At 40.3% G+C, this 72,089-nt stretch overlaps 1 protein-coding gene across 1 annotated transcript; it reads left to right on the plus strand.

Annotated features, from left to right (window-relative positions):
- The first annotated feature begins 16,284 nt into the window (after window positions 1-16,284).
- LOC135200136 (uncharacterized) lies at window positions 16,285-56,679 on the plus strand. Its single transcript, XM_064228471.1, has 5 exons — window positions 16,285-16,420; window positions 37,019-37,714; window positions 45,243-45,326; window positions 50,751-50,930; window positions 56,083-56,679. Exons 1-5 carry the CDS (start codon window positions 16,418-16,420, stop codon window positions 56,584-56,586), a joined length of 1,467 nt encoding a protein of 488 aa, XP_064084541.1. The 5' UTR covers window positions 16,285-16,417; the 3' UTR covers window positions 56,587-56,679.
- The last annotated feature ends 15,410 nt before the right edge of the window (window positions 56,680-72,089 follow it).

Consider the following 72,089-nt stretch of genomic DNA (forward strand, 5'->3'; position numbering starts at 1 on the left):
CGAGTAATCGACTCAGAACTGACAAGTCTTACCACGCAAATCATCTCGCTACCAGAAAGATATTTTCACCTGCCTGAGCGCTTCACATTCTTCAGTTGTTTCATTTGTCTACTACAAGTGTATTTCGCCGTGCAGATCAAATTCTGCATTCACTGGAGACCAGTAAGTAATTCACGATTTGGCGCCTATGCGTGTATACTCTGTTTTTTTTTTTTTTTTTTTTCATCTGTCCATTCGCCTGTGGTGTTTTTGTATGGTAACACTGCGTCCCGGGCTTAGATAGTTACGCTATGTGTAAGTTTTAGGTCAATAAAAGGATATCTGGGCGTACATTTGCAACTGAAAAGTGTTTTAATAATTTACTGTATGCGAATTACACCGTTAATATTCGAAATAGGATATTATTATAATCGTTGAATGTAAGCTGAATGTAACTGTCTAAAGCCCGGGACGCAGTGTTACCATACAAAAACACCACAGGTGGATGGACAGATGGAAAAAACAGAGTATAGTTACCGACGCGTGTTCATGTTTCAATGAAGTTTGGACACACCCTTAGTGTATAAACTCTAGCTCATTGGCTATCTTCTTTCCCTTATAGTCAGGCTCCAGAATTCCCTTCATGCTTATGTTTCCTCCCTCTATCAAGATTGTTGCACCACACTTTTTTTATATTTTTTTTATATTATTTATTTATTATTCTTTTTTTTTCATTTATATGGCCGGGGTTGGGGTAAATGCACAAAGTTACCTCTTGCAAAAATGGAAAAATAAGCATGCTCTCTCTCTCTCTCTCTCTCTCTCTCTCTCTCTCTCTCTCTCTCTCTCTCTCGTCTTGTAGATAATTTATTAATATATAGTCACAGGTGTATATACATAATTATATTATATATATATATATATAATATATAATATTATATATATATATATATATATATATATATATATATATATGCAAATGATGTATATGTATCTGTGTGTTTGCATGTGCATCGATATGAAACTTAACCTTGATGAATAACAATGCCAAAGTTATGATGAATAACCTTTATTTTCGTAAACTCTCGAGGTAAAACTTTGCCATGAAGCTAAACTTAAACCGGGAGGACATTTTAAATATCAAACAGACAAAACAGCAGCGAAACTCGTCCTATAAAATGTTCAATGAAATTATACTCTGTTTTTTTCCATCCGTCCGTCCACCCGTGGTGTTTGCGCATGGTAACACTGCGTCCTGGGCTTTAAATAATATCCTATTTCGAATGTTATCGATGTGATTCGCATAATTTAAATGATTAAAACACTTTTCAGTTGCAAATGTACACCCAGATATCCGTTTATTTACCTAAAACTTACACATAGCGTAACTATTTAAAGCCCGGGACGCAGTGTTACCATGCGAAAACACTACTGGCGGATGCACAGATGGAAAAAAAACAGAGTATAGTCAAATGAGACTTTATATCAAACGATTTTGCTAAAGAAATAAAAAAAAAAAAAAATCAAACCTCGAAACGATAAATGAAGCATCAACGGCAAGCTGCTAAATTCAAAAGATAAAGAAACCGACTGGACTGAATAGCAATTAGGGGATATTTCCTAGATACTGAACGCCTCCCCCGCCCCCCCCCCCCCCCCCCGCCCACCCCCAACGGTTTTAATCCGACTTGTATCCACCTTCGCCGCGTCTTTAGTACAAGCCCATTGAGGACGACCGTAAAGACATAAACAAAAGACTGAAACTATCATAAAGATAATGACCTCCCAGAAATATTAGTCCTAAACAACGACCCCCGAAAACCCTTGGGGTCGCTGACTAGGACAGATACCAATAAGGATTTAATCCCGTAAGGGGATAGTGCCGTCATTACACCTCATGCAGTGCACTGTAGGCATTATTTAAGGTTATTTGCAGCGTACTTTCGGCCCCTAGCTGCAACCCCCATTCATTCCTTTTACTTTATCTCCTTTCATATCTTTCTTCCATCTTACTGTCCACCCTTTCCTAACAATGGATTCATAGTGCAACTGCGATGTTTTCCTTCTGTTACACCTTTCACAACTTTTCACTGTCAATTTCCGTCTCAGCGCTGAATGGCCTTAGTTGCCCCTGTGCTTGGCATTATGCCTATAACCTATGAAATCAATAAATCAAATCAATTTGGATTTAGCACAGAAAAAATCAAATTCACGAACAGAAGAGTAAAGGTCAAATAGCCCGTTGGGTGGTTGAATAATGTGACCAGAGTCCCGCTTTTTCTACGTCGGTCTCGATTTTTTTCAAGTTAGCAAAATGTCCCGCTTTTTTTACTTTTGTGAAATTTGCCCCGTTTTTTTACACGTTTATCCCGCTCTTTTGAGCTACAAAAACAAAACCGTCCCCATTTTAATGGAATAGTATTGATATTTTGTTTAATTTGGCCATTTCACCAGCTCGTAACTTCTGTCGTCTTCTCCGACTGCTACGATGTCCAATGAAGTGAATTAAAAGAATATTATATAGACTGTAAAGTCTACTATAAAATGCGCCCCTTTGCAGCTGCTAATGTCGGAAGAATAAAGTCACCGAAGGTACAATGGCAGTATGTATATATATATATATATTTAATATAATTATTATATATATATATATATATATTATTATATATAATATATATATATATATCTATATATATATATATATATATATATATATATTATATATAAATACATATATACACACACACATATATATATATATATATATATATATATATCATATATATATATAGATCTATTATATATATATATATGAATTGTCCCGCTTTTACAGAAAAAAAAAACCTGGTCACATTATGGTTGAACAACCGAACATCGATTGTTAAGGGTTACGGGTTCGTTTTCCTACAGAATAGCCACTGAGACAGGCAAGCCAGACTTGCTTGTACGAAGGACAAGTATATGTCATAACATTGTTTAGTGGAAGGTGGCTCAACCCAAATTCCTTAAACTCAAAAAGAAACGTAGTTTCGAAAGAGGAAATTTCATTGAAGCTGAAAGGTCCCGGCGTTCCCAAGTTCCACGTCCAGGTTGTTTGGAACTTGTTCCCATTTATCGGGAGCCCTTTGAGAGAGTCCGTCAACAACGGTCACTTGAATTAAAAGGTCAGCAGGAAGAGTAACCTCCTCCTCGCTATTGGGTCTATGATGTTCAAAGGATTGGTGCGCAAAACAAGAAACCATTGTGAAGCATTTCCGGCAATTTTTGACAATGAAGTACCTACTATAGTCGATTTACATCAGCCGCGCATTTGATGTCTAGGCCAGTCCCTTACGACGCTCCTGATTGGCTGTTGATAAGCCAGTCACAGGGCTGGAAACTCTTAGTCTCTCAAGAGTTCACATGGGTAGGATTTATGTTCCACCTCTCCTGAGAGGTGGAACATAGATCCTACCTATGTGAACTCTCGAGAGAGCCTGAGAGTTTCCAGCCCTGTGACTGGCTTATCAACAGGTAATCAGGAGCATCACGGTTGATGTGAATCTACTATAGTATGGCCATTGCATTTAAATTCTGTGCACTTGATATCCATGTTGACGGATAAAATATATATCATATTTTGCGTAGAATTTGATGGGAGATAAAAGCAGGGCAAGTCTCTTTTTAATTTATGCCAACAACGTAAATCCTTCGTTATAAACCTAAAGTTTCACCCTGATCACATGAGTGCGCATGTGCAGATCTCATTCAAGATGGCTGCTTCTTCACCGTCGGTCAAGTCAGTTCATGTTAGGAAACAACCTGGAAGCAAATAATTGTCCTCGGAGGAAAGGATTTCCAGCGACACCTGAGTAGTAGTACTACATACGGAGGCCAAGATCCATTTCTACACTTTTCCTGACCTCTTTTGCGGCTGTCGTAAGTTCCTATGTTTGTTAATGTAGTGCGTTGTGTTATTTTCTTTCGATTTTTCTTCCTTCATTATGAGCAACTTAGCCTTTTCTGAGGACGATCGCTTTAGAATTCTCTGTCGTTTTATATTTGTTTCTCGGGTTTGCAGTTTTTGAATAAAAAAAAAACGGAAACAATATATTCAGGCGAAGAGTTTCAGATCCCATTCCTGAGGTTTCCCGGCCTTTTTTTGTGGTCGTGTGAAATAACATCGTTTCTTTATAGTACCGATACTTTTCCTTGTCATCTATACTTTTTTCTATTTTTTTTCTTTTTTTTTTTTTACTGAAAGCCCTTTGATTTAGCCGCGATCTTCTTAGCCTTGTTGGGTACGTTCTAGTCTTACTCTCTGGCTGGTTTTATTCCCCCCTATATATATATATATTTTATGATATATATATATATATATATATATATTTAATATACATATATAAATGTATATATATAGTACATATATATATCTATATCTATATATATATATATATATCATATAGCTATATAAAGATAGATAGATAGATAGATAGATGATAGATGTAATCATATATATGTGTATATATATACATATAATCATTTATACATATACATATATATGTGTGTATAAATATACTATCTATATATACATACATATAAATATATGTACGATTATAATATATATATACACAACCGTAACGAGGAGTGGCTTCAGAGAGAAAGCAACACAACGATCACTGACGCATTCATACTCCAACACTTCATCTGCTGAATTGCTGATTCATGCTTTGTGCAGAAGACTTCCATGACAGTAGCTGCTTCATACTCCTACACAGTAGGCCCATCAGCACGTTGCCGAAACCCCTGCTCACAGTTCACCCCTAGAAAACTTGTATTCCCTTTTTTTTTCTTCTTCTTTTTTCTCAATATGAGGAGCCTTTCCTTTCCAATAACTCACCTCCCCTCTATCCAGCACTTTCTGGGTTTTCCCTTTCCTTATCACTTGTGAATTATTCACCGTTTCATCATGCTATCTGCCTCCAAGTCTTTCCACGTGACCTTACCATCTAGGAACACATTAAACCCGTTTTTCGGCTGTGCTAACCTCTTCATCGCATCTGTCTTTCACAACATGAATGGGCCTTTCTCTATTCTTTAGTCACGTGCTAAGTAAGCAGCTCATCTCAACAGGTTGAACCTATTTTCTTTCATCAGCATTCTACATGCACATTTCGCTGCAATAAAGGAGGGTTGGCTCAACAATCTCCTCTTACATTTCTCAAATTGACTTCCATACACATAATGCTTGCAAGATAACTATGTTTAATACTCCATTTCTTTTTTCCTTAAATATTTTGGACGAAATTGTTGAAAGAACATAGGCTCTGAGAATCAATGCACGTTAACTTACTTGAAAGATTCATGTGTTGACAATGCATTTATAAATACACAGTGTAAAATGGTCAATAATACCAAAAGCTAAATAATGATATAGAGCCTCGTGCCTTGCGTCAACCTTCACCATATAGTTATTTTATTGACAAAAAATATACAATTATTATTACAAATTTGTCCACAAAGAGACATAATACAAAATAAACAAAGTGGACCGTAATCTCTTCTGTTCTTGTACAAGCTCTAACCTTCTACTGGCTGTGACAACACCCAAGTGTTGACCTTATGCCAGCCGTGGCTATATGCAAGCTCTGAATTTCTGCTGGCCGTGGTCTTATGGAAACTCGCACCTTATTCTGGCCACAGCCTCTCCAGATTTCTGGCTTTATGCCAGGTGTGACCTTTATGCAAGTGATTACATTATATTTTCCACGACCATACTGTGGCAGCTGAGACCTTATATTAAAGGCTGGTTTAGGCCACGACCTGAGAGTAGCTTTAGCTTTAGCTTTAGCTTTAGCTTTAGCGTCATACCAGTCGCAATGTTAGGTCTTACTCCCACTAAGATCTGACCATAAAATTTTACTTAACTCTTACTAAAACTGCCTATTGTTGACTTGCGTGTTAGGGAAGAGATTTTATAATTAAATGCATCTGTTTGTCTTTGATACTGATGATAACAGATCCGTCTCGAAGGCTGACCAGATATAAGAGTTTCAGGAGGTCAGGTCGAAATTTACTGTCCCGAGATAATAAGATACGTGGGGGCATTACTATCATAGACTGATGACTTTCCCTTAACTTCGTAATGTGTCCCTCAGAGCAGTTCGTTCAGCTAAATCTGTTAATTTTGTTTCTGTCTGCTGCAGTGACCGTGAGTTATTGGTCTAGCTATTGGCTCCTGGGAAAGTCAGATTTTCACTGAAACGTAGCCCTGAGAAAGCTAAGCTAAGCCTTAGAACGCTGAAGCAGGGTTCAGTCGAAGGAAGCGTAGACTGATCTTAACCGTTTCGTTGTGTGATGAAATATCGACTCTCCTTGCAGGAGTCCTCAGTCAGTTTCGGTTTGACACGGCCCCCTCCCCTCCGTCCCACACCTACGCAAAACCTTTCTCGCACCACAACTACAGCACATTCCTTAGAGAAATACAATAAAGGTTTGAGAGCGAAGAAAGCATAAATATGATTAACATTTGGTTTCCAAAAAAAATGCGACAAATGCAATAGCGGTGTGGAGAATGAAATCTGAAAAAGTATTTTAAAAGATTACAAAAAAGTCATAACATAAACAGAGACAGGAGTAGTATAAGAGGAGGGTTAACTCAAGAAGAAGAAGAAAACTAAGTGGAAGGGTCAAAGAAGAAGATGAGCACGAATTAAAAGAAGATTCTTCATGAATGTAAACAAAAACTTGGTTTCAACTCAGGCAACACACACACACAAAAAACCAGTCTAGCATCATCATCTTCTGCCTCTTCTTCTTCTTCTTCGAATCTTGCGGACGAGTGAAAGTGAAAGGAGAATCCAGGAAGGACAACGGGTGACACGAAGATATAGACAATTCTCTCTCTCTCTCTCTCTCTCTCTCTCTCTCTCTCTCTCTCTTCATTGTTCTTTATCTCATAAAAGCAGGTTATGGGCATATGCACATGCTCACAACTGTGTAGAGGTAATTGTTTCTAAATCTGTGTGAGACTAGCTATCTATTGTTTTAGAATCTGTAACGGGATTCCATTTTTAGCAATCGCCTTTTTCACTTCTACATTATGATCCCCTCTTTATCTCTTAATTCAATGATAGGACATCTTTTCGGCATCTTTCTAGATATCTATAACTGGAATTCCTTTGTAGAATCCTTGTCTATAGATGTAATAAGACTATTTTTACGATTTTTTTCTTAGCACTTGATGCTATCTACCTTTAGCAACATTGTACTTTTGAAGGGGAAATCTTTCATAGAAGAACCCCATCTATGAGAGAAACTCTTCTTCAATATTTTTCTAAGTCTTAAATCTATCTCAGGAAACTGCGTCAGTACTCTTTAACTAACTTATTGGAAATCCACGATAAGCAGAAAGCCGTAGAGGTGCCTCGCATCTTAGGAATGTCAGACGATCTCTCCCGAGAACAGAAACTCGTACTACTCGCTCATCTTTGCCTACCTTCAAGGCGAGACACAAAGTATAAAATTCTAAGGGCTGGACACTCCACGTTGAACGCACCTCCACCACCACCGTTGGGGTTGCTGTTCTTGCTGTTGTAGATTTACTTGGCCTTATGCCAGCACTGGGTTGGTTGTAACGAAAAAGTGCCCTTTCGTTGACATTCGTACTCGGAACAACCAACCTAAAGCCACGAATCAAGAAGCCACTATGTCCGGGAAATTAATTGTCCTGTGAGGCGAAAGGACGAGTCTGGTTAGTGCGTGTGTGTGTGTGTGAGAGAGAGAGAGAGAGAGAGATCATGGGCTTTATAAACTGTTTTATTCTTACGGAACTACTCCAGCAAAGCCGGAAAGCTGTGCTTCTCCTCGCATAACCGAAGTCAAGAAAAGATACTTACCTGTCATTCTAATGAAAAAAAAAGAAAAAAAATTAATTAAATTCTACAATCTAGTGTAAGAAAAAAAATTATTCTACGATCTAGTTAGTCGAATCCTCGTCTCCAGTCTAGAAATACCTACAACCTAGTATAAAAATCCTGCATGAGCACAATATCCTAGAATCTAGCCTGAAAGTCTTAATTTAAAAACCGAACATTCTAGCTTATAAAGAACTGCTTATTCCACCTTTCCTGAGTCAGGCTTTACTCAATATTTCTGATTTTACTGAACAATTCGTGTTGTTCCAACTTATTTTATCAAACAGTGCACGATAGTGCCGGCTAGGCTAATGTGGGCACCAGAGGAGTTGGAAGACCAAGAATGAGATGAGTGGAGATTGGGGGAAGATAAGGCGCAGGACAGACATAAGTGGCGGATTTTCATAATTCTTTACATCACACAGCTGGAGGAGATGAAGATAATGATAATTTCACTGCACAAGATGTCATGCTGATTTTCCATTCTACTTTATTCAACAAAACAGCCTCTTTGTTCCATCTTATTTCACTAAAAGGTTTTTCGTGATAATTACTCGTTCTAAGTTATAGTACTGAGGAGTTGCTGTGAAACCTGACAAGCACCAACGAGTACTAACTGATGAGTAACGAGTTCAAAGCATCCATCACTGACAAAAGCTGCGTAATATTAGGCAACTGATGCTCGTTCACGCCGATTCGTGGTAAAAAAAAAAAAATAAAAACTGTGGAATGAATTTCCTGCTTGTCTTTTCCCACGCGTCTCTCACACTTATATCCGGCTTCTTCTTCTTCTACATCTGGCATACCCATGGTGTCAAAAGTGATGGTGACGTAAGAAGGGGTCGAGACAGTAAGTCCTAACCCCAGGGACATTACGTACTCACCAGAAGCTTGTAGCATTTCAATAGTAGTAGGAGGAACATTGCTATTCCTTTGAAAGGCTCCCTTACTAGTTTTATTTCGCCATAAGCTGTACTCGTATAAGTATATTTTCTCTGCGGTACCATATGTTTGTATAGGGGCCAACGAAGAGAGAGGCAGTGCCAATTAAGCAACCACATTACACAAAATCGTTCAGCGGTGATATCCCTCCAACATTTTCAGCAACCACTTCTTTTTGTTCTTCTTCTTCTTCTTCTTCTTCTTCTTCTTCTTCTTCTTCTGAATATGAGGTCTTCGTTCACTGCAATATTGACATTATTGCATCCAGATCCTTAGCTCTTTGGTCTTCTCTTTGTAATGATGGAAATCCTTCATTCAAATTAATGGTAATTCCCTTGATAACTGGTAGACTGGAAAAGATGTTAAGTGAACCACTGGAAGCTGAGGTTGTCTATGAATGAGTATGTGTACATAAGTGCGTAAATGTAACTATTTGCGTGGTTGCTTAAGCTCAAATCACACTTCGAGACGTGTATGGCGAGGTGAGAGAGGAGAGGAATGTATAGCTCCCCTGGTTTTCCATATGAAATTCCATATTTCTCCATTGTAACAGGAATGCACTTATAATGTACCTTTTGCCATTACACTTAAGTGTTCCTTTGTATTTTTGTCGTGTTGCGGCAGCCTATTGCCAAGAATTGTTATGGTAGGCTAAGATATGCGATATTCTTCCATAAGTTTATGAAAATGTCAGTTCTTGAGTTTGTAAAGCCAGGCTAACTGTGATGTGTAACAGTAAGCATGAGTACAGGCTGTTTGACGCAAGAGTGTTGTCCTAAATGAAATTTTGTATTGCAGGGAATCAGTTTAGGAACCAGTATAAAAATCAATTCTAGAGGGAGCATGGAACGGGAGAAAGTTGCGCAACAAAAAAAAAAAAAAAAAAAAAAAAAAAATAATAATAATAATAATAATAATAATAATAATAATAATAATAATAATAATAATAATAATAATATATAATAATAATAATAATAATAATAATAATAATAATAAAGAAACCGCGGCCAAGAGTCAGACTTTGCATTCTCGCCCATTAACCTCAAGATGCTGGTTTGTCCGTCTTCGACGCCAAGAATAGTCCTAAGATTATTTAGCGGTAGCTACACTTTTATTAGTTTGGGCCAAGGCTTGAATTGCTATTTATATATTCTCCATATACTGGCCTAAAATGAATGGTAGCCTCCGAATATGAATCAGGATAACTGAAAGATCAATATGCAGTAGTCAAAGTAGTAGTAAAATTATATCTTTATGACGAAACCTGGCTCAAATATCATATACCTAAATCCAATATGTATTGTCTACTACAGCTATTGTTTACTATGTCAGTCCCTTTCCTCAGTGGAGCATCTCTCTCTCTATCTTACATATCTCTATGTATCAATGTATACCTCCCAATGTAGTTCGACACCGTTATTTGATTCTTAATCTCCACCCATGTTGTTAACTAGACATTAAATTTATCTGAATTTTGCTGAAAACGAAATTTATTGACATGATTATCCCCTTGTTTAAAAAGGTGTTGATTAACACATGAAAGGCCAAGGTCCTGCACCTACCATTACGGCCAAGCAGTCATTTTGACTGCTTTTATAGAAAACTATCTAATTACCCAATAAAATTAGTTATTAGTTCTGTTGCTACTTTATGACAGTTAGTATACCATTTGCATTGAAATCAAGGAGGAATTACATGTTAAGGCTACGCTTAAATATATAGTTTTACAAAGTTTTCCATTCTAGATAACTATAGGAATGAAAATAAAAAATCTTTTTTTTTTCTTTATTGTGCTTTCTTTATAGGATTACATTTTCATCAAAAAAAATAGTCCTTCATTTACTTGCATCTAAATGAAATGAAAATGTACAATAATAGAGCAAAAAAGTGATAAAAATTCAAAGCAAATAAAATTTATTTGTGGGAAACGTCCTCAAAATTGTAAATTCAGGTGTTACTTGGTATTAGCCAAACAATTTGTAAAATAAACATCCATATTGATTTGGGGAAATGTTTTTGCTGTTTTGATATGACAGAATTTGAGAATATTAGGTCTGTGATGATGAATAACATTTATATCCTCACTTTCTTGCATAATTTACAAAACACATTTGTTTAGTTACAGCAGTGCATTTTCCACACACATATTTCTCACATTTTTTGCAGGTCATCACGGTTTTGTTGTTTTTGCACAGGCGGATTTGGCATTGCTTCCGTTTCTTATTTTGGTGTTCTACTCTCCTCTTCCAAAATCTCATCAGAAATCTTCGGGCACTTCTGCCAACTCTAGATTTTTTCAAAGGAATATGCCCCATTCCTCTGCTAATCCAAGATTAAAATCATGACGGCTTAGTTTTCCCCTTGACCTCTGAATACAAATCCATAACATTGATACTTACAAGATCAAGGAAATATTGTAAAAATAACATGAAACCTGGCCAAACGTCTGGAAGGGCACCTTGTGGAAAATAAATTACGTGCCATTTGGTCAAGTACGTCTACTCCAAATTTTGTTACATTGTAATTCACAACAGTTTCTGGCTTTTTTCTTCTGTCCATCTCCTACTGAAAGTGTGATGAAGTGAACTGAGTATAAAGACTGTCTTGTTTTTCTTACTTTGGTATATTGCCAAGGTCGTATCCTTATTCTTCAGCAGAAGTGTATCATACAGTTAACCTTTCCATGACTTCATTTGAGATGGAATTTCTCTACGGGCTTTATTCATTGTGCCAACAATGCTGGTGTTTTTTTGCTTTCAGATGCTCAGCTAACTGAAGCGACGTGAAGAAATTGTCAGTTGTGACATTTCTACCTTTCCCAGTGAATGGTTCCATTAGTCTTAGCAAAACATGAGTTGATAAGGGCTGATTTGCTGGTCGAAATTCATCTTTTACCAAGTAAGGGAAAGCCATTTTATGCAATATACTTTGATTCTGTATCAGCAGCAATCCAAAAACTTATTCCAAATTTGTCGGTTTATTTCCCATATACTGTGGAAAAGGATCGGTATTTTGAGGGAAAAAGTTGTTCATCAATTGTGATGTTCTCATGTGGCTTATAAGCAGCTTTGCAATTCTCAATGAATCTATCCAACACACTTCAGAAATATAAGCAAACTTATCTGTACGTAAACGTTCCTGACCTCATTGTTTCTTATGTCAAATCTTATAACCCGCATTAGCTCTTTGGAATTTGTGACGTGGCATTGTATCCTGAAAAAGGGTGGACCCCATTTCTTGACCATAGATGATCAATTGACTGATTCTTTCCCAATATCCCACGAGCATGTACATGATTCCAATTACTGCTTAGAACTCCTTCACGAGATACTTTGTAATTATCGTTTTTCAAGACTCTTCTGCCCTGAGCTCAGTGCATTTCCTGATATGTTCAATGATAAAATCATCTATAAGTATCGAAAAGGCACTAATGTAGCTCCTTTTTTGTACAAGACGTTTTGCAAAAGAAGTGGGGCTCAGTATGTTTTGCTGAGAAAATCTTCCACAATCTTCATATGCTTGAGATATTACTTTCCACACCGTACCAACCATTTAGCTCTAATCGTGTTTGATGATAAATCCTCTTCTTGAGAAGGGAGTTCCTCTGTAAAATGTGAGGGATAATGAATTCAGGAAGAAAAAAATTACACAGTAGGCTAATATTCGACAAAATATAAAAAAAAAACATGATAATAATAATAATGATAATAATAACAACAGTAATAACAACAACAACAATAATAGCAAAAAACAATAATAATAGATAATGGTAAAGCTCCTATGAAAAGATATATATATATATATATATATATATATATATATATATATATATATATATATATATATATATACATACACATACATATATATATATATATATATATATATATATATATATATATATATATATATATATATATTACAAAGGACATGAAACAGAGAGAGAGAGAGAGAGAGATAATACGATACTAACCTAAATTTGATGTTATCACTTCCTTGATGTTATCACTTCCGACTCCTCATCACCCTCAGATTGGCTGACTCATCATCAGAACTTGATTCCTCTTCTTGTACAATGTACTCATCTTCATCAGATTTACTCTCCTCAACAGAATCTGAATCTGAATCCTTCAATAACTCTTCTAATATTTCATCATCATTCAACTTCCTACGAGACATATTATAGTGGGAAAGCTAAACGCATACTAATCAAGCTAAGAAGTGTATGTTGCGATGGAACTGAACATGTCTTTCCTTACGCGTCTTATACAGGTTTGGTCACTAGACACGGTTGAAGCTTGAATAGTCAGGGCAGTCAAAATGACTGCTTGGCCGTTTGTAGTAGTGGGGGCTGTACTGAAAAAAGTTAAATGGAAATTAGCTAAATTATTTCACCATAATGAACTACTCACTAAGTTAGCAAAAGTCATGCAGCATCAACTGTAGGGAATTGGCGGAGCAATACAAACAAGATGGCGGACGGTTTGTTTTGGCACAAGGTTTGAAAACATGTGTAGTCAGAAAACCCAAAACCAAAAAACCTACGGTAATGGGGGACCCTTTTGGGAAGCGGGGTTTTTGGTGGGGGGGAGAACACAGGAGTATTGGTTAACAGTTAATGAAAAACGGTATGGGGGGATCTTTTTGGAAACCGGGGTTTTTGGGTGGGGGGAGACACAGACGACGACAATGAACACGAAAAACCTCGAAACCCTAGCAGACGAAACCCTTGGCTAACTAAACTAGGAGCTCCCGTACCAACTTAAAATGTAGGAGCTCCCGTTCCCCGTTGTGTTAGGCTAACCAAACGACGACAATGAACACGAAAAACCACGAAACCCTAGCAGACGAAACCAGTGGCCAACTAAACTGTAGGAGCTCCCGGCCTAGGTTTACTAAACTGTCCCCTACTCAACATTCGTAGACCGAACATATGGGCTATTAGCCTAATAGAACGTTCATGCATGAAAAATTGCGTCTACCTGGCAACTGAAGTGATCGTAACCAAACGAACCAACCTAACCAAACTTAGGCCGCGTGCCCTTACCTGGCCGGGGGCTTCGCCCCCCCTGTACCCCCCAGTCCAGTATAGTATATTAACCAGTGATTAGCTACCTAACCAAAGGAACCAACCTAACCAAAGTTAGTCTCCACGTCCTTACCTGGCCGGGGGCCTGGACCCCCCAGAATAGTATATTAACAGTGATTGCTACCTGACCAAAGGAACCAACCTAACCAAACTTAGTCTGCATGTCCTTACCTGGCCGGGGGCGAAGCCCCCTTGTGTAGTATGTTAACAGTTATTAATACCTAACCAATAAAACTTGTCCTTAAGGATGGCTGGCACCCGTATGTCCTTACTGATATCTTAACAGTGAATATTTCCGAGAATACATTGGTTAAAGTCAAGGCCACGTTGTTTGTTCGAACACGTGGACTGCTAGCGAACGTGAATGTTCGGATGTGTTGAGCGGCCCTGACTTCAGCTTAGCGGGAAATACAATGGCGTGCTTTATTACGGCAAAAAATAATGAACATAACGTGCATTTACATTGATAAGCTTACCTTGGAGATGTTGCGAGTCGGTCAAATGATTGGCCGGTCCCACCCACCCCACAAATATAGAACTTTAATAAAGAAAATCGGAGTCGTTCAAATCTTCGGGGTACAGGATTTTTTTTTTTTTTCTTTCTTTGGCGGGACGGTTGTTTTCCAAGGTAACTGAACAACGGAATTTGTGGACGAGGCTCGGGAGCGCTTGCAGTTTTGATGCCCCAGCGAAATCCACGTGTGCGGGACACGAAAAAATTATCGGCAGAAGAAGACATGGTACTTATGATCGTAGCAGTGCACAAGCTGAGAAGCAGGCACATACTGACTGAGGCGAAGGCCGAAGGGTCAGGCAAGGTCCGTTCCAGGTACTAGTTATCTTGGCGGATGGATTAAGGGCCAAGTAGAAGGAAAATAAATATCGAAGAATGTAAAAAAAAATGGAGGTCCTACAGATTAGTTGGGCAAGGTTAAAATATTGAAGAATGTAAAAAAAAAAAATGTATCTCCTACAGATTACTTGGGCAAGGGTAAAATATCGATTAATGGTAAAAAAACAAATTGGAGCTCCAACAGATTTAGTTGGGCAAGGGTAAAAAATTTATCGAATAATGTAAAAAAAAAAAAAAAAAAAAAAAAAAAGTGGAGCTCCTACAAATTAGTTGGTCAAGGGTAAATATATCGAATAATGTAAAATAAAGTGGAGCTCCTAAAGATTAGTTGGGCAAGGCGATTTAAATATCGAAGGGAATCGGCGGACTAATACAAACAGGATGGCTGCCGTTTGTTTTGGCTTTCATGTTGTTGCATGTTCGGGTTCGGGCCGGGTCGGTTCCGTGGGTTCGGTTCGGGTCGTCTGCGAGAACTACTTACCTTGGCGGAGTGATTAAAGACAGGGCAAAATGGTGTTACGCGGCCCGGACAACTAAACTGTAACAAAAATGACTGCTTGGCCGTTCTAGTGATAATTAATATGTGATTTTTGAGAGTGTTACATACGGAGTCGCTACAGACCCAAAATAAAGCCGAGAAAATTTATTATAGTTAGTCCTAAATTAAGGTTTTCTTTCGAAAACTTAATATTTAGATGCCTAACTATAATAATAATAATTTGGATTTTAATGTTTATCGAATGTTGTCACATTCTTTCAGTTAGTAATAGTACGACATATCCTAAAAGTTAAGAAATTTCTGTATGGCAGAGAGAAAGGAATGACAAGACAACATTAAGAATCTACAGAAAACACAAAGAAAGCATAAGAGAAGGACCAGTAAGGCTAGACTTTCCACACTAGAATTAAATTAAAGTAATAGGCTAAGGGGGGAAGATAAACATGTTTGTGATGTGAGGGAAAAATGAAAACCTAGAACATTTCCTACTATACCTACTGCCCACAATATAATAAGATTAGAAATAGATTTAGTTTTGTACAGCAGCCATATCAGGAAAATAAAGATAAATTGATAGCTAATATACTTTTATTTACAGATCTACTGAAATGTGAAATTGAAAATAGGAAAGAATTTATTTATAAAAGAATAATGGAATTAGAGCCAGAAAAAAATTAAACAAACTCAAACGAAGGAGGAATAAAAGTAGCATGGGAACAGTAGGGCCAGACTAGGTTACTAGGATTAAATTATAGAAATGGGATAAAAGGAGAAGATACAAAATGTTTATGCTGTGAGGAACAAAATGAAAATTTAGAACATTTCTTACTTTACTGTCCAGCATGAAATGAGATTAGAAATAGATATAGCTGTATGGAGCAACCTTATCAAGAAAATAAAGAGGAATTAGTAGCAAATATACTCTTATTGGTAGATCTACTGAGGGAGGAAGTGGAGATAGGAAAGATTTTATAAAAAGAAATGTGGTTTTTCAGAGAGAACAAACTCAAACACACACAAACAAGGGAGGAATAAACAAGCAAGTGAGCCGTTTCAGAGACATATATCACTTACTACTACTACTACTACTATTACTTATCTTCATTTGGTTAATATGTGCCACTGCCTTATTATATTAAAGAGAGCAAGTGACATTTGTAATGGTAAGTTTATTCTCTGCAGACTTTCTATTGACAACTTCCTGCTTCCGTTTTAGATACTCAGTAATTACGTTTACCCAAGTAAAATGTACTAGGTATACCTAGTAGTTTCGGGCCTGGTTCCCGCAGGTCGCCTACCAGGAAAATTTTGGTACTTCCAGGCCAGGGTACGGAACCTCAAGTTAGGTTAGGTAGGTAAGATATGGTTGTGTTTTCTTGGATGTCCGTCAAGACTGTCAAATGATTTTTGCACCATTTACTACTGTAAATAAGGTAAACAACCGCAGTCGATCCATCGTCATCGCGTGGCTCGGCCTTATTCACTCAATATTTAATTGGTGAAACAAGAATACAATTACATCTTTAAGCATACCATTCAAAAGATTGAAGTTTCGTCAACATAATGTGATATATGAAAGCCCCATACGAACTAAAATAACCATGTGAGCTCTTCGTAAAATATCTTTTCAAGGCAGTTTTGAAATCCAATATGGCGATAACCGCGTGACTTGCCGTTCGTAACCACAGACAATCCACCATCTTTCCCAGCCTTCCCAGCACTCATTTGAACAATGTTAGCGTATATAGTACATGTATGTAACGTTTATTGGTCTTACTCAAGATTGCAGTTGTAATCAGCACAATAAAACAACATTTTGTTTCCTATATTAGTGAAAGTATGAAACTTTTTATTCCCGGGGTCATGATTTGAACTGAAATTCATATTCATTCTTACCTTGTAATCGGTTGTTTTATCCTCGCTGCCATCACAACTGAAACTCCACAGTGCTTATTTGATTGTAATTAGGCTGTACACATTTTGTTCTTAATTCACTCCAAAATGCACTTTAACTAGGGGGAAACATCACGACAGGCCAACCCTCATCACGGTAGACGGTCTTATTCACTCGATATTTAATTGGTGAAACATGAAATACAATTGCAACTCTAAGCATACCATTTAAAGACTGAAGTTTCGTCAACATATTGTGATATTGAAAGCCCCATACGAACTAAAATAAGCATGTGGAGCTCTTCGTAAAATATGTTTTCTTCAAGGCAGTTTTGAAATCCAATTATGGCGGCTACGTTTTGCATGGGACGGTTCTCATCAGTGACGGCCACCATCTTTCCCCAGCCTTCCCAGCACTCATTTGAAACAATGTTAGCGTATGTATGTAACGTTTATGATCTTACTCAAGATTGCAGTTGTAATCAGCACAATAAAACAACATTTTGTTGCCTATATTAGTGAAAGTATGAAACTTGTTATTCCCGGGGTTATGGTTGGAACTGAATTCATTCTTACCTTGTAATCGGCGGTTTTTATCCTTACTGCCATCACAACTGAAACTCCACGTGCTTATTTGATTGTTATTATACACATTTTGGTCTCAGTTCACTCCACATTGCACTTTAAACCGTTGCGTTTCCTGTTTCTAAGCGCGCCGCGCCATAAACACAATTACGAACAGCAGACGACGAAACTGCAAAGTTTTATTCCCTAAACTGTTTACTTTACTCGTTATTTAGTTTAAATTTACTTTGTTATTTAAAAATTTTGATTTAATTCATGTATACACCCCTTTTTTGCAACCAAATTACCCCGAAAATTACAGATATTTCTAAAGTAGAATAAAAATCAAATGTTTCTAACGTTTTCGTACATCTGGCTGCCGAAAACCATAGAGGAACGAATACGGAAAAGTGCAGAGGAACGACTACGTTTTTTTTTTTTTTTTGCTTTTTTGTTTTTGCTAGCACTTTTCATGATTTCAGTCTTTATTAGTATTTTGAATTTCTTAATAAATCGTATGCCAGAAATAAAGTGTAACCTTTAATGTTTGCATGCTAAGAATGGCAAAATCATCGTTGCCACATTAGTGGAGGCTTCACACATACGCCGTTCCATTATTATAAACTGTTTCCATGAATTCTAGTTGTCATAGTAATGCAATAATGATAAAATTCTGCTTTAATATTTATGTATATATACTTCCAATACATAGCCTAATTTTCACCAATTTCAACGTTTTGTGTGTAGTCTTATACCCAGTTTGGAGGGTCAAACACATACCGAATGGCAACAGAGAGAGAGAGAGAGAGAGAGAGAGAAAGGAAGGCGGAGGAACGAAGAAGAAAAGGGATGGCGGTGGAGGGGGGGGGTGGGGGGGGTGGGGTGGGGAGAGGGTGTAGGTGGAGCTTTATACACGTGTTCGTATCCATTTCTGCATAATGGTTTTTAGTTTTTGTCTCTTGGTACAAGGACAAGTGTCGTTATTCTTTACGATTAGTGATTCACGATACCCTTATAAATTACAGCATGGGTGTAATGCACTACAGTAAAGTCCTCGGTTACGATGGTCTCGACTTACGATGTTTCGTGGTTACGAACGCGCCCCCTCCCCATAAAAATATAATAATATTTTGCGTCGTTCCGTCTTACGCGGTTTAGCGTCGTAAGCAACGTAAACAAACTGCGAACTAGTTCCAGGCGCACGGCGGAAGAATACGCTTTGTGGGGAGAGAGGACGGGCGTCGCTTCGCTACGCTCAGTCCTCGTCCATACTCCATTTTTGGTTGTTTTACAACTGCCATCTCTCTCCCTCGTGTTGTATCGTTTTTGTAACTTTTTGCTCTTTGTTATGGCTCCCAAGCGCAAGGCGGACTCTTCTGATGGTAGTGCATCGAAGAAAAAGAAAGGCCATCACCATGGAAATTAAAGTGGACATATAAAGCGATCCGAGAAGGGAGAAACGCCAACAAACATTGGCCTCTCGCTTGGCCTTAGCCGTTCGACCGTTGCTACCATTATCAAAGATAAAGAGCGCATCGTTGAACATGTGAAAGGATCTGCTCCTATGAAAGCGACAGTGATAACTAAGCAGCGTAGTGGTCTAATAATTGAAATGGAAATGTTATTGGTGCTTTGGTTGGAAGACCAAAATCAACGGCGTATCCCAGTCAGTCTTATGGTGATTCACTAACCTCCCCCAGTCTCTCCAGCACCGCAGCTTCCTCTCCAGTGTGCAAGCCAATCAAAACTAATAAAGGTAAGGAATTGTTCTCTCGTTGTTATTGATAGGGTATTTTTAACATTAAATCATGTGGTATTTTTCAATGTTCCGACTTACGCCTGAAATTCGTGTTACGATGCATCGTAAGAACGGATCAACGTCGTAACTCGAGGACCCCTGTATAGCAAAATCTCGTTCTGTTACGAGTGTTCGTTACAGAAATAGGTATTGCCCAAAAACGTGCTTGCACTGTCTCTGAAAACCCATAGTAGACATGCTGCTTAGTTGTCAAATCAAGTTTTTTTATAACCAGTATTTTTACAAGCTAGCTATTGAATAAATTTTTTCTCAGTCAAAACATATGCCCTCAATGCTAAACTTTCCTCTTTAACGGACTTTCTGGTCATTGCAAATTCGGCCCCATAATTTTCTTATGGTGCGAAAACAGACAGAGGCCCATGGACCGAAAACGATTGCTTCACACTACGGCGATAATCCAGCAGTAAAACATCTTCATATATCCAAAAAGTAAATAATAAAGATATATATGCGCATTACGATTTATAACAATTACATGTATAGCTGATAACAATCTGCATGAATAACTGGTAAACTGTTCTGCAATGACAGTTGAGTATAGCAATTATTTACAATAGGTACGAAAGTCAAGATGTCGTGACGTCATAATACAGAACTTGAAAGAACGTTCTAATCAGAAAAATAATTACTTAAATTTGAGTCAGAGTCGAGTTACTTTTTCATAACGAATATTTTCAAATTTAACTATCATAAATATGTAAAAATATTGATGTTTTACTACTATTTCAATTCGCTAAGAGCACGCTTCTCGTCATCTTCTACCCAAACAGCTGTTTACTCCTGGCTTGTTGTTGGTTAAAATAGATCGTGTTTCGATTGTTGTGATAAAAGTGCTCCAGCGTCTGTGGTACAAGTGGTGTGCGGATTTATCACAGGAAATGGAAAGTTTGTTGACACAAGCGACTCCGTAAACATCGAGATGGCGTCAATCTTCGAAACATTTTTAGTTGTAAGTAAAAATTTCTAAAGCGTTTTGGTGAGATTTCCACTGCCGTGGGCGCCATTTTCAGTACCCTCTGTTTAAATCTTAAAATTTGGCCTTAATTTCTAACTTTGGAGAAAAATACTACTTCGAAAGGAGAGTAGAGGTCTTTAGCTCCGTTTCTCACCAACAAGAAGTCGCGACTGATGCCCATCTCGGGTGTCAGGACGCGTTATAATGTACTTTTTGGGAGGGTGGCTAGGTGTTGATTGTAGGTGGCCTGCTTGGCCTGCTGTGATGTTCTACCCTACATTGCGGTTCCTCACTCCACAAACACAGTTACGGGCAGCACACAAGTACACGGTTTATGAGGTGCAAAGCTTTATTCCCTTAATTATTGTTTACTTTACTCATTGTTTAGTTCAACTTTACTTTGTTACTTCAAAATGTTTATTATTCATGTCTATTATCCCTTTTTTGCCAAAATGACTCATCGTTGCCAATCTAGTGGAGCTTCACACATACGCTTCACCATATGCCTTATGCATTTTACAAACTGTTTCCATGAATTCTAGTTGTCATAGTAATGCAGTAATGATAAAATTGCTATAATATGTATATAGGGTAAAACATCACAGCAGGCCAAACAGGCCACCTACAATCGAACGCTTGCCACCCTCCGAAAAAGTACATTATAACGCGTCCTGACACCGGAGATGGGCATCAGTCGCGACTTGTTGTTGGTGAGAAACGGAGCTAAAGGCCTCTACTCTCCTTTCGAAGTAAGTATTTTCTTTTCCAAAGTTAGAAATTAAGGCCAAATTTTAAGATTTAAACAGAGGGTACTGAATGGCGCCCACGGCAGTGGAAATCTCACCAAAACGCTTTAGAAATTTTTACTTACAACTAAAAATAAAAAATGTTTCGAAGATTGACGCCATCTCGATGTTTACGGAGTCGCTTGTGTCAACAAACTTTCCATTTCCTGTGATAAATCCGTACACCACTTGTACCCACAGACGCTGGAGCACTTTTATCACAACAATCGAAACACGATTTCTCACCAAAAACAAGCCAGGAGTAAACAGCTGTTTTTTGGGTAGAAGATGACGAGAAGCGTGCTCTTAGCTAATTTTTAAATAAGTAGTAAAACATCAATATTTTACATATTTATGATGATTAATTTGAAAATATTCGTTATTGAAAAAGTAACTCGACTCTGACTCAAATTTAAGTAATTATTTTTCTGAATTAGAACGTTCTTTTAAGTTCTGTATTATGACGTCACGACATCTTGACTTTCGTACCTATTGTAAATAATTGCTATACTCAACTGTCATTGCAGAACAGTTTACCAGTTATTCATGCAGATTGTTATCAGCTATACATGTAATTGTTATAATCGTAATGCGCATATATATCTTTATTATTTACTTTTTGGATATATGATGAAGATGTTTTACTGCTGGATTATCGCCGTAGTGTGACGCAATCGTTTTTCGGTCCATGGGCCTCTGTCTGTTTTCGCACCATAAGAAATTATGGGGCCGAATTTGCAATGACCAGAAAGTCGCTAAAAGAGGAAAGTTAGCATTGAGGGGCATTGTTTGACTGAGAAAAATACAAATTTATTCAATAGCTAGCTTGTAAAAATATTCTTGGTTATAAAAACTGATTGACAACTAAGCAGCATGTCAACTATGGGTTCAGAGACAGTGCAAGCACGTTTTTGGGCAATACCTAATTCTGTAACGAACACTCGTAACAGAACGAGATTTTGCTATAGTGCATTACACCCAGTGCCGTAATTTATAAGGGTATCGTGAATCACTAATCGTAAAGAATAACGACACTTGTCCTTGTACCAAGAGACAAAAACTCCATTATGCAGAAATGGATACGAACACGTGTATAAAAGCTCCACCTACCCTCTCCCCACCCCCCCCCCCCCTCCACCGCCATCCCTTTTCTTCTTCGTTCTCCGCCTTCCTTTCTCTCTCTCGTCTCTCTCTCTCTCTCTCTCTCTCTCTCTCTCTCTCTCTCTGTTTGCCATTCGGTATGTGACCCTCCAAACTGGGTATGAGACTACACACAAACGTTGAAATTGGTGAAATTAGGCTATGTATTGGAAGTATATATACATAAATATTAAAGCAATTTTATCATTATTGCATTACTATGACAACTAGAATTCATGGAAACAGTTTATAATAATGGAACGGCGTATGTGTGAAGCCTCCACTAATGTGGCAACGATGATTTTGCCATTCTTAGCATGCAAACATTAAATGGTTACATTTATTTCTGGCATACGATTATTAAAAAATTCAAAATACTAATACAAGACTGAAATCAATGAAAAGTGCTAGCAAAAACAAAAAAGCAAAAAAAAAAAAAAAAAACGTAGTCGTTCCTCTGCACTTTTCCGTATTCGTTCCTCTATGGTTTTCGGCAGCCAGATGTACGAAAAACGTTAGAAACATTTGATTTTATCTACTTTAGAAATATCTGTAATTTTTCGGGGTAATTTGGTTGCAAAAAAGGGATAATATACATGAATTAAATCAAAATTTTTAAATAACAAAGTAAATTTAAACTAATTAACGAGTAAAGTAAACAGTTTTAGGGAAATAAAACTTTGCAGTTTCGTCGTCTGTCGTCGTCTGCTGTTCGTAATTGTGTTTATGGCGCGCGCGCTTAGAAACTAGAACAGCAACGGGTTTTAAAGTGCAATGTGGAGTGAACTGAGACCAAAATGTGTATAATAACAATCAAATAAGCACTGTGGAGTTTCAGTTGTGATGGCAGTAAGGATAAAAACCGCCGATTACAAGGTAAGAATGAATTCAGTTCCAACCATAACCCCGGGAATAACAAGTTTCATACTTTCACTAATAGAGGCAACAAAATGTTGTTTTATTGTGCTGATTACAACTGCAATCTTGAGTAAGATCAATAAACGTTACATACATACGCTAACATTGTTCAAATGAGTGCTGGGAAGGCTGGGGAAAGATGGTGGCCGTCACTGATGAGAACCGTCCATGCAAAACGTAGCCGCCATATTGGATTTCAAAACTGCCTTGAAAACATATTTTACGAAGAGCTCACATGCTTATTTTAGTTTCGTATGGGGTTTGGGGGCTTTCATATATCACAATATGTTGACGAAACTTCAGTCTTTTAAATGGTATGCTTAGAGTTTCAATTGTATTCATGTTTCACCAATTAAATATCGAGTGAATAAGACCCGTCCACCGTGATGAGGGTTGGCCTGTCGTGATATTCTACCCTATACTACAAATAGATACAATAATTTTGCTTATTTCCCCGGTTTTGTGTAAGTCTTATACCCAGTTTGGAGGGTAAACACATACCAATTGGCAACACATAAACAATTGAAGAGCGCGAAGAACGCCGGAGGTACCGTTCACAAGCAAACCTGTTGATATTTGAGTCAGGAATCTAGTTACTTTTTCAACAACGATGTTTTCAAATTAATTATCATGAATATGTAAAAATATTTATGCAATTCATGACCTTATACTGCCGTTTAAGTATTTATTTAAATAATTATCTAGTGCACGCTTCTTCTTCTTGTGCCCCAGCGTCTATGGGTACAAGTGGTGTGCGGATTTAGCACAGGAAATGGGAAGTTTCACATAAGTGACTTACCAAACAATTACATTAGCTGTACGCTTTCTTACCTGGCAGTCGAAAATACAAATTTCCTGGTGGCGGTGGTGGCGGCGCTGCCATCGTTTGTGTAGGTGATACGTACAGATCCCGCCCACTTTCGGGAATACCCAACACTGCTGAGCTAACTTCTTCAATTCATTTTCTGCCGGCCACGGGGTAACACCGGTGGTTTGTTGTTGCAGTCGACTTTCGTTGCCATTTTGGATTATATCTATTTGGTGATGTACAATTTCTGGTTGGTTTCTTTTTGCTTCATCAGTTAGCTGCCTCATTATTAGCAAGTTATTGCAAAGATGTCTGATGCTAGTTCATCGTCAGTTAGGTTTTGCAGCAGTGGCTGCAAAACTATGTTAGCTAAACTATGTTACGATCCACACTCCAAATGTGTTAAATGTAGGGGTCAGTGCTGTAGCAAGGAATTAACTTGTGATGAGTGCCGTAGTTTAGATGAACAAGGTTGGAAGGCTTTTCAAGCTTATTTGGATAAAATGGACAAAGATAGGAAAAGGAAAGCAGCTCTTAGAGCGGGTAGTAAAGCTAGAGTAGAGACAACTCCTGTGCCTTTAGAGGCGAACAAACCGTCACTATCTTCTCCACTTTCATCTAATATTTCACCTATTGATAGTCCTCCAACTTCAGTACCAATTACAACAGTCCAGGGATGTCGTTTCGTGCTTTCATAGAGAAGTCAAGTGAAAAGGCCAGTGTTAGGCCAAGTGTCAGTGTCGTGTCCGAGGAGGCGGCTGTCCGTCCCCCTATTTTTCCTTGATAAAGGTCACTGTCCCGCTCCCCAGCTCCCGGGAGAAGACATACCGGCGGTCAGAGGGAGACGGGGGGGTTTGCTCACGGTCAGTTGCCGACTCCGTCGCCTCATACGTATCATGTTGTTTCGACTCGTTCACCTCATACGTCTCGTGTTGTTTCGACTCCCAGTTGATCGTTTTCGAAGAAGAGCCGTACAACAGCCACGACTTCGACATCGATTTCGACTTCGACCAAGGATGGTTCGAAGACCAATCCTTTGTTAGAGGATTCTGCTTTGGGCCCTTTTAAATATCAACTTCAAGAATTGATGGTCTTTTTGGAGAAGACAACGAATCAGACGGAAGAAGAAGACAGGGTGTCGTCCATCCTGTCGGAAGTGGAAACTCAAGACCAGGATTCGAAACCCTCTTCAGCTTATTCTAGTCTGTTAAGGTTCCTTCTACAGACATATCCAGATTTTTTTGAGCCAGTTTCGCCTTCTTCCCCTCCGTCGATGTTTGTGAAGGATAGGAAACCAGCGCCTTCGGATTTACCGAAACCAGTTCTTTCTCAGTCCTCGAAGAGAGCACTGAAGGAAGTAGAAGAGTGGCTTGCTAAGAAGAGGGATTCAGGCAAGGCTTCGTTCGCCTACACCTGCGACAGGAAAAGTTCCTTCCTTGGGAGTATCTGCCTCCAGACTTCTCCGGCCTTGTGGACTCACACAGAAGAGCAGCGTTCTCAGCTGCGAAAGTGTTGTTCTCTTCACCTGAGTTGGATCACCTGGTGCGAAGTCTTCAGTTTTCTGGATTGGACAATTGCAGCGTTAGCCAGAAAAATTGAAGATTGCCAGTCTCTGGATGAAGAATTTTCTGCGGACTGGCTCAGTGTTTTGTCCTGTGCGGACAGGGCAGCGAGAGACGGTTCAGGGGAATTGGCCACCGTGTTCACTATGGGAGTACTCAAGAAGAGAGAACGGTGGTGCTCCTTCACATCTCGAGGAGTAACCACAAACCAAAAATCGGCTTTGTTGTTCTCCCCCTTGAGTAAGTCTCAACTGTTCCCAGAAGAAACTATCCAGCATGTACTGTCGGACCTCAAGAAAAAGCCCACCAATGATCTTCTTTCTCAGTCAGCAAGAAAACCTAAGGAACCTCCAGTGACAAGAGCTAGAGCTTCCCCTCTACAAAAGCATCCTTTTCGAGGAGGTAAGTCAAGGTGGCAGCAGAGACCAAGGACTAACCTACGAACTACCTCCAAGTCTACCAAGAAACCTCCCTTTAAGACAGAGAAATGAACAAAAGATCCTTCACACACCCGTGGGGGTGAGACTCCATGACTACTGGGAGGAATGGAGTCGAAGAGGAGCGGAACAGTGGGTAATACAGGTGCTTCGAGAGGGATATGTGATCCCATTTACGCAGGATCCACCACTGTCCAATACACCTGTCTGTTTGACAACATACTCGACAGGATCAACAAGAGCTTTGGCTTTAGCCAAAGTCGTAGAAGAACTAATCAGCAAAGAGGCCATAGAGTAAGTAACAGACAAGAACTCCCCAGGATTTTACAACAGGCTCTTCGTAGTCCCCAAGGCATCAAGCTGATGGAGACCTGTTTTGGACGTAAGCGCTCTGAACCTCTTCGTCCGGAAGACGAAATTCCGAATGGAAACCAGTTGATTGGTAATGTCAGCCGTCCAACTGGGCGACTGGATGGTGTCTCTTGACGTGAAGGATGCATACTTCCATGTCCCCATCCATCAGAGCTCCAGGAAGTTCGTGAGATTCGTCTTCAAGAAGAGAGTCTTCCAGTTCAGAGCCCTCTGCTTCGGATTGTCAACTGCCCCTCAAGTATTTACTCGGATTCTCGCTCCTCTGGGAAAGTAGCTGCATTTGATGGGGATCAACACAGCTTAATACTTAGACAACTGGCTCCTGAGAGCCAGATCCAGTCGTCAGTGTGTGAAGGACTTAGAGAAGACACTTACTTTGACACAGCAATTGGGTATTCTAATAAAGACGGAGAAGTCCCAATTGATTCCAACTCAGAGGATTCTCTATTTAGGGATAATACTAGACTCTCTAGCTTTTCGGGCTTTTCTCTCCCCGAAGAGGATAGAGTCCTGCCTGTTGACAGTCCAGCAATTTCTTGTTTGCCTGTCCTGCTCAGCTCTCGAATGGATGAGCCTCCTCTTGACCCTGGCTTCAGCGGAGAGTTTTGTCAGGTTAGGACGCCTACACATGAGGCCACTTCAGTTCTTCCTGAAAGCAAATTGGTCTCGGAAGACACAACCGGACTCGCTAGTCTTCCCTCTGACGGAAGAGATAAAGGTGGATCTTCGTTGGTGGCATGCGAGGGAAAGATTACAAAAAGGATTTTCCCTAGTCGTGTCAAACCCCGACCTGCAGTTCTTCTCAGACGCCTTGGACAGCAGATGGGGAGCCCTTCTAGGAGACGAGAGTATCAGGTCTGTGGACAGAACGAAAAAAGACCTTGCACATCAATATGAAAGAATTGAAGGCCATCCTCTTAGGACTACAATTGTTCGACCATTTAGTCACCGGAAGGAACATAGCGATCTACTCGGACAACACCACAGCGTTGTCATACGTACGGAAGCAGGGAGGGACCCACTCGTTCTCTCTCAACAAGATAGCTGAAGATCTCCTCACCTGGACGAACGAGAAGAGGATCACCCTTTTTCCAAGATTCGTCCAAGGAAAAATGAATGTTATAGCAGACGAACTGAGTCGTGTGAATCAGGTTTTACCAATAGAATGGACTCTGAACGAGAGAGTGTGTCAGGACCTCTGGAAGCTTTGGGGAAGACCATCAATAGACCTGTTCGCCACATCAAGGAACAATCGCCTCCCCATTTTCTGTTCTCCAATTCCAGAACCACTAGCATGGAGAAGAGATGCAATGCTGCTAGATTGGACAGGACTGGACGTTTACGCTTTTCCTCCCTTCGGGATGATAAGAGAGGTATTAAACAAGCTTCAATCGCACTAGAATGTGACAATGACCCTAGTAGCTCCATTCTGGCCCAGGAAAGAGTGGTTCCCAGACTTTCTCAGTCTGCTAGTGGATTTTCCCAGACTACTTCCGCAAAATCCATCACTTCTCAGACAATCCCATTTCAACCGATATCACCAAGGATTGTCCGCTCTGGCCCTGACAGGATTCAGACTGTCAGGAACCTTGTCAGAGCAAAAGGTTTTTCACGAAGGGCGTCAGAAGCTATTGCTAGCTGCAGAAGAAGCTCTTCTGCCCAGCTCTACCAAAGTGGAGAGTCTTTAGGTCATGGTGCAAACGACATAGCATCTCTTCTTCTGAAACATCTATAACAGAAATTGTGGAATTTTTGTTATTTCTGAGGGACTCCAAGAAGTTGGCCACTTCAACTATTAAAGGGTATAGGGCCATGCTTACATCAGTATTTAAGCATAGAGGCCTCGACATCTTGTCAAATCAGGACATCAGCGACCTGATGAGATCCTTTAGTTCCTCCAAAATTTTCAAGCCCGAAGAAGTGGAATGGAATTTGGATGTAGCTTTAAGGTGGCTCATTGGTCCTCAATTCGAACTGTTGAATTCGGCAACCTTGAGAGATGTAACTAGGAAGGCACTATTCCTAGTTGCCTTAGCCACAGCGGGAAGAGTAAGCGAGTTGCAGGCGATGAGTAAGGAAGTGGGTTTCGCCCAGGGCAACGCAGTTTGTTCATATGTAACAGACTTCCTTCCTAAGAACGAGGATCCTTCGAATCCTTGGCCCCGTTCTTTCAGGATAAAGAACTTAACGGACTTAGTCGGGTCGGAAGACGAGGAACGTACATTGTGTCCAGTCAGTGCCATCAGACACTACCTGACTAGGACAGAAACTTTGAGAGGAGAGTCGAACCGACTCTGGTGCTCGGTGAAAGACCCATCTCAGCATCTTTCAAAGAATGCAATGTCCTTTTCCCTGAGGAGTTTGATCCAAGAAGCGCATGCCCAAACTCAGGAACATGCTCTTAGGCTGCTGAAAGTGAAGACGCACGAGATTTGTGCAGTAGCAACGTCTTTGGCCTTCAGACAAAATATGTCTCTATCCTCCATTATGCAAACGACATTCTGGAGGTCGAAATCGGTGTTTGCATCGCACTGTTTAAAGGAGGTAGAAACTACTTTAGAAAACTGTTTTAGATTGGGACCGTTGTCAGTAGCGGGAATGGTATTGGGAGAGGAAGCATAGGGGGACCCGGTTTTTTCCTTCTACTATCTCCTCGCCTTGGGTTTGAGGTTGTTGAGTTTTTGGGAAGCCTGGGGGTACATGTACCCGAAGTACCCACCAGTTCTTATATCTGGTTAAGGGTATCATATGGTTTTTAGTGTAGGTGATGGTGTTGTGTGGTTTTATTTGGTCTTTTTGCTTAGGGCAAGGGCAAATTATTGATGTTTTTGTCAATCATTGGTCTACTTCCATGATTGCAAAATCCCACCATTAGTAGGGACGACCCTGGCCATTACTGCCACGTCTCCTACATGTGATGAGAGAGCCAACCAGAGGCAGTATCTACCTGTAGCTGCTCTCTCCATGGTAAAGGTACTGCTAACATTATATATAATGTGAGCACATGATTATCGTTTTTTGTTCATAAAGCTGTCCACCCACCTTCCGGGTAATGTGAATTCAGCTAATGTAATAGTTTGGTAAGTCACTTATGTGAAAATGATATTTTGTTCATGAAACTTACCTGTCAGATATATATATATAGCTGTATTCTCCGAAGTCCGACAGAATTTCAAAACTCCCGGCAAACGCAGTGGTCGGCCAGGTGGTTAGTACCCCTTCCCGCCACTGGGAGGCGGATATCAGGAACCATTCCCATTTTCTATTCAGATTTTCTCTGTCGCCGGTACTGTCAACACCTGTTTTCAGTACCTCCGTCATTGGATTTTGAAAACTTCATTGCTACTTGAGTATCTTGATTGATTTTGGTTATTGATTCGGATTTGTGGCTTGGCATACGCTATCGTGGTTTGATTTTGATTTTGGCCTTGACTGTTCTTTGGATTAAGATGTCTGGATCTAGTTCTACTAGTTTCAGGGTGTGTCGTGTACAAGATTGTAAGGTGAGGCTACCGAAAGCTTCGGTAGACCCTCACTCGGTATGCACTCGGTATGCACGAGGTGTAGGGGGCATGTTTGTTTGCTGAATGATAGATGTAAGGAGTGTGAGAATTTGAATGATCATGAATGGAAGACGTATGATTCTTATATTCGCAAATTAGAGCGTGATAGAATCAGGAGGTCTTCCTCCAGGAGTGCTTCACTTAACAAGAGTAAGGGTAGTGTTTTGTCTCCTTCTAACCCTCCTGTAGACTTTGATATACCTAACCCTGCGTTGTTGCCTTCGGGCACGGAGGTTGTGTCTGCAGAAGGGAATGCCCTTTCAACCATTATGGAGTCGATACGTGCCCTGGAGTCGAAAGTGATGGCTCTACAATCTAGTGTTGTGAAGTGTGGTGATCGTGTTAGTGCCCTATAATGCCTCTAGGCCGGGACCTCTGTCGGACTCCCAGGACTCAGGGAGTGGGCAAGTCGAAAGCCGAAGGAGGGTTACGGGGACTCCCCACCGATCTGGCATCCCTTCGGCAGGACCTGAAGACGCTTCCCAGGCTGCTAAAGATCGTGCACGTGCAGGGATCCTGAAGGATTGCTTTTCGTCCCCAGAGGCGTCCTCCTCGCGCAGGGGTTGGAGTGCTTGGAGGGCCTCTCTCGAGGAGAGCGGCAAAGACGCAAGATGGCGCGCAAGATGTCGTCTTAGCCGCCCTCTTAAGAGAGGTTTTAGAGAAGAGGACGCTTCACGTCCTCTTTCTCGACCTATGTTTCAGTCGTCTCCTGAATGCTTTGAAGACATTCTGCCACAGAAGAGGACCAGAACTTCATCGGAAGAGGACGCTTTTGAGCGCTCTGATCGCTATAAGACAGTTCCTGTGAGAAGGAAGAAGGCGTCCCCTCGCCCCTCGTCTTCTCACAGGATTAGCCCGTCTCCTGAACGTGATCTTTCACCTTCTAAGGACATTCTTCTTAATATGCACCAACAGTTGGCCTTGTTTTTCGCTAAGAGAGAGGCAGAACCTCGTCGTCGCAGGAAGGATTTGAAGCTGCCTGTCAAGAGAACCAGGCAGTCTCCTTTGCTTTCTCCTTTGCCTTCTCCTCGGGCGTCTCCCTCCTACAAAGACGCAAGATGTCGCACAGGCGGCCGTCGTCTTTGGCAGGAGGCAAGAGACGCTAGCGGGGAGAAGGTCCGTAAGGCTCGTGTTGACGACGATCGTTGTACGCCTTCTTATGATGAACGCTCTCTTCATGAGCGGCGTGCGGCTCACCAAGACGCCTCTCTCATAGCTCGTGTTGACGAGGACGTTGTTCTCGACGCTCATCGTCTTGCTCTTCAGGACGCTCCTCAGGACACGCGCGACGACACTCTTCAGGACGCTCGGCGCTTTATGGATCAAGACGTTCATCAAGAAGTTTCGCAAAGACGCTCGCAAGGACGCTTCTCAGGACGCTCCTTTACCGCGCCCTCGTAAAGCTTCAGAGTCTGCTATTATTACTTTGCGTTATGTTAAGGACCCTTCTACTGCTTTAGTTGATGAGGGGGAATCTTCGGGTGATTCGAAGCCTGCGGAGGAAGAACAACTTGTTGCGTCGTCATCTTCCGACTACAAGGTGCTGACCCGCATTTTGCAAGGCTTGTTTGATGACAAGTTTCAGCCCTCGGCCCCTCGCTCTCCTTCGCAGCTGGCTTCGTCAAAAACGAGGAAAGTGCCAGGCTTCGTCAAGATGGCAACTTCGCTCTCTACGAAGAGGGCATTCAAGAGGATCCATGATTCGATGGAGTCCAGAAAGGCACAAGGTAAGACTTCCTTCGCCCTTCCTCCAGCGAGGTTGAGTGGAAAAGCGGGCATCTGGTATGAGATGGGAGAGGAGGTGGGTTTGAGAGTTCCTTCCTCCTCCCAGGGTGATTTTGCCAGCCTGGTTGATGCTCCGAGGAGGTCACTCCTTTCTTCAGCTAAAGTTTCCTGGACGCTGTCGGAGCTAGATCACCATATGAAAGGCTTGTTCAAGACATTGGAGGTTTTTAACTTCCTAGATTGGTGTTTGGGAGCCCTCGACCTACAATCTCGGAGCCCTGACTCTCTGTCTTTCGAGGAACTATCCAGCGTCCTATCCTGCATGGATAAGGCAGTCAGGGATGCATCTGATGAGTTGGCTTCTCACTTTACTACGGGGATTTTGAAGAAACGTGCATTTTACTGCAATTTTGCGGCAAAATCGGTATCTCCTACACAGAAGGCAGAGTTGTTGTTCGCCCCTCTCTCGAACCATCTCTTCCCACAATCAGTGGTGAAGGACATTGCGGTTAGCCTTCAGGAAAGGGCAACTCAGGACCTCTTGGCTCAGTCTTCTAGACGTCCTGCTGCCCCCGCTTCATCTGCGCTAGCGCAGTCTTCTAAGAAGATGAAGCCCTTTCGTGGCGGAGCTTCCTCGAGGGCGTCTCCTCGAGGAAGAGGATTCGCTAGAGGAAAGACCCCTGCTAAACCCAGGGGAAAGAAGTGATGTGTCGGCCCTTCAGGCACCAGTCGGAGCGAGACTTTTATTATTTGCTGAGGCATGGAGAGTAAGAGGAGCAAACTACTGGTCTCTCGAGATCATCGAGAAAGGTTACAAGATCCCTTTTCTCGCAACACCTCCGTTAAGCTTGAAACCCTTAGATCTGTCACCCTCCTACCAGCCTTCGAAGCAACAGATCCTGTTCGATTTGCTCGAGCAAATGATAGAAAAGAGAGCAGTCGAACAAGTTTTAACATTAGACTCCCCAGGCTTCTACAACAGGTTGTTCCTGGTTCCGAAGCAGTCGGGGGGATGGAGACCTGTCCTGGACGTCAGCAGACTGAACCTTTTTATAAAAAAGGACAAGTTCAAGATGGAGACGTCTCAGTCTGTCTTAGGGGCATTAAGACCAGGCGACTGGATGGTGTCTTTAGACCTCCAGGACGCCTACTTCCACGTCCCGATCCATCCTCAGTCAAGGAAGTACCTGAGGTTTGTACTAAAGGGACAGGTCTTCCAATTCAGAGCTCTCTGCTTCGGGCTAAGTACTGCACCGATGGTGTTCACGCTCCTCATGAGAAATGTGGCAAGGTGGCTTCACCTCTCAGGGATAAGAGTTTCGCTCTACCTAGACGATTGGCTCATTCGATCATCGTCGGAGCCAAGGTGTCTGGAGGACCTTCATACGACGTTGCAGCTGACAAAGGCCCTCGGCCTGCTAGTGAACTTCGAAAAGTCCCATCTGACCCCTACACAGTCCATCGTGTATCTGGGGATTCAGATGGATTCAGCGGCTTTTCGAGCCTTTCCATCCCTGGAACATCAGCGGAATTGCTTAGGAAAAGTGTCAGACTTCCTGGGGATAGAAACATGCTCGGTGAAGGAATGGATGAGTCTGCTGGGGACCATTTCTTCCCTGGAGAAGTTTGTTTCTCTGGGGAGACTGCACCTCAGACCGCTCCAGTTTTTCCTAGCGGAGAACTGGAAAAACAAGAAGGACCTAGATGCGATTCTAAGCATCTCTCGATTGGTCAAGGATCATCTGTTGTGGTGGCACGATCCTGTAAAACTAGCAGAAGGATTGTCTCTCAGCCTTCTGAGCCCCGACCTATTATTGTTCTCAGACGAGTCCGCGGCGGGTTGGGGAGCAACACTAGGAAAGGAGGAAATGTCAGGCATCTGGAGAGGGGAACAGATGTCCTGGCACATCAACCTCAAAGAATTGGAAGCGATTCGGTTGGCTCTCCAGTTCTTCGAAGGACGAATTATTGGCCAAGTTGTCCAGATCAACTCGGACAATACCACGGCGCTTGCTTATGTCAAGAAGCAGGGAGGGACACACTCTCGGTCCCTGTTCGAGATAGCGAGAGATATCCTCCTTTGGGCGAAGGCACGGAACGTGACGATCCTGACGAGGTTCGTTTCGGGAGTTCAGAACGTCCGTGCGGATCTTCTCAGCCGTCGGTAGCAGATACTAGCGACCGAATGGACTCTTCAATCGAGAAGTGTGTCAAGAGTTGTGGAGACTATGGGGGCGTCCCTTAGTAGACCTCTTCGCAACATCGAAGACGAAGAGACTTCCTCTTTACTGCTCCCCTGTTCTCGACCTGGGAGCAATAGCAATAGACGCCATCCTTTGGGATTGGACGGGGATGGACATCTACGCCTTTCCCATGTTCAGACTTCTGGGAGAGGTGATCAGGAAGTTCGCGGCGTCGCAAGGAGCAAGAATGACTTTAATTGCCCCATTTTGGCCTTCAAGAGACTGGTTCACAGAGGTCATGTCCTTCCTAGTGGACTTTCCAAGGACCTTGCCAGAGAGAATAGATCTACTCAGACAACCCCACTTCGAGAGGTACCACAGAAACCTCTCCGCTCTGAGTCTGACTGCATTCAGACTATCGAGAAGTTGGCCAGAGCGACAGGGTTTTCAAGACCGGTGGCGAGAGCTATTGCCAACGCAAGAAGAGCTTCCTCTCGTGCAGTTTACCAATCGAAGTGGGCTGTCTTCAGGAGATGGTGTAGGAAGAAAGGTATTTCCTCCTTCACGACCTCTGTGAACCAGATTGCTGATTTCCTCCTCCATCTAAGGAATGTTGACAAGCTAGCGGTTCCTACGATAAGAGGTTATAAGAGCATGTTGTCGACGGTCTTTCGACATAGAAGTTTAGACCTGTCTGAGAACAAAGACCTTCACGATCTTTTGAGGTCTTTTGAAACCTCGAAAGTGCCGCAACCTAAGGTTCCGTCATGGAACTTAGATGTAGTTCTAAAGTTCCTGATGTCGAGTCCTTTTGAACCTTTGCATGCTGCTTCTTTAAAGGACGTGACAAGAAAAACTATTTTCCTAACCGCTCTGGCTACGGCAAAGAGGGTTAGTGAAATTCAAGCCATAAGTAAACATGTGGGCTTTAGAGGACATAATGCAGTATGTTCTTTAAGCCCTTCATTCTTAGCGAAGAATGAAAATCCGTCCAACCCTTGTCCCAAGAGCTTCGACATCAAAGGGTTAGCAGAGATCATTGGACAAGAACCTGAGAGAGTCCTGTGCCCTGTTAGGGCTCTCAAGTTTTATTTGGAAAGGACAAAACAGTGTCGAGGCCGTAGCGTTCTTTCTGAGAAGCACCATCAAGGAGGCTCATTCGTCCTGTCGAGATGGTGATCTTAGACTTTTGAAAGTTAATGCTCATGAAGTGAGCGCGGTTGCGACCTCCGTGGCATTTCAAAAGAACATGGCTTTCAGTGACATCTTGAGTGCCACCTTTTGGCGAAGCAACTCTGTGTTCGCTTCACATTACCTGCGGGATGTGAAGACGACATATGAGAACTGCTGCTCGCTAGGACCATACATTTCTGCGGATACTATCTTGGGGGTAGAAAGTAATGCTCATCCTATCCTATAGAAAGCGGGTAGGTGAGCTTTTAATTTTGTTGTTTTGGTTTATGGTTGTGGGGTCGGCCGCCTAAGGCGGACTTCCCTTTCGTTAGCCTAAAGTTAAGTGGGGTTAACTTTTGTTAGGCTAGGTCAGGTGGTGGTTTTGCTTTTTGCCCTCATGGTATGGTCAATATGGTCTAGTCACATTGTGGTCACGCCCCCGTTGACAGATCATCTAGAACTCACCAACTACATAGGTCACTACCTTGCTGGAGACTCTAGTAAAGCAGAAGCAGACTTGGGTGACAGTAATCACGAAGTCAGCTATGCTAACAGGTAAGGAACCAAGATGTCAATCATCTGCATGCAATTTGTTTCCTAAATCATTCTATTCTGTCCCTTCCCACCTCCAATGGTGGGATTCAGCTATATATATATCTGACAGGTAAGTTTCATGAACAAAATGATATTGTTATGATACAATAAAGTTTGTTCATACTTACCTGGCAGATATATATAATCAAGTACCCACCCACCTCCCCTCAGGGGACAGTGGCACTAGAAAATCTGAATAGAAAATGGGAATGGTTCCTGATATCCGCCTCCCAGCGGCGGGAATGGGTACTAACCACCTGGCCGACCACTGCGTTTGCCGGGAGTTTTGAAATTCTGTCGGACTTCGGAGAATACAGCTATATATATATCTGCCAGGTAAGTATGAACAAACTTTATTGTATCATAACAATATCATTTTTATTTCTACTCATAAGCTCCGACTGAAAGGAAATTTTGTTTAGTTTCTGTATTGCCTGTATGGTTAATTTTCCAAATTATTCTACTTTTGCTTCGTTTCCGTTTTGTTTGCATTGATTATTAATTTTACAAATTATTCTACTTTTGTTCAGTTTCTGTATTGTTTGCATTGATTAATAATTTTCCAATTTATTTTCCTTTTCTTATTCTTTATACCATATTGAAATTCTCGCTTTATGTTTTTCACTTGTGATAATTGTTAGCTCGGCAGAAAAAAAAAAAAAAAACACGTCGGTCACTGCCACACTCGTATCTAATCTGCTGAATCGTGTTTTGCTCTATGATAAGAAGCTGAGAGCCAGCTCCGGATCTAGAATCATCATGTATATATATATATATATATATAGATATATATATAATATATATATATATATATATATATATATATATATATATATATATATATATATAGATATATATATATATATATATATATATATATCATATATATATATATATATATGTGTGTGTGTGTGTGTGTGTGTGTATATTAATCAATATTTATATATGTATGCTCACGCTTATATGTACACACAGTAGTAGTTGTTGTTGTTGAAATAATATTGAACTAAGCATACGTTTGCTACTGATAAAGATTTATTGAAAGAAAACAATGCTCTAATATTTAAATCCATGTGGGCCGGGGCACACGACCAGGTCAACAATATATTTCTTTTCATATGAGTTTCACCAAGACAGTGTATTCTTAGGTTGTTTTGTTATCTTTCTTAGTATCAGGCACCATTGTATAATAGTGTTTATTTCATGTCGGTCATTATAACGCAATCCCTCATTCATTTACAAATTATTTATTGTTTGTTATCTTTTGTAGGCTTACAATCCCCTTGAGTGTGACGTTTGTTGCAATGAGTTCAGCGACGACCATTGCCCGAGGATCCTTCCGTGTTCCCACACGCTATGCGGTTGTTGTATCGATCAGATCATCTCCAAGCAAACGAAAGCCTGCCCTGTCTGCAAGGGCGCCTTCGCTGCAATGTCAGCCGAAGACCTGTTAATCAACAGGAACCTCCTCGATGCCGCGAAGCAACTGTCTTCCGGGCACAAAGAACCCAAGGCTCCTTCGAGAGGACCAGCGTCTTCTTTTGAAGAGCTCATTAATGGTATCAGGGTGAATTTTACTCAGAAATGCATGGCTGACTACGAGGAGGCTGAGACTCTGGTGTTGAGCGCCATTGAAAAGTTGAAAAGGATGCAAGATGACGCCCTTGAAAGCCAAAGAGGAACTGAGGGACTTATCCACACGTTGCAAAAGTTGCAACTTTCAAACGAAAACAGTTTGAGCAACATCGATCAAAATTCCAAATTGCTGAGAGACAGACTCGACGTTATACGACGGAAGAAGGCAAAGATAGAGAAATCTGATGCTGAACTGAAAAAAACAACAGACTTTACTGCGGCTGGAGTCATTATGGATGAAACCAAAGGGATGGTAGATGGAGCTCCGGAGGAGTTCAAAGAAATCGAAGCGCTGCTTCAGCAGAACGAGAAAGAGAGAGATGTTATCAAGGTGAGGCTTTGCTCTCTCTCTCTCTCTCTCTCTCTCTCTCTCTCTCTCTCTCTCTCTCTCTCTCTCTCTCTCTCGTACCTACAGGTAAAATTAACATTTCTTTCCGTACTTTCAATTTTTATACATTCAACTTCCCTGCCAGATATATACTTAGCTATAGACTTCGTCGTCTCCGACAGAATTTCAAATTTCGCGGCACACGCTACCGGTAGGTCAGGTGATCTACTGCCCTGCCCTGGGTGGCAGGACTAGGAACCATTCCCGTTTTCTAATCAGAATTCTTCTGTCGCCCGGGCCATCAACATTGTTGTTGGTTCCTCTCGATTGGTTTTTCTTTTTTCACCGGCAATTGATCTTCTTGACCGACTTTTGGTGACGTATCTGGATTGTTGGATTGGCATACGCTTTTGTGGACTACTAGTACAAACGCTGTTTTGTGGACTTGATTTTGGATTTTTCTTTAAAAATGTCTGACTCTGGAATGGTTGTGAGACGTTGTGTGAATGTAGGCTGTAAGGTGAGGTTGCCGAAAGCTTCGGTTGACCCTCACACTGTATGCAAGGGTTGCAGGGAGTATGAATGTTCTTTTACTAATACTTGCAAGGAATGTGAGAATTTGAGTGAGAACGAATGGAAGAATCTAACTAATTATTTGAAAAAGTTAGAGAGAGAAAGAGTGAGGAAGGCTTCTTATAGAAGTTTAAGTAGTTCGAGATCTGAACTAATTCCTAGCTTGGGATCTTCCCCAAGGGTAAGTATTGCTACTTCTCCTTCCATTGCAGCCCCTTCTCCTATTGCAGAACCTGTAGATTCAGCGAAAGAACTTGCGGATCTAAAAGCAGCCTTCAAGTTGATGGAAAACAAAATGGCTGCCATACAAGGTAAGGCTAGTGATTTTTCAGTGGACAGTGATATGAGTGTCCCCAGTGTAGTGGAGGGGGCATCTGGTCGGCTCCGCAACGCTCCTAGGTCTAGACCTCTTCCAAGCTCACATGCCCAGAGGAGAAGGAATGTCGAAAACCGAAAGGAGGTTGTGGAGAATCCCCACCGATCAGGTGTCCCTTCGGCGGTTTCTGTGACACCCCAGACTGCCAAGGATCGCTATTGCAAAAGCGTCCTGCGTGAGTGTTTTTCGTCGTCGGGATCTTCATCTCCGAGACGTGATTGGAGGGATTCAGATCGATCTCGACCACTCAAGAGGAGTTGGAAGGCTCCGACGATTGATTCGAGCCCAGAAAACTTCCCTGAGGAGTCTCCTTCGGGAGTTAAGAAGGCAAGAAGAGCCATTCTTTCAACCAGAGTGAGAAGGAGTCAGGAGGTGGAGGCTATGGACTCCTCCCCTCCTCCTTCCCCTCCTCCCGAAGAGGATAAATAGGAGGTTACGAAGAGGTTCATGATGGCTATGCAAGAACAGATTTCGTCTTTTGGTAGGAGTTCTTTCAAAGGAGCCTCCTAGAAGGAAAGACTCTTCCCTTCCGATCAAAAGATCCTCCAGACGTATGGAGGTATCTGCCGCCAGGATCAATGCTCCTACTCGAGGTGAGGCTTCCTGTACGAACGTGATGAACCGATCAGACGTCTGGCACCGGCCAGGAGTGAGGAGTCACCCAGGAGGCAGGAGCCAAGAGCCAGGAGTGAGGAGTCAACCAGGAGGAAGCAGAGCCAGGAGTGTGGAGTCATCCGGGCAGGAGGCAGGAGCCAGGAGCAAGGAGGCAGAGGCAAGAGGAGGAGTCAGGATTCAGGAGGCAGGAGTTCAGGAGTCAAGAGGCAGGAGTCAGGAGGCAGAGCCAGGAGGTCCGGAAAGTCAGGAGGCAGGAGTCCGGAAGTCAGGAGGCGGAGTCAGGAGGCCAGGAGGTGGCAGGAGTCCAGGAGCCAGGAGGCTCAGGAGGCAAAGAGTCAAGAGCCAGGGAGGCAGGAGTCGGAGACTCTTTCCTGGAATTTATGACTCTTCTCCAAATAGAAGCTCCTCTCCTTCAGATCGTAGGAGGTCTTGGAAGGACTCTACCTCCAAACGAGAGCTTTCTCCTTCGTCTGATCGAGGTTTAGACGATTTGTCTGATGACGAACCTCCTGCAAATGAAGGACTCTCGAATTATAAGGTCTTAGCCTCATTGTTGCTACAAGAGTTTGGAGACTCTCTTAGTCCGGCGGCTCCTCCTTCTCCTCGTTCTCTCTTTTCGAGCTCGGCTACTGGCAAAATCTTCGGCCTTTCTGAAAATGAAGCCTGCAATTTCGATGAAGAAGGCACTCCATTCTTTAGATTCTTAGATGGACAAGAAGAAAGAGTTGGGAAAGACTGTATTCTGCATGCCTCCTTCCAACCTCCATGGAAAGAGAGGTATTTGGTATGGGACAGGAGAGACTATGGGTCTTTCTCTTCCTGCCTCGGCAGATGCGGACTTTTCCAATTTAGTGGAGGCCTCTAGACGTCACTCCTTAGGATCGGTCAGATCAACGTGGAGCACTTCGGAGTTGAACCACTTTCTAAAGGGACTTTTTGTCACTTTAGAGGTGTTCAGCTTTCTGGATTGGTCACTCGGAGTTCTGGCCAACAAATCTAAAGATCCGGAGTTTCTTAAAAACCCAGAGATTCTCCATAGCGTCCTGTCTTCATGGACAAGGCAGTATACAGGACGGTTCGGGAGAAGTGGCTTCCCTTTTTGGTGCTGGTCTTCTGAAGAAGAGATCAGTATATGGATCCCTATTATCAAAAGGGGTTTCTCCGAGCCAGAGGACTGCTTTATTGTTCGCCCCTCTGTCGGATCATCTGTTTCCTTCTCAGTTAGTGAAGGATATATCTCGCTCGCTAACTGAGAAGGCGACACAGGACCTACTAGTACAAACGTCCAAGAAAGGACGCCCAGTAGTGTCGACGATTAAGAAGGACTCTCGTCCTCCTCAGCAGCCCTTTCGTGGAGGTGCAGCTGCTCGTCCCCCTGCCAGAAAGAAGAGCTCTGACAAGAGAGGAAGGTCTTCCTTTAGACCTTTCAAGAAAACCAAATGACTTGTTGCTCCTTCAAGCACCAGTGGGCGCCAGACTCCTGAACTTTGCAGGAGTATGGGCAAAAAGGGGAGCCGACCTTGGTCAGTGTCGGTCCTAAAGAAAGGATACGTAATCCCCTTCGAGGACAGCCCTCCCCTAACATCTACGCCTCGGGAACTGTCAGCGAGGTACAGAGACCCTGTAATGAGAAAGACTCTCCTTCAAATGGTGGAACAAATGTGGGAAAAGGAGGCCATCGAACTTGTGCAGGATCCACACTCCCTGGGATTTTACAATCGCCTTTTTCTAGTACCAAAGGCATCGGGGGGGTGGAGACCAGTACTGGACGTAAGCGCTCTGAATCGCTTTGTTCAGAAAAAGAAGTTCCGCATGGAAACGGCCGCTTCAGTAATGTCGGCTCTTCGTCCAGGAGATTGGATGGTCTCTCTGGACTTGCAAGATGCGTATTTCCACGTTCCCATTCACCATTTGTCAAAGAAATATCTTCGGTTTGTAATAGGAGACAAGATTTTTCAATTCAGGGCTCTGTGCTTCGGTCTGTCTACAGCTCCGCAGGTTTTCACCAACCTGATGGCGAATGTGGCAAGATGGCTTCACCTAGAGGGAATAAACATCTCCCTCTACTTAGACGACTGGCTGATCAGGGCCAAGTCGGAGATTCAGTGCTTGGAGGACTTATCAGTAACAAGAAACATGATAGAATCGCTGGGATTACTCGTGAACCTCGAGAAGTCGCAGCTGATCCCCAGCCAGAGCTTGGTCTATCTTGGGATTCAGATGGATTCTCGGGTTTTGAGTATTTTCCTTCGCTGAGAAAGAAAATCACTCGAGGTTTGTCGAAAATCTCGAGCTTCTTAGAGAGAAAGAACAGTTCAGCGAGGGATTATCTGAGCCTTTTAGGGACCCTGTCCTCACTAGAAAAGTTCTTCTCTCTGGGGAGGCTTCACCTTCGCCCTCTTCAGTTTTTCCTGAAAGGGGTGTGGAGTTGGAAGACGGGACAACTCTCGGACATCTTCCCGCTTCCACAAGAGATAAAAGATCACTTGAAGTGGTGGATCCTTCCTCTTCAAAAGAACGAAGGCGTATCGCTTGCCCTGCAGAACCCAGACCAAGTGTTATATTCCGACGCTTCGGAGTCTGGGATGGGGAGCGACGCTAGGAGCAAGGGAGGTGTCAGGCACCTGGACAAAGGAACAGGTGTCCTGGCACATCAATTGCAAGGAACTAGTGGCCATACACCTAGCCTTAAAGTTCTTCGAGGAGATAGTCATAGGCGGGGTGATACAGATAAACTCGGACAACACCACGGCTCTGGCTTACATACGCAAGCAGGGAGGCACGCACTCTTTCTCCCTCTTTCAGTTAACAAAACACCTGTTAACCTGGACAGAAGAAAGAGGCATAACTCTCCTCACAAGATTTGTACAAGGGATAAAGAATGTGAGAGCGGACAGACTGAGCAGGAGGAATCAGGTCCTTCCCACAGAATGGACTCCACACGAAGAAGTGTGTCGAAGTCTTTGGTCCCTGTGGGGGAGACCTCACATAGACCTGTTTGCGACGTTCCTCTCCAAAAGAATAGAGATCTTTTGCTCTCTAGTGGAAGATCCGAGAGCCTTCGCAATAGACGCGTTTCTCCTGGATTGGTCGGGTGTGGACGCCTACGCCTTTCCCCCTTTCAAGATCCTGGGGGAAGTGCTCAGGAAGTTCGTAGCTTCAAAGAGCACGAAGTTGACACTAATAGCCCCATTTTGGCCAGCCCAGGAATGGTTCACGGAGGTACTGGAGTGGATAGTGGACTTCCCCAGATCTCTTCCAAACAGACCAGATCTAATCAGACAACCCCACTTCGAGAGGTTTCATCACAACCTCCCAGGTCTCGCTCTGACTGCCTTTCGACTATCGAAAGACTTGTCAGAGCGAGGGGCTTTTCTCGCAAGGCTGCGGGCTCTATCGCTAGAGCCCGCAGAGCTTCGACGAGAAGAGTATACCAATCGAAGTGGGAAGTCTTTAGGAGGTGGTGTAAGAGTCAGAAGCTGTCCTCCTCCAGTACCTCTATAGTGAATATTGCCGATTTCCTCCTCTTTCTGAGAGAGGAATCTCACCTATCTGTCTCAACAATAAAGGGATACAGAAGCATGCTGTCTTCAGTATTTAGAAATCGAGGGCTAGATATTGCAGACAACAAAGATCTACACGATCTAATTAGATCCTTTGAAACTTCAAAAGCAGCAACTCCTAGAACACCTAGTTGGAATCTGGACGTGGTCCTGAAATTCCTTTCATCGGATAAATTCGAGCCTTTACATCTGGCTTCCTTCCGCGACGTCACTAGGAAATGCTTATTCCTGTTGTCTCTCGCTACAGCCAAGAGGACGAGCGAATTGCACGCTCTAGATTCCACAGTGGGGTTCAAAGGAGATGCTGCCATCTGTTCGTTCCAGACAATGTTTTCTGGCGAAGAACGAAAACCCGTCAAAACCTTGGCCCAGAAGCTTTGAAGTAAAAGGTCTATCTAACCTCGTAGGCAGAGAGACAGAGAGGTCTCTCTGTCCAGTGAGAGCTCTTAAATTTTATTTAGAGAGGAAGAGACAGATGGGAGCTTGTCAACAAGGTCTTTGGTGTGCTGTGAAGAACCCCAAAAGACTCATGTCCAAAAACACCTTGGCTTTCTTTGTGAGAAGTGTAATTACGGACGCTCACAAGAACTGCTCGGAGGAATCCTTCGGTCTTCTAAAGGTTAAGACCCATGAGGTGAGAGCAGTAGCAACGTCCTTGGCGTTCCAAAAGAATATGTCTCTTAAAAATATCATTGAGACTACGTATTGGAGGTGCAATTCAGTGTTTGCATCTCATTATCTGAAGGATGTGAGAGTGACCTATGAGAAGTGCTTCTCTCTAGGTCCATTTGTATCAGCAGATACAGTGCTGGGTCTTGGAGCAAAGACTGATCCTTAAAATATTTTGATTTATCGTACATAAACCCTCTTGTCAGATATGTGCTTGGTTTTCTATTAGCAAGCTCACGGATGTCGCACGGGCGCATAGTGTCATTGCTGGTAGGGGATCAAGGGTATGTATGGCTAGTCGGGGAGTACAAATTTTTTTTTGTATATTTTGTATAAATGAAAGTGTAATTATGTTTCGAGTTTTTGGTTGTTTGTAAGGAGTTCGGGGATAACTCCTTGCAATCTTAGAACTAACATGGATGTTAGGATCAGGTGATCGGGATCGGTGTTGTGCTCCTTGAACAAGGTGTATTGTCATGTTAGTGGAATAGCACCCAATGACAAAGGCCTTTAGGCTCTGCCGAGTAAGTGGATAAGACCCCATTGGCAGACCCACAAGAACTCTTAGCCATAGATCAATATCTCGCTGAGGCTCTTGAGGCTAAGCAGACTCCAAGGCAGTAGCCGCGAAGTCTTCAGCCTAATAAGGTAGGAACCAAGGTTTATTAATACCTACAACATATGTTGTTTACCTGTCTATTTCAGTAGTTAGCTGTCTCTTACCCACCACCAATGGGTGCTAATCAGCTAAGTATATATCTGGCAGGGAAGTTGAATGTATAAAAATGATATTGTCATGTTACAATAAAGTTTTATACATACTTACCTGACAGATATATACTTAGCTATAGACTTCGTCGTCTCCGACAGAATTTCAAATTTCGCGGCACACGCTACCAGTAGGTCAGGTGATCTACCGCCCTGCCCTGGGTGGCAGGACTAGGAACCATTCCCGTTTTCTAATCAGAATTCTTCTCTTCCACCTGTCTCCTGCGGGGAGGCTGGGTGGGCCATTAATCGTATATATCTGTCAGGTAAGTATGTATAAAACTTTATTGTAACATGACAATATCATATTTCAGTCCCCCAAGTACTCAGAATATCTTCAAATTAATCATTGCTTATTAAAAGAACACTTCAGTTTGTGTGTTCTTACCAATATATTTTTTCTATTAGGTAGTTCTGATAAACATTTATATGTTTTCCACGTTCATTATCTTTATGAACTAAAACTTTTGTATAATTCGAAAAGCTGTTTGGTATCGGTAAACATTATGGCCCCGTAATCAATCATGATATGAAATAAGCATGTTACCATAGCAGGGTAGTGCCGTCATTGGACCTCATGCGGTGCACTGTAGGCATTACTTAAGGTTCTTTGCAGCGTGCCTTCGGCCCCTAGCTGCAACCACTTTTGTTCCTTTTCCTGTACCTCCTTTGATATTCTCTTTCTTCAGCTTACTTTCCGCCCTCTCCTAACATTTGGTTCATAGTGCAACTGCGAGGTTTTCCTCCCGTTACACCTTTCAGACCTTTTACTGTCAATGTCCATTTCAGCGCTGAATGACCTCACAGGTCTCAGTGCTTGGCCTATGGCCTAAATTCTATATTCAACTCAACTCAATAAGCACGTTTTGGTGTTGTTCTCTTATTAAAAGTGTTCCTTATCATTTTTGTCTCGTTGAGGATACTCAACATTTCTCCTGATTTTATCCTTCTTGACTCGTCATTCTAGGAGAGTCTGAGCTCGAAAATAAGGTTGGAAAATGCCTCAGTGGAATTGGGGAGAAGTGAAGACGACTCTTTTTTGAACATCACGGTAAGAGTCTTTTCTTTTTCTTACGTATAAAGAAAAAACTATTATTTACTAATCAATTATCAGTACTAAATTAGTAGGTGGTCTACCTGCGTATTTCTACACTTTTTTTCGGCGTTTAGTACTATCCCGTTGGGGGTCAAATGTCCCTAAAGTAGGAAGCTGGCCTTATGCCAGCCTAGGGGATCAAATTTGGTAAAATGCACTTAGGGACAGTTGACCCCAGACGGCCTGCATATTCCCGAAGTGCACTCAACGTTCGGCCAGACTCCGCCCCTACGTATATCCACTGTGGGCGGAGATATCTCACTTTCCTTACAGACGACGCATTTCGCATTTCGCTCCGCAATACTGCCCACTTCATTCTTCTCCCAGTCATTAGCTTATTTCTTTGTGTTTTATTATTCCTTTGTTATGTAAACATGAAATCGTATGAATCTGGTGGTGGTTGGCTGTCCTGCGCAGTCAAAGCTCAGCATCTGCACAAACAAACTCAGTGTTCTTCACAATTTAAGCTGATATATTTAAACAAGGACTATAACATATTCTTGGCTGTTTTGCTTCCACTTAGATTCAATAAACTTTCGCTTTTGAGAACCACTTTACTCTCTATTACAGAAGAAACTTCTTGCTTTATAGGCTTCTTTTGCAGACGACGCATTAGGCTTCTACATGTTGCCATCTGTTGCCGTTTTTACGTACTGCTCACTCGCTATGATGTCGTTCTTCTCCCAGATGTTCGCTAATTTTGTTAACTTTATTTTTATGTTATGTCAACATGATATTTGATGTATATCCATATTTATGATAGCAGTATACATATTTTGCTATATAAATCAATATTATTCACAGATTCATCGTAATATCATGCTAACCAAAGTTCGTTTAGAGAAAATGCATGTTTTTACATTAGAACCTGAATGGTTGTCATGCTCATGACAGTTACACGAATTGATCATAATAACGTGGTGTGTTGTTTCATATACGAATAATATTTGTATTTATATAACTTTTATTGCTTAATTATAATTTTTCTGTGGAAATTATCTAAAATAATCAGAAAGGAGGTGGCGATGCAAAAGCACACTCCTCCGAGTCCTACTAACATCATCATCAAGTCAAAATAAAAGCAGAGATGGGGAGGGACAGGGAATTCCAATTTTCAAGTTTCTTTCAACCCTACCACAAAGATCTTGCACGCGGTGACTGTGTTGGTTCTGGTTCCAAGTAGCATGGCAACAATGAGATCCCTCGATTTTGTGGATGAAGGATTCGATAACATTATCCTGGAAGACACGACAGACACGCTGGCAATAAGAACAAATACTAAAGCCGAAGAGGAGGCGATGAAATTGAAGGACACTTATTTTAAGAGAAATTACGTGAGCTTCGTCTATAAGAGTAAATACACACCAAAGAGATTCCTTTACCATAAGAGACTGCAGTGCATACATGCAGGCAAGCGACACAAGGGAGTGAAAAGAACTTTTACTGGGTACTACGCATTTATACCTTTTTTTTCATAAATATTTAGCTTTGGAGTAATGTCTACACTGAATATGTATTGGAAGTACTGGAAAATCAGATAAAAAATACTGCTGAACATGAGATGAAGTGTGCATAATTTATGATGTGGCCTTATGCCGAAGAAAAAACAAAAAAACAAGGTCACAATCCCCCAGAACATGTTACCAGAATTGATGAATTTCGATTTATTGTAGTGAGTGACACTGCAAAGGATATATATTATAATGTAGATCTCGCCATTGGCACGTGTGATTGTATGATTGGCAATACTGGCAGTGTCTGCAAGCACCAAATTGCTTGTTGAGACTACTGTTATGAATCTACCCCAGGTACTGGATAATACATAAAAAATTCGACACTGGTTAGCAAGAGTGGCTAAGAAGGGAACAGAAAAAATGCTACCAGTAGAATTTTTTCATAGATGAAATTATAATATTCCATGACGTGCATGATGGTTCTAGTAGCATATTTGCGCTTTTCCTTTTATAAAGGTGGAAGCTGTGTCAATACCTCTAGAAAATGAGGTGGCCAGTGAGGCTATTGATCCACTTGACAGCTCGGTTAAAAATGAACCACCGCCTAATGACCATTTTGCAGCAGCAGCAGAAGCTTTCTCTGACACACTGCATACACTGGGAGACAAAAAAGTTAAGTATATCTTAGTTTTACCAGACCACTGAGCTGAATAACAGCTCTTCTAGGGCTGGCCCGAAGAATTAGATATTTTTACGTGGCTAGGAACCAATTGGTCACCTAGCAATGGGACCTACAGTTTATTGTGGGATCCGAACCACATTATATCAAGAAATGGATTATGTATCACCAGAAATAAATTCCTCTGATTCTCAATTGCCGAGAATCGAACTTCGGACCACCGGATTGGTAGCCGAACGCGAAAACCGCACGTCCAACGAGGAGTTACTGGGAGGCAAAACTTCGTGCAATAGTGTAAGCTTTTTCATGAAGAAATGAAAGGTATTAAAGTCGACCAACAATCTAAATAGCTCCTTACATTCTTATGGAGCATCATTTAAGTTGTCTGGAGCTGGCAGGGGTAAAATACCTTGTCAACCAACATCAGTTGCTAGACGCCCAGTTGGCATGCCAAGAGGAGTTGCCTCAATTGGAAAGGGCAGAAAAGGAAAGTCTAATTTGCTCGAGTTGCTGGTAAAAGCAGCTAAACGTAAGAGAAACTTGGTACTCAGTGTTGTGCTGAACCAGCAAAATGCCAAAAGCCATCAACATAGTGAAGTGTTAAAGCCTTGTGTCCTATCTTTGCTAGTGTATCTTTATAGTTCATATTTCTGAGCTGTGGTACCGATCTTGTAACTGCTCTTTGTACTTTCTTTAGTTCTATATTTATGCTTCTTTTTGAATGAGATCTCCATACCACTGCTGCCTACTCCAGAGTTGGTCTTCTGAAAGATAGTATCATTCCTTTCACCATTTCTTCATCCACTGTGAAAAGTACCTTTATATTTGCTAGAACTTCGTTGCACTTCTCACTTATCATTTCTGTGATCTTCAGATTATATTTTCTATTTACTGTGACTCGTGTATGTTTCACTTACTAGCATCCATGTGCGTAGCAAGCTGCTTATATAGTTATTATCTACAGACATTTATTGTAATAATGTTGAAAGTGGGTTTATTTTTCTTACATTATATTTTTTTTTCTAGCATGTAGTATGTAGTATTCTGGCACTTAAGAGCCCTCCCACTTGTCCGTTTACTATAAGTCTGCAGCAAGTAAGACAACTGATCTCGCAGCTTAATATTATCATTAGTATTATTTGGCAATAGAGGCTGATGTAAGATATTTTCACAGTATAGACATTCATTTGTTTAAACTCCATCATGTCCATGTTTGATGTACATAAAAAGTTCGTTCATTTATGCAACATTGTACTGCAGTGTAGATGACAGAAAGTGATGAGCAGGTTGTAACAACAGGTAAAGCATGTATGGACTAGAAAGTTATAACAGACTGACAACAAGGAAGAACTCCAAGTTATGCAAGGTTGCCACCCTTTAGAAGTGAATATATCTGAAAGCAAAAATGAAGGAACACAAACTAAGTATTGAACTTAGGTCATTGTATCATGAAGTGAAAAGAATTTTTCTGAAGCGTACTATCTAAAAAAGGAAGGTTGAGCCTGTACATTTTTGACATGTGCAACTATAATAATACTACAGAAGTGTATGCAAGGGTAATAATTGAGAAAAATAAAAAAATTTCTTTTCATGTATGATTTTAATAATTTCACCAACATTCCTTTACCCAGTTAATCAATGCCTCACACATTTATTTTCCACATTGGCACCGCCTGCCCTCTTCAGTGCACTTGATAGTAGTATGATGTCTTAAGCCATACAAAGAGGTGGCTTTTCAAAACATTAATAACAAAAATAGGATTGCTTTCTCTTACATTCACCATTATCTTTCTTTAAGCAATTCTTTGGCAAGAAAGAGCATACAATGCATTGGGGCTTGTAACTTTTGTCAAGATACTGTGCTGGAAAATGCCTTTCAGTTAACGTACATTGAGTTTTGCTCCCTTTATAGCCTAACCCAGCATCAATCATTTTTCCATGATTTTTTGCGATCCAGCATATTAGTGGATAAGTGGGATTTTCAGTCTGCAAATGCAGCATTAACTATTATGTGCCAAATGGATTGGTACCATCTATGCTCTTTCTTTTGTAAGGATTTGTTGAGCAAAGTTGATGAAATTTTCATCATGCCCCCTCCCCCCATATACATACTATATTCTACATGAACACAGGGCCGGTCAATTCCTATTTCCCTTTTTTGACTGAATTTTCAATTTATATGTCCTCACAAAAGAAAAGCAAAAAATAATTCCTAAGGTTAGGCTACACCCAGAGTAAAGAGGAAAATTAAAAGGGCAGTCAGCTGACTGATGAAAACAAGACAACATAAAGTATTTATGACAATAGTAAATTAAATATTGTGGTTTATTACTATATGTGGTTTACTCTATTGAAAAACTTAAGTTTATTTACAAATTCCTCTCGTATATAGTAAAAGGAAAAAAGTTAGCCCACACGTCAGCTGACGAATGTAAACAAAACTTCGGGTTTAGGAAACTAAGCTCCTTTCCTCTTGAATGTGCATGTCATTTGACTATTATTCATATTGATTAAGTAAATATATATAATAGTATCTGGAAACACCATCAACTGCCACATTTTGAGCTTCATTTATGATGAAATGCGATATATTTGTGTAATTGTCATGGCAACCGTTCACATCCTAATGTAAACAAACTTTCACTTTCGCTAAACAAACTTTGGCTAGCATCATATTAAAATAAATTTATGAATAGATCAATTTACATAATAAAATATGCATATTGCTATAGTAAAATATGGATATATATCACAATTTCATGTTTACATAACATAAAAATAATAAAAACATAACAAAATAAGCTAATGACTGAGTGAAGAATGGAGAGGGCAGTATGGCAGAGCGAAATGCGTTGTCTGCTAGGAGTGAAATATCTCCGCCCACAGTGTGCATAGGGGCGGAGTCTGGCCGAACGTTGAGTGCACTTCTGGAATATGCCGACGGGCTAGTGCCAAACACGGCGAAACAGTGTGTAAAAACCCAATTATCTGTTAGATATTCTAATCTTAAACAGACATTAGGTAGATAACATATGGAAAATTAAATTTCTTTTTCCTGTCTCCGTCATTAAGACAGAAATATATCAAAACTTGGACTGAAGAGCTAGAGTTTATTTCGAACTGCCGGGAATACAAAATGTTTGATGAAGTGACAAAACCTTTGAATGTTAAAATAATGACCAATAATTGTGTTTTCGAAACTTCCATGAGCTGGTTCTGGCAGTATTAATCTGACATTTACCCCAGGTGAATGTCCTCCGAAGTTTATGTGGTCCGTTGAGGAGCGATGCCCACAGGGAGGTCTTCGCTGTGAAGATCTTCGAAGGGAAGCAACGGGTGGCTCGAGTCAAGATTGGGTCCAAAAATCAGGTCTCTTTCAATCATCTTGAGGAAGGAGATGTGCCCCAAAAAAGCTATGTCATACAGGTACGATTATTTCACAGAGAAATTGGATAGGAACTCCTTACAAAGACTTCCTTTTCAAGTCTGACTGAACCGGGTCATATATTCAGTTTCTTCCTAATGAAGAAAAAGGTTAAGTATATCTTACATTAGCCAGACCACTGAGCTGATTATACAGCTCTCCTAGGGCTGACCCGAAGGATTAGATATTTTGACGTGGCTAGGAACCAATTGGTTACCTAGCAACGGGACCTACAACGTATTGTGGGACCCGAACCACATTATTTCGAGAAATTGATTTCTAATCACCAGAGATAAATTCCTCTGATTCCACGTTGGCAGAGTGGGGAATCGAACTCGGACTACCGAATCGGTAGGCGAGCATATACCCACTCGTCCAGCGAGGAACTTCTTAATGAAAAAAACTCCTGACATTTTGGTACTCATTAGGCAAGGACTTGAAAAGGAAGGCCTTTGTAAGGACTACGAGAGAGTTAGGAGTCTCTTCATTAGAAGTTAACATCATGCATATTACACATGCTGAGGTTACGAGGTCTCCTATACGGTGGGAGAATGAGTCCACCATTGATTGGCTCAATTAACAAGTCATAGCTAAACTTTTTACGAAGGAAAGGAACCGGATGTCTTTGCAGTTTGTCGCCTTTTTCTGTTTGCTGTATTTTTCTGCTTGCTTTATTTTCCGTTGGTAATCGAGGCTACTGGTCTCCTTGTATTGTCTGGAAATAAAGAAACAAAAAAGGGTTGAAAGTTTTAAGACTAAAGAAACAAAAAAGGGTTGAAAGTCTTAAGACTTGGTCAGAGGATGAGAACAAATAAATTCACTCATTCAGGAAAAGTATTTTTTGCAATTTTTATCGATAGGCACTTTCTATTTCTATGAAAGCACATTTAGCGAAATGAAATCAGTTACCACATTTCCCTCAACTCTCAAAGCCAATTATAAGTCGTTTTTCCAAAAAAATAGTACTGGTGGAAGTAATGTCTGTGTATCATTCGTTATTCTTGTAATTACTTGAGCGATTTCGTTTTCAAATTATATATAGATATATATATATATATATATATATATCTATATATATATATTATATATATATATCTATAGTATATATATACGTATAAATATATTATATTATATATATATTCTATAAAATAGTTTTTATACGGTAAGGTAGAAGTTATTTTCATTTTGGCTGTTGCTACAAACTTTGAATTGGGCGTATGAGGGTACATATATATATATATATATATATATATATATATATATATATATATATATATATACTATATATATATAATATATATATATATATATATTATATTGATAATTATCACATCGAACCGTGATTCATTTATATATCATTTGAGCTACAAATGTCCTTTAATATCTAAATTAACTCTACCTCGGAATTGATATATTTTTTCATATATGTACCGAAGGGGAATTTTTAGTTGATAATAATTTTGTCCCCACATGGATTGAACCACCGTCCAAGTGGACGGGAGCGAAATCAGGACAGACAGTGACGCTATCAAGTCAGCCAACAGAGCATCTCTGTCGGCTGACTTGATAGCGTCACTGTCTGTCCTGATTTCGCTCCCGTCCACTTGGACGGTGGTTCAATCCCATGTGGGGACGAAATTATTATCAACTAAAAATTCCCCTTCGGTACATATATGAAAATATATCAATTCCGAGGTAGAGTTAATTTAGATATTAAAGGACATTTGTAGCTCAAATGATATATATAAATGTATATATAATATATATATATATATATATATATAGATATATATATATATATATATATATATATATATATATATATATATATGCTTGGAGACAAGCTGAGCTGTAAGGGCAGCTTACTTGAGTGAAGGAATTTGAGTACGTAAGCAGTTTAACCGAGAGACTGCTCGTCCTGTCGTCAAGCATGTACATTCGTTTGTACGGATGTTACAAGTCTAATAGACCAAGGCACTTGCGAAAGTCACATTCCTTTCGGTGAGCACAAAGAGGTCAGGTGGTACACGCCAAGTGTCGGGAGAGAAAGCCCCCATCGTAAAGGTATGACACATATTTTGTAAGACATAGGAAACCGTTACCTTTGAAAGAGAGAGAAGTGTGAAATACCTTCTTTTACCCAAATACTTTGAAGAGAGTGATGTGTGAAGTGTATCTCTTATCCATTGTTATCTTTATTACAGATGGGTCCTATTCCATGGCTAATTTAGAGACGGGAATCTCTAACCTGACTAATATGATGAACTTATTGACATTTTGGGTCTGGGAGTGAATTCTTAGTCAGGAGGGTAGAATGTTAACTTACTAGTTTCTTTATGGGCAGATTTGGGTTTTCTGTCATTATGACTTGTTAATCATTTTGTTCTATTTTATATTCAACTGCTTTGGGTAATAAATAGTATATTTTTATACTTACGAGATCTTAAGCCTAACGACATGGTTGCAGACAGAGGACACCATTGATAACAGGTAAGGGTTTCTAATTTGTGTAGTTTAATGATAAAGGGGGGTTAAGATATATTATATATATATATAATATTAATTTATTATATTATATATATATCTATATATAATATGATAATATATATATATATATATATATATATATATATATTTATATATTATATATACATATAATATATATATATATATATTTATATATATATATATATATATATATATATATAGTCTCAGTAATTGGGCGGCTACTTGGAAATCTTAGCTTGATGATAAATAATAGTGCCAAGACTAGGAAGAACATTCTTTAATATTACGAGCTTTCGAGGTTTAAAACCTCATCTTCAGGCTGAAAAATGACAAGGATGAGAAATCACTAAAAAATTACATTAAAATGAATTGTCTGATTAAAAGCTTCAGTAAAAACAAAAAATAAAACGAACATCACATACAAACTAAAAATTAAAAATTACGAAAAAACCTAAAACAAAACGCAAAACACAAATGCAGAAATAAAAATAAAAATAACATGAAAGGTAAACAAACTACCACACTCAAAAATAAAATGGCTAACGACCCACTTTGTGTACCTACTATGAAACTATATGATAGCTAGTTGAATACCGGACGAGTTGTTGTTCAATTCCGGTTTCATTTTCTTAATAAACAGCGACTCTGAAATTAAAAGGTCCAGTCTATTTGAGCAAAAAGACAGTACTCTAAAATCTAGGTGAGTGAAAGGATGGTCCTGTGCTAAACTGTGTTCCCTTATGGCAGAAAAAGGTGGTTTAGAAAGAGGAAACCTAGTTCTAACGGAAAGACATCTGTGTTCCAAAATTCTGTGTCTAAGCCAACGGGAACTGGATCCCACGTATCGCAGACCTCACTGCGAACAGGTAAACAAGTAAACGACACTCGAATTAAGGTCCACAGGAAGAGCAGGCTTCTCCCTCAAAAGTGATCCTACAGTAAAAGGTTAGTAAAAACAAATCTGAAACTAACTTGAGGAAAACTATACTTAAGTATTTCTTGTAACTTTTTTCGTACCAAGTAGCTACTATGACCAAGGAAAGGCAGTTTAATATACATCTTTACTAGAAGTACTGTGCACCGGTCTGGAACAAAATTTCTCACGTAGAAAATTTTTCAGAACTTTGTAAAAAACAAATACGGGATAAGAATTTTCTGAAATATAGTTCTGGAGGAAGACCATGTCTTGATGAAATAAATTAAAATCACAACAGACATTGTAAGCTCTATTTATCATAGTACGTATTGAATTAAGTTTAAACAACTTTGGTGAAAAACTAAGATAATTCAATCCCAAGCCAGTATTATTATTATTATTATTATTATTATTATTAATTAATTTATTTATTATTTATTATTATTATTATTATTATTATTATTATTATTATTGCTGTTGTTGTTGGGAAATAGACGTTCTTTCAAACAACTGCTGTTAAAAATAATGGCTGATTCATCTGCGTTAATCTTTTACTGGACTTTCCCAAGTCTCAGTATTGTTTGACTTTTCAGTATTGCTTAGATTGGCAAGCAATGTGCCAATGGAGGACATGTGAAAAACGGTGGATTCAGGGGACAGTTATTGTTCTGCATAAGTAATACAGTTCTCTCTCTCTCTCTCTCTCTCTCTCTCTCTCTCTCTCTCTCTCTCTCTCTCTCTCTCTCTCTCTCTCTCTCATTCCGACTCAGGCTCTGCTGGTCATCTTCCAGGCGAAGGTTGGAATTGGACTGATGCTGTTGGGAGTCCTACTTTGTTTTATACCAGTAGTGCCAGCAGAGTGCCACTGGGCGCCGATTTTGGTTGGCTGCGCGCTCAAGGACTTTGTTAATGGCTGCTTACTCACTGCCTCAAGATAGTTGCTGGAGTTGATGGTTTCTCTGACGTAGCCTTGATGATCTTCTCAAGATTCGTTTGACGTCATGGGGAGCTGAATTTTCATTGGCTCTTCGCTCTATGACGTCATTCCTGGTGCTGTTGCTGTTTTCTTCATCGGGGGAGTCATCTTCGGGAATATTGGCAATATTGTTGCTGGTATTATTTGTTAATGCCATTCCAGCAACTGTCTTGAGGCAATAGCAGACAGTCCTTGAGTACACAGCCAACCAAAAATCAGCGTCCAGTGGCAGGAATGTCTCGATTTAATGGCTATTGCTAAATTAGTTTGTGGACCATACTAAGATGGAAAAGGGGCACAGGTCCCTAAAGTGTAGGTGACCCTTCTCGGGATTTAACAAAGGTCAGTAGCTAACCCTGATGGGGAGATGACAGCTCATCAATCAATTGAAAATATCATTGGGGAGAAGGCCATTGAGAGGTTCCCATCTTATTTTAGTGTAGGAATACAAAAGAAGAAATCCACTATGGCAAGATGTTCTCAAGGGGCCCTTAAGCCGGGCACGACAAAGAGTGAAATTCTGGATTGGGTTCTAACATGAAAGATACTTTACTCTACTCCTCGCTTTTCCTCAGCATAATTTGAATTTTACGGTCTTATTCGAAATTATTCCCTCAAAATTTTATGTTTGGCTGAAGAAAGGGAGAGAAAAGAGGATCCAAAATCTATTTATATTATGTATATGTGTGTGTATGTACATTAACTCAACTGTTGTCCAGTAACACTCAATGAAATCCTTTCTTTCCATTAACAGCTTGAATACCTGATGAAAATGTCCGCCCAAAGGGTATTCCTGGACCTGGGTGTGGACGGGACACATCTTGGAAGGATAATAATCAAAGTAAAGGACGAAGGAAACTTGGCCCTCAACTTCCTCCATTTGTGCGCGGGAGATCTGGGAACCTCTTACGCCAACTCACAGGTCTTGGATGTGGAGAGCAAGGGTGGGGATGGTGAAAACATTGATATGGGACATTACAAGATGCTGTTGTCGGGAGTGGATTTCAAGGAGGAGACTAAGAGGGATATCTATGAACAGACGTCATGGAAGGCAGGAGACGTGAGAGTACACGTTCCAGACAATGAAGACACTACTCCAGTTTTTTATATCGTCACCAGAGATTATCTTGAAACCCAAACTATTGGTCACTGTGGAACAGTAGAAGAAGGACTTGGGGTACTGCGACGTGCCATTTTGCAGTATCCAGCCATTCAGAAGATAAAGATTGTCGAATGTGGACTAATATTGTCTCTGTAGCTTTCCTGTAGTGAACTTTGATCTTGATATCATTTTTTATTATTCATCTGAGTCCTAAGTAGGTCCACAACAAAAAGCAGTTGTAAGTATACTAGTATATTATATAGATATATATATATATATATATATATATATATATATATATATATATATATATATATATATATATATATATATATCTATATATATATATAATATATATATATATATATATATATTATTATATATATATAATAATTATAAATATATATGTGTGTGTGTGTGTGTGTATGTATGTATGTATGTAAATGTATGTGCGTGTGCTTGTGGTTGCGTGTGTGAAAACTCTGCCATATAATAAAGAAGTGAAATTACTTTAAAGTGTTTTGTGATTTCTTAGCACCACTGTTTCACAAAGTATGTAAGACTGAAGTGTGTATGCCCCTTATAGGGGTAGTGCCATCAGTGCACTGCATAGGCATTACTTAAGGTTCTTTGCAGCGTGCCCTTGGGCCATAGCTGCAACCCCTTTCATTCCTTTTACTGTACCTCCCTTCCTTTTCCCTTTCTTACATCTTACTTCCCTCCCTCCCCTAACTATTGAATCATAGTGCATCTGGGGGGTTTTCCTCCTGTTGTGCCTTTGTAGCAAGACGACTTCCATTAAATCCAACGTTTTTAGCAGCTTTATCATTACACTCACCATCTCGGGCCACCACTTTACATTTGGCGACGCGTAAAAAGCACACGATGGCAGAGGAAAACGGTTTGTTCATCTTGACGATTGCTGAGAGGCCGGCCCTCATGGAAACCGGGAAATAAGGACTCCTTGGTAACGTAACAAATGAATGGCTTGCAGTGGTATTGTTATGTCATTTGATTGTATGGAAGTGTATCGTTGTTACATAGCCTATCAGGATAGCAGTATGCTTAAGCTACTGTGGTTTTGCTTGTCCTTTGGTTTGTCATGTAGCCTACATTAGATTATGCTGTTTTGCTTATGACAGTTTTGTCGCATTACCTTTTGCTTTATATTATGTAGTAATAATAACCTTGGTAGTTTCTTAGTGCAAGTTAGACTGCTACCTTTGGTGGCCGCGAGTTAGATTCTTGGGCATTCCATTGAGGGGTCAGAGATGTGTATTTCTGGTGATAGAAGTTCACTCTCGACGTGATTCAGAAGTCACGTAAAACCGTTGGTCCCGTTGCTGAATAACCACTGGTTCGATGCAACGTAGAAACACCATACAAACAAAGAAACAATGCAAAACGGAGGAAAACTGAAACAAGAACTCTTAGCAAATAAGAATATACAGCGCTGCAGCTACTGCCGAGAGGACAAGTCCTCTGGCCAGCAGCTGCAGCGCTGTATATGCTTATTGGCTAAGATTTCTGGTTTCAATTTGCCTCCGTTTTGCATTGGCATTGGCGATTCTGCAAAATTTTTTACAATTTACTACATATAATGAACATACTAAGAAACTAAGAGTATGGCTGCAACGTTGCAGTAACGTTCCCAGGTTCCCTGAATGTCAAACATCCAACAGCCTACTTACAACCTGTTTGCAACGTTGCAAATACGTTCGGTGTTAGATGGGAAAACTGTTCAGCTGGAAGTAGGTGGTTTATGGCCCTAATATGCTCAGGGCACTCACGATGAGCTCCAGAATTAACCGACAGCTGGGTGATAGACAGGGTTAAAATACTACGTACATTGTGTTCGCTACTTTAATTCTGGATCTGTTGGATACCCTGATTAGGCCTACAACCCAACTGGCAACGGCAGGGTTCTGGCTTACTAAAGGCATCTACCCACTTTTAGCATATGATTTCTTGAAAGTATATAGAGAGACATTTTCCTTTATAAACACAGAGCAGAAAAAAGTGCATTAAATTTGCTCATAAATGAGTCTTTTAAAAAATCAATTCATATTATAGAAATCAAACAAGTCTTAGTTAATTATTTTTGTTATAGTTTACCATATCTATATATTACATTTTCTATGAAACAAGCTTAGTTCAAATTTCGTTTTCTTTGTTTATTTCTTGTGAACTATTTGATTTATAAATAGCTAGAGACCATTTGACTCATTTTTCGTACTTTCCCAGCACTTGCTAAATAATGGAAAGTTTTGCAGATAATATTTTGTGGTAAATTTGCCTGTCTCTACATTTCCATTGTCCATGTAGACTGTAGTCTCCGTAGCTAGCATGGCAGTACCAGTAGTACATACACAGTAAAGCTGCTTATAAGGAAAGAAGGCCGGTTCATTAGTATTTAGTAGTAGAACGACGGTCGAATAATGATATTTGAAGAAGCAGTTATTCAGCGTGTGCTAAAACCGAAAATGGTCTTACTTTATCAGTTATTCAGAATCTGAGATTTCGCTTAATTACGACTTATTTTTCTTGAGTTTATCTTTGGTGTAAACGCCGACCACGTATCAGTCTATCCGTGTTTCCTTTTCATTTAAGTTAAATATTTTGTTAATCACCGTGGTTATGTGTTGCGCCCTTTAAATAGAGCCAGTCGCATGCACAGGATAACCTAGATCGTGCGTCCAGTCATACTTTTTACCGATAGGCAGCAAATTTTGCTATGCCCGCGTGAACTAGGCTCAAGTACCCTTGCCCATGGTGAGTGGCAGTGCGATAGACGATGGTGCCATGAAGCAGTTGTTCACGTCTTGTGAACGATTCGGTCTACAAACATACAGGAGACAGTAGAACCAGAAGAAATTTAATATATCCACTTCGAATAAGGTAAGAATTTTTTTCATATTTTATTCTAATGTTAGTTGATTATGCTTCAGGTGGAACGTGTGGTTAGGATACTTTTCATTGCTAACGATTGTTAAGAGCCTCCAGTAGCTATGGTGTTTCAATGTCGTGATTGGGAACATAAATAGTTGCGTACCGTTGCATTTGATTTTGAATGCTGATTTAGAAATGGTGGGCTACCTATTTTGGCAGTAGAAAGTGTGTTTTTCTGTTGGATGACAGAGCGAGCCTACGAAACTAACGCTTTTCACATTTCAGTGTCTAGATTAGCGCAAGTAAAATGAAAGTAAAAACAGAAGAAAAACCACGACACGGGCGGTTTCCATTCAATTAAGTTTCTTTCTGAAAACGACACTTGGACCGTAGGTCTACAAACCCACCCAATCTCCTCTTTCTTGCCATCCATCCAACAACCTTAACAATTCTTCGTGTCACCTTCCTTCCATTACTTCCAAATCATAATTATTATCACTGTAAGCTAAGTTACAACCCAACAATACTTGGAAAAACAAAAACACCATCAAACCCAGTGGACTCAACAGGAAAAGCACCCACTTCAGACTAAGGCTGGTAGTACGGTACGGTACGGAATGTTTTTCCATATTTCGTACCTGGCTAAAATACCGTACGCTAATTTTGTACCGTAGCCTCAATCACTTTTCCGTACCGTACAGTACGGTAAAGATAACGTACCGTAATTCCATACCTTTATCGTACTATAAGCTAACTCAATCTACATCAGTAAAATCTCATCTTTATTAAAGTTTCAATGTTAACAGGTGTAAATTAGCAAAGGGACTTTATATGCACACGTTGCAATGATAATAATGATGTTGATGATGATAGTATTAGTAGTATGATTCCTCCTAAGCAGTAATTGCTAAGTGATATATCCAAGCCTAAGGTAAGGTACGGTACGGAATTTGCCCATTTTTCCGTACCTGAACTGTACCGTACCGTACCGTAATGCCAGCCTTGCTACAGACAAACAATTTGAGAAGTAAACAAAAGAGAAATGGCGAAGAAAGCTAATACAAATAAGGCTCGTGTCATCCCTAAAAAATTGCACCAAGCCTGAACTGTTGACATTCCAACGATTCAACGAAAGGATTTAAGATCATCCATCTTGGTCACAACAGAAACAAAATTTCTAGAAAACTGTTTAGTACTGAACCTCACAGAAGAAAAGGCAAAACTTTTAGAATCAACCGTTTAGCTATTACAAGGTATTGGATGGTATAATCGGAGTAGATATGAATGCCACCCCTGATCAGAATTTTGGTAAAGGTTCTATCCAGCAATTAGTTCATTCTCGACGTGGTTCGGAAGTCACGTAAAGCCGTTGGTCCCGTTGCTGAATAACCACTGGTTCCATGCAACGTAAAAGCACAGTACAAACAAACAAAGCAATGAGGTAATGGAAGACAGGGCTGATATTTAATATCAAGACCATGTATAAGAAATTCAATCAAATAAACATTTATTCAGCAACTTTTGATGCAGGTCAACTGTTGAAGACCAAACGAGCGGTATTCAATAAGGAGAGGAATAAAAGAATTAGTACAAGATGTTCTCAGTTCACCGATTGTTAAGAGCAACTGAAAACGAGATATATAAGTAGACTTATCTCAAAGAGAATTTGCAGTCAAGATTGACTCCTAGAATAGTGAATAAATCCCAAGCAGTTAAAGAACTGGGTTGAGGGGATCCAGTGTCCCAAACTTACTAAAAATGATACTACTTCGATATTTTTAGGGTTTGCATTCATATCCCCATGCACTAATTTTACGTAAATTTGTTTTAAATAGAATCAGTTCAAAGAAGTGTCATAATCTGTAGCTACAGGTTATTATATACACCTCTTTTCAACAACACATCGTCCTGCAATCCAAACCGTATTAATGCGATCTAATCCATTCTTTCACTTACAATCATAATCATTTTATCTCCGTAGGGGGCTAGTGCCGTCGTGCACCTCATTCGGTGCAATGTAGACATTACTTAAGGGTCTTTGCGGCGTCCGTTCGGCCCCTAGCTACAGCTACTTTCATTCCCTTTACTGTGCCTCCATTCACATTCTCCTTATCTTACTGTATACCCTCTCCTAAAAATTGTTTCATAGTGCAACTGCTTTGAGGTTTTCCTCCTGTTACACCTTTCAAACCTTTTACTGTCAATTTCCGTTTCAGCGCTGAATGACCTCAATTGCCCCAGTGCTTGGCATCATGCCGCAAATGTATATAAATCAAATCAAATAATCATTTTACTAACTCCACATGTATCTCCATATTTCTCATTATTGTTGATTATTATTCAGAATATGAACCATCCCTGTTCATAACGAACAGGGGCCACTAACTTAAAATTCAAGCTTCCAAAGAATATGGTGTTTATTTGAAAGAGGTAACAGACGGTAATACGAAGCACTATGCATACAGTTCATCTGTACAACCCCAACCGCTCTTTCTGTGGGAGTTAGTTCGGCAATTCATTTAGGCCGAGGTTATTTCCAGGGCGACCTGTACCGAATATGAGAAATCAGAATTGTGTACAGGGCGGCCTGTACTTAATGGCCGAGGATATTTCCAGGGCGCCCTGTACCAAATATGAGAAATCCGAGTTACGTAAAGGGCGCCCTATACCGCAGCCTAGAAATGCTTCTCGCGTCCAGAGCTCCTTGTACTGATGAAGAAAATGAACTTGCGTCTAGGGCGCCCTTGCTTGGCACACTGGAAGCTTTTTTTTTTTTTCCTATATATTTGTTGTACGTGTTTTTTTTTTGTTTTTTTTTTTTCAATAATGTCACACTCTACACCGGGTACAGTGAACAAATTCGAATTTAGAACTAATATTAACAAGGGACAGTCTGAGTTGAGTTCGCGGCATTTTTGCCTAGTATAGGCTTATGGAGGCTTATACCAATGTTGAACAGTTTTGCGTTCAAGGCTCCTTTTGTCCTGTACTAATGTTGGATGGAGGAAATCAATCTTTCGCTAAGGGAGTTTTTTTTTTTTTCTTTCTTTTTTTTCTTAAAGTCATTACAGTAATTATTTCAAGAGATTAGTTTCTTTAATTATGTTGCAAATTGCTATCAAAAGATTCTAGAATTTAAAAAATTTAGAAACGCTTACATTTTTTTCCAAAAAGCGACGCATTGAGTGAGTGGAACTCTGGATGTAATATAAAAGTTAAGGTAGAAAATACATCCTGAGTTTCTATTTGCTGCTGCTAGCAAATTATGGTTTGTTTTCCTTTATTTGTTACCATGGTAACCACTGCCTACAAAGCGTAAAACTATTTTATGAAAAGCTATTTTATTTTCAAAATAAAATACCGAATAAAATTTGATGTAAGCACGAATGAAACATCGACGTTAACAAGAAGAATACATTTGCAAATACTATCGATGAAATGTTTCCTAGTTGGCTGCTTGTTGGTGTTTTTTTCGATATAGCGAAAGAATTCATGTGAGTCTTATCTATGTTTCCTTAAGTTATGGAAACAATGGATGGCATCTCTCTTACTAAGGGCGCCCTTTGGAGATAGACTAAAGTTTATCTCACTACTCGAATTGTAGTTCTACCTAGTATCTAGATTTTTGGGTAGACCACTGCCTATATTTCAAAGTTCTAGTGATAATTTACAGGTAAAATTAGCTAATACTCTTTTTATCTATCATTTCCTGTATTAGTGTGTATTTCTGTGCATGCTTGTAACGAGAGATGTTTGCCTTTACCATTATCAACAAAACTTACTTCAAATAATGACTTAGTATCTCTCATTCTTAATTTACGTTTTCTTTGAATGGTATTGAATAACAATAGAAAACGTAAAAATTTAGCCTTTCCTAACTATTCCCTCATTCATAGCAGTTAATTTTCATCCCAAGCAGCACCACCACTATAATATATATAGTTAAGGCGGGAAATATTCTCTGGGTTTCGACTGCCTGCTAAAAATGACCGGAACTCGAATTCTGATAGTTTGTCTCATAGGTGTTACCATGGCAAGCTTATTTGCACATAGCCTACCACTGAAAAGAAATGCTGTTTAATTTTCAAAAATAAATAAAATAAAGTAAAATCTATGTTAAATAAAAATAAAACCACGTTACCTGAAGCTAAAGAAAAACAACGTCTCGTCCTCTCTTGGAAACAAACTTACGCTATAGGTACTGCCCGTCCATTTATGTAAAGGGAATTATCACCTCCTTCGCCCCATCATTGTTTTAAGAAATTCAGAGTTTTTTTTTTCAATGAAACTGCTGACGAATCAAGTATATATATATATATATATATAGATATATATTATATATATATATATATATATATATATATATATATATATATATATTTCTGGAAAAACAAGTTTCAAGATAGTGATATCTGGCAACTATTTTGTGGTAAGCGATATTAATGCCACCTTTTTTTTCTCTCTCTCCTTCTTTTTTAACTACAAGCGCAAGTAATCTAAGGCCGATGAGCTAACATGAAATTAAGCCAACTGTGATCATTCTTACAACAATAATGACTTTGCTGCCGTCTTGGGGATTGGGCGGGGATTAAGTCCCAGTCTGTTGCTTAGAGGGTTGTTCTCTAAGGGTGTAAAGTTTACTCCGGGATTAATGCCCCTTACTGAAGTCTAAGAAGGTGAGTTTTTGATTATACATTTTTCGTGTTACTTTAACCTACAAGCTATCTAGGCAGTGTTGGTTAAAAAGATGGCAACGAATATCTCAACTGATATGACTAAGCTAATAAGGGCGAAGGAGATTAATTGCTTAGTTTAAAAAGGTAAAAAAATTGGTCGATAGGCTTAAGAAAGAGAAGGATGGCTCCATTTATGCCATTGCTTCTGGAGGGTGATGTGTTGACTTTATATTTGGAAATGAAAGGAGATGACCAAAGTGATAGTAAAAAGACAAGAATTATTGATAAAAGCCTTTTCAGATGGAGCTTTTGTAGCATTTGTGGAGTTAACTCATTCAAAGTGGACGGGTGAGCAGATAGACGTTTTTGCAAATGAATAAAGAAGGTTGGCGGGGTTGGCTAGGTTTAAGGTGGATGGGTTGGAACACATAGTAAGGTTAACATTTGTGATTGGTATGCCTATATTGGGTTTTTTTCCATCTGTCCACCGCCTGTGGTGTCTGCGTATGGTAACACTGCGTCCTGGGTTTAGATAGTTACATTCAGCTTACATTCAACAATAATAACAATATCCTATTTAGAATATTAACGGTGTAATTCGCATACAGTAAATTATTAAAACACTTTTCAGTTGCAAATGTACACCATGATATCCTTTTATTTACCTAAAACCTACATATTGGGTAACTATCTAAAGCCTGGGACGCAGTGTTACCATACGCAAATACCACGGGCGGATGGACAGATGGAAAAAAACAGAGTATAGTCAAGTCAGTGCATCATTGCAACAGCTACCTAGAATACAGAGAATGACAAAGAGTGAAATTATTAGCAGAGCGAGAATATTGATTTCTAATACATTCAGTTATGTTGCTGCTTTTGAGTACATCTAGGCCCAAGTCTGTTGGAAGTAAAGCAAATGAGTTCAGTAGGTTTTTTGTGAAATCAGCGGTCAGTGTTATGGATGTGGAAGTCCACTTACTCAGCGTTCTTGTAAGGACCGAAAACCAGTTGCGTGCTTTCTGTGTAATAAGTCTGATCATATTTCTTCTCGATGTGATTCGGGACAGGTGTACCAACTATGATTCGGGACAGGTGCACCAACAGCTTCCCCCTCAGAGGTGTAAGGGCTCCCCATTCGAGGTTATCATTTGTTAAATTGGAGGTGCATAGGTATTCTGTGATAGGCTTAGTGGACACAGGTTGTTCTGCCTACAGTTCTTGATTCACATTTAGTGGAGGAAGGGTCAAAACTGCCTTTGATGGGAACGAGATTTTGTGTAAAGGTGAAACTTGTGTAAAATTGAGTATTAATAATGTTACAATTACTGTAACTGCTTTAGTGCTGAGAAACTAATCGATAATATTGATTTAGTTTTGGGTATGAATGCAATCAATGGGTTTGGAGGTGTTACAGTGGCTGCAGCAAAGTTTGTTTTGTAAGGCAAGATGTTCAGTAATAGGTGATAACTCGGAGTGTGGTGCTATGGCTAACAGATGGGGTACTTTTCAGTGTTATTACGATTAAAGATAAAGATTTGGTGTCAATATTTGATGGGATTCAATGGACATTGGAGTGGTTCGTCAAAGAAGAAAAAAAAAGTTGACGAATAAGATTAATTGTCATGATGAAGGATGGGATGAATGGAGGTGAAGGGAGTTTGAGAAAGACGTAGATAGATGGACTGAAGATGGTATTTTGCTCCCCTGGGACAAGGATGGGGTCTTTGCCTTTAATGGCTTTTGAGCAGCCAATTAAAATTAAAGTTAGACCAGTGCTGGACTTTAGAGAGCTGGACAAGTCTGTAGTGTCAGACTGGGGATATGCTACTGATGTGTGTGGTGAGACCTTAAGGGAATGACGCAGAATGGAAGGTGACGCAGCAGCTGTAGATTTGAAGTCTAAATATCAGCAACTTGGAATGGTCAAGAAGCTGTGCTGTCATCGACTCGTGAATTATAAAGGGCGGACTTACCGTTTAACAAGGTTGGGATTTGGGTTGAATTCTGCTCCTCGAATTATGGAAAAATACATTTTACACTGTTTTGGGGGGAGAATAAGGACGTAGACTCTACAAATTTTTTGGTTGACGAACTTCAGCTGCCAACTAATGAGTTGGTCACGTGCTTAAAACTGTATAGTTTGGTTGCTAAACCACATGAGACCAGTGGCGAATATAGCGGGTGTGGGGCGCCTGGTCTTGTGGCCACATTCCCTCGTGGATATGAATAAAAGAACATTGTTTTCTTTCAATAAATCATTGTTAGTAAAAACATTTGCTCATTTAATTATTATTTCAACAACTACAACTACTTTTACTACTATGTGTATCATTATTTATGTGTACACATAAATATTGATATGTATATACCGTATGTGTGTACATGTTACACACACACACACACACACACACACACATATATATATATATCTATATATATATATATATATATATATATATATATATATATATATATATATATATAATGATAATCCTGAGGTGCACCCATCCAATGAAAAGTGTTCTAAATCCCTCACTGCATGAGACTTTGACTGGAAGTGCTGCTTTGGGTCTTAAGATAAGTGAGAAAGATGGTGTTCGGTATTTTGTAAGAGGGAAAGCCATCCCAGAGATTTCAGGTGAGAGATCGAGGGTGTTTTCTTCTTGTATGATTTTCACCTCGGGCGGTATTTTGTTGTATAGTCTTGGTGCTCAATGTTCATCAAATGGTATTTCTACAGAAGCAATCCGCGGTGGCCTAGACTATGGCAATTGACGTTTTCCTATGTTATTTTACTTACTGAACAAGAATTTAAAGTAATATTTATTCGGACGACTGTAATTAACCGCCAGGGGCCATTACTAAAACACGGAGAAATACATTGGACGGTCCCAATCCCTAGTAGATGTCGTATCCGCGGTTACGTTCCTTGCAGTTCGTAGGGAACTATTCTTTAGAATTACCCTGCAAGAAACGTAACCGCCAATACGACATCCACTAGGGATTGGGGCGTCCAATGTATTTCGCAGTGTTTTAGTACTGGCCCCGGGGGGTTAATTACAGTCGTCCAAATAAATATGACTTTAAATTCTTGTTCAGTAAGTAAAATAACATAGGAAAACGTCAATTGCCATAGTGCCACCGCGGATAGGTACCCTAGATCTACCCAACAAATATTCTCGCTTCTGAAGAAAAAGCGGGGATGTCGGGCAGCTGACATGTAGTATAATTATACACGAGTAAGTTCCGCGTTGGACGAGTGGATTTCGCGCTCGGCTACCAATCCGGTGGTCCGAAGTTCGATTCTCGGCTCGGCCAGTGTGGACCCAGAGGAATTTATTTTTGGCGATAGAAATTCATTTCTCAACATAATGTGGTTCGGATCCCACAATAAGCTGTAGATCCCGTTGCTAGGTAACCAATTGGTTCCTGGCCAAGTAAAAATAACTAATCCTTCGGGCCAGCCCTAGGAGAGCTGTTAATCAGCTCAGTGGTCTGGTTAAACTCAGATATACTTAACATATACATGAGTATGCTTATGTATGAACCGAAATACTAACTCTTGCCTTAGGAATGTCACACCAACACTAAAAGACAATTATAAAATATAAGAAGCAACTTATTTAGAAAACGTACAGAGAGTCGCCATAGAGGGAATCATCCCTGTGGAGGGAGGGTTGTGCATGAAACCAAACAAATGAATGAAGGGATCTCTCATTCTTCATGAAGTTGACAACGTCAATGATCACGAGTTCGATATATCCAAAGAAATAAAACCACCTGGGTAGACAAAGCAATATATTACGTGTGCCCTTCCCGCTTGATTCATACAATGAAATAGGTGATGATGAAAGTCTTCCATTTCGTGTGATTAATTGTTAATGAGTTTGGTACCTAGGGACTGTTTCCTTCATACCACTGATTTGGACATGTTTGGATTTTTTTATAAGGACTAAACAGATTATAGGTGCACCTCGCTATAACGTTAAGATAACCTCTTCATTAGCCTTCTAAAATGAAAGGGCTAATTGAACAAATCAATCAGCTGCCCATCACAGCCTCCCACTCCCCCCCCCCCCGCCCCCACCTCAACCAAAACCCAACCCACAAACCTCTTTTGCCTCCCCCTCCACATGTACGAACACAGACTTGCAAACGTCAAAGTGTTATGGTTAAGCCCATTCAACGGGCGCTCTGGCCTAGAAGACATTCTCTCTCCCTTCACCTGCACGAAATTGTTGTCGGTCGTGTTCTCTGTGCTTAATAGTAAAAAAAAATAACATGTGATAGGGATTTGACCTTTCCGAGATCAGAGGCCAAGGTCATAGCAGAAGCCTTTTATTTATTCTGGCTGAGGGCCGAGGGAGGCGTCGGATAATACAACGTGACAGAAATCGTGTTTACGGAGCAGAAAAAAAAAAAAAAAAACAGTAACGGTGAAACGAGGCGTGTCCTCGACCAGGTGAGACACGATTTTCGTTGAGAAAGAACGTACCCTCACCAAAGCGGTCGTTTGCTTTTCTCAGATTTTCGTTTGATTGGTTACTGTTAACCCCCGTACCCGAACTTCTACATATTGGAATGGAGTACGAATTAACATTTATATTCCATTCGGGTGTAGGTGAGGTGAAGGTGATACTAAAGGGTATTTTGTGGCTTAATATTTGAGTGTGTAAAGAGCAGCTCGTGAAATAGCGACAATGAAAGTATGGTCAGGGCAGAGCGGACACTGCAAACACACACTATAAATAGTAGTGCCTGCAGTGCACCGTGTGAAGTCCATGGACGGCACTAAACCCCTACGGAGAGTTTATCGGGTATAAAATTAGGCATACAGGAATAACGCAGGCTTTCCTTTTTCTGGCTGTAGCTTACGTGTCACTGGCCTAGCCTATGCTACAACTGATAGACACCGAGCGTTTGAAAGTACAAAACACGCGATATTTAATGCCATTTTCGGAGCTACAATAGTAGATGGTCTACCTGCGTGTTTCCATTATAGTAGATGGTCTACCTGAGTGTTTCCATTATAGTAGATGGTCTACCTGCGTGTTTCCATTATAGTAGACGGTCTACCTGAGTGGTTTCCTTATAGTAGATGGTCTACCTGCGTGTTTCCATTATAGTAGATGGTCTACCTGAGTGTTTCCATTATAGTAGATGGTCTACCTGCGTGTTTCCATTATAGTAGATGGTCTACCTGCGTGTTTCTATTATAGTAGATGGTCTACCTGCGTGTTTCCATTATAGTAGATGGTCTACCTGCGTGTTTCTATTATAGTAGATGGTCTACCTGCGTGTTTCCATTATAGTAGATGGTCTACCTGAGTGTTTCTATTATAGTAGATGGTCTACCTGCGTGTTTCTATTATAGTAGATGGTCTACCTGAGTGTTTCTATTATAGTAGATGGTCTACCTGCGTGTTTTCTATTATAGTAGATGGTCCTACCTGCGTGTTTCCATTATAGTAGATGGTCTACCAATGCGTGTTTTCCATTATAGTAGATGGTCTACCTGCGTGTTTCCATTATAGTAGATGGTCTACCTGAGTGTTTCTATTATAGTAGATGGTCTACCTGCGTGTTTCCATTATAGTAGATGGTCTACCTGCGTGTTTCTATTATAGTAGATGGTCTACCTGAGTGTTTCTATTATAGTTTTTTTTTTTTAGATGGTCTTACTGCGTGTTTTATATTATAAGTAGACGGTCTACCTGCGTGTCTATTCTATAGATGGTCTACCTGAGTGTTTTTCTATTATAGTAGACGGTCTACCTGCGTGTTTCTATTATAGTAGATGGTCTACCTGCGTGTTTTCTATATTATAGTAGATGGTCTACCTGCGTGTTTCCATGGTTTTATAGTAGGATGGTCCTACCTGAGTGTTTTTCTATAGTATAGTAGAAGGTCTACCTGAGTCCATTATAGTAGACGGCGGTCTACCTGCGGTGTTTCCATTATAGTAGATGGCTACCTGAGTGTTTCCATTATAGTAGATGGTCTACCTGAGTGTTTCTATTAGTAGATGGTCTACGCTGCGTGTTTCCTATTATAGGCAGATGGGCTACCTGCGTGTTTCTATTATAGTATTGTTCCTACCTGAGTGTTTCTATATAGTAGACGGTTCCCTACCCTGCGTGTTTTCTATTATAGTAGATGGTCCTACCTGCCGTGTGTTCTATTATAGTAGCGGTCTACCTGCGTGTTTTTCTATTATAGTAGATGTCTAACCTGCGTGTTTCTATATAGTAGAATGGTCTACCTGCGTTTCTATTTTATAGTAGACGGTTCTACCTGCGTGTTTTTCTATTATAGTAAGATGGTCTACCTGAGTGTTTCTATTATAGTTAGATGGTCTACCTGCGTGTTTCATTATAGTAGATGGTCTACCTGCGTTTTTTGATTATAGTAGATGTTTCTACCTTGCGTGTTTGATTTAGTAGATGGTCTACCTGCGTAGTGTTTCGATTATAGTAGATAGTCTACCTGCGTGTTTCCATTGATAGTAGAGTGGTCTATCTGAGTGTTTCTATTATAGTAGACTGGTCTACCTGCGGTGTTTCATTATAGTAGATGGTCTCCTGAGTGTTCTATTATAGTAGACGCGGTCTACCGCTGAGTGTTTTCCATTATAGTAGATGGTCTACCCATAGCGTGTTTCTATTATAGTAGAATGGTCTACCTGCGTGTTTCTATTATAAGTAGATGGTTACTGAGTGGTTTCCCATAGTAGACCCCCGGTTTTCTACTGTACCTGCGTGTTTCTATTATTAGTAAGTGGTTCTACCGGCGTGTTTCCATATAGTAGATGGTCTACCTGCGTGTTTATATTATAGTAGTGACGGTACCTACCTTGAGTGTTTCCTATTTATAGTAGATGGTCTACCTGCGTGTTTCCATTATAGTAGACGTTTTCTACCTGAGTGTTTCCATTATAGTAGAATGGTCTACCTGAGTGTTTCCATTATAGAGATGGTCCCTACTGCGTGTTTTCTATTAAGTAGGATGGTCTACCTGAGTGTTTCATTAGTAGATGGTCTACCTGCGTATTTCTATTATAGTAGATGGTCTACCTTGCGTGTTTCATTATAAGTTAGATGGTCTAACGAGTGTTTTTCATTATAGTAGAAGGTCTACCTGGTGTTTTTTCCATATAGTAATAGGTCCTACCTGCGTGTTTCCATTATAGTAGAATCCTACCTTGACGTATTTATTAATTAGAAAATGGTCCCCTACCTGCGTGTTTCCATTATAGTCAGATGGCCTACCTGCGTGTTTTCTATTATAGTAGACGTCTACCTGCATTGTCGGTTTACCTGAGGTCCATTATAGTAGATGGTCTACCTGCGTGTTTCTATTATAGTAGATGGTCTACCTGAGTGTTTCCATTATAGTAGAACGGTCTACATGAGTGTTTTTGGTATAGTAGATGGTCTACCTGAGTGTTTTTCCATTATAGTAGACGGTCTACCTGCGTGTTTCCATTATAGTAGATGCTACCTTGGTTGTTTCTATAGTAGATGGTCCTACCTGAGTGTTTCCATTATAGTAGACGGTCTACCTGCGTGTTTCTATTATAGTATGATGTCTACATGAGTGTTTTCTATAGTAGATGGTCTACTGTTGTCTATAGTAGATTGGTCTACCTGAGTTTTTCTATTATAGTAGACGGTCTACCTGCGTGTTTCCATTTTATAGTAGATGGTCTACCTGCCGTGTTTCATTATAGTAGATGGTCTACCTGAGTGTTTTCCAATTATAGTAGATGGCCCATACCTGAGTGTTTCCATTATAGTAGATGGTCTACCTGAGTGTTTCCATTATAGTAGATGTCTACCTGAGTTTTTACCATTATAGTAGCGGGTGTACCTGCGTGTTTCCATTATGCAGTCCAGTATGGCCTACCTGCGTATTTGCCATTATAGTAGACGGTCTACCTGCGTGTTTCCATTTATAGTAGATGGCCTACCTGCGTGTTTCCATTATAGTAGACTGGTCCTACCTGCGTGTTTCCATTATAGTAGATGGTCTACCTGCGTGTTTCCATTATAGTAGACGGTCTACCTGCGTGTTTCCATTATAGTAGACGGT

This window comes from Macrobrachium nipponense, chromosome 26 (genome assembly GCF_015104395.2).
Source record: "Macrobrachium nipponense isolate FS-2020 chromosome 26, ASM1510439v2, whole genome shotgun sequence".
In the NCBI taxonomy this organism is placed as follows: domain Eukaryota; kingdom Metazoa; phylum Arthropoda; class Malacostraca; order Decapoda; family Palaemonidae; genus Macrobrachium; species Macrobrachium nipponense.

Excerpts from the sequence above, each read along its gene's own strand:
- LOC135200136 (XM_064228471.1), top strand. Across the intron at positions 37,715-45,242 it reads AAGAGAGAGATGTTATCAAG|GAGAGTCTGAGCTCGAAAAT; the intron begins GTGAGGCTTTGC and ends TCGTCATTCTAG. Across the intron at positions 50,931-56,082 it reads AAAAAAGCTATGTCATACAG|CTTGAATACCTGATGAAAAT; the intron begins GTACGATTATTT and ends TTCCATTAACAG.